This window comes from Trachurus trachurus (assembly GCF_905171665.1).
Source record: "Trachurus trachurus genome assembly, chromosome: 14".
NCBI classification, from domain to species: Eukaryota; Metazoa; Chordata; class Actinopteri; order Carangiformes; family Carangidae; genus Trachurus; species Trachurus trachurus.
The window spans coordinates 17972645-18044733 of record NC_139903.1 but is presented as its reverse complement, the minus strand read 5'-3'; the positions used below and the strand labels follow the sequence as shown (position 1 = coordinate 18044733).

Sequence of the window (72089 nt, the reverse complement as noted above, 5' to 3'; positions counted from 1 at the left end):
TGCTGCTACAGAGCATCAAGTTGTTATTTAAAGCAGATATCAGTGGAATGTTTTTGTTAATATAAGTCCTAAATAGTCCTATTTTCCGTCAGCAATCACTTACATGAAGTATTTCAGCCTAAACACGAGTCTCTCCGTCACTCTGCTCTGCTGTAACCCGAGGAGAAAATTTTCCTTGTGGGATACAAGTGTTATCCAATGAGGAGAGAGAACGGCATGAAGGGCTGTGTGTGCAGCCAAGGGATGCGCGTGAATGTGGTGACGTAGCACGAGGACCAATTGATGCCTGACAAGGGCGGGGGCTGCTAACTCATGGTGCGTTCAAAGAAACTCGTACTTTGTGTTTTTCCTTCCTGTGAAGTCATACCAGTTCGATCTGGTACGAGTTCACGGGTCGGAAGTTACGAGTGGCCGTTATAGGGAACTTTCACAGACAACAGGATGGTAAAAACACGAGCTACGGGTTACCTGGAACGCTACCAAGTCGTAGTTGTGACTTGAAGCTGTAACTTACGGTTTCAAAAGCCTGCCTTGAACGCAGCATTAGCCGAAACGGCCGTGAAGCTGATATCTGCTTTAATATAAAAGCTATAGACCTGCTTTATAATCACACTACACATATGCATCTACCTTTACCTTTATGTACAATAGAGCTCTAATATAAACACTTACCTTTATACAACATGGGATCAGAGATATTTTGTCATTTGTATTTTATTGCAGTGATGCCTTGATATTTTGTATCAAAAATACTTATATATTGCCATGTGTTTTTGTATTTTCAAAATACTGTAAAACAATGTGAGACAATGTGGGCCTATAGCTAATGACACCCTGCAGATTAAACTGCATAGAAATTACGAAGGTAGGCTAATTGGGCTTGCCTGGACTTGTTGAGCGTTGACCTTCGAGGACATCAACCCACTTCAAAGTGGTTTAATGTTTCTAGTTTATTTCTCGTATTATTTATTTTAACCACAAATTGTTTGCATTCTAGACAAGATCTTTTTCAGAGTAATGTGATGTTTGTTGATTTAAAGCAGAAGTAAGCGATCCGGTCGTTTTGGCTAACTTCTTGTCAGCCGATGGAGTTAGCAGTCCCCGCCCTCTTCATGGATCTATTGGTCCTCGTCCCTACGTCACCACATTCACGCGCATCCCTTGGCTGCACAAACAGCCCTTCATGCTGTTCTCTCTCCTCATTGGATAAAGGTTGTAGGATACAAGGAAGTATACAAGAAGTTTTCTCCTCGGCTTACAGCAGAGCAGAGTGACTGACAGACCCGTGTTTCAGACCAAACACTCTATGAAGTGATTGCCGTCGGAAGATATAACTATTTAAGACTTATATTAACACAAATATTCTGCTTACTTCTGCTTTAAACCGTGAATATTAGCTGCTTATTTTCACTGTTAAGTAATTGTTAGCTCATCTCATCACTTTCTGCTTGATTTCCATTGTTGCATAGTATTCATAAGGCATTATAATCATAAACGCTAGTTGGATGTGTCTAGACTGTTGATTTGATCAATGCCCGTGGCCCACATAGCCTACAGTATGCCACAATGCTGATTGAGGGCCAAATGTTGACAGGCTGTACAAAAGCAGCTTGTGTCATGAGTCCAGATTGTTGCCATGGTATTGCCTTTGTTAAGGGTGATTTTATTTTTTTATTTTTTTTACACTGGAACAGTGCTTTCTCTCTGTCCCATAGGCTGCCAGTCATGTTTTTGCACTGTATTTTATTTTTGTATACATTTTGTGTCTGTGTATTTTGTAGCTTATTTTGATACAATTATAAATTGAGTATTTGGTATTTTATTTGATGATTTTTTATTTGGACAGTAAGAAAGGTAACATAAGAAGTAAGACTGTTAAAGTTGCACTAAATCCCAAAGGTTTTCTTATTGGGTCTCAGCTTGTGTTGCTAATTGACACTACGGTTTTCAAAGAAAATTAACAAGGTCAAACATGGGGTTTAATCTGCTGTGACGCCCAAGTTACAACTACAGTCATGCTGTGCAGCCTTTAGAGTCAGTGCAAAAGGCCACAGACGGAGATCACACACACAGACAGATCAGAGGTACCAAATATAGCTCAATCACTGATGCTCTGAAGCCACACAAAGAACCAGACACAGCAGATGATGCCGTCAATATTTCCCCTGCGGGAGTTCCTGAACTCAACACAAGGTGTTATTCGACACAAGTTTACTGTAATGATATTCTTTCAGAGACCGGTGCAATGCAGACAACCCTCCCTCCCCAGGGTAACGGATCTGACTTATTTGATTACTTCACATAACAGATGTCATGTGACACAACACGATACGAGCTGCCCAGAGAAGTCATGCACCATGTGGACAGAAAACCGATGACCACAGAACTACACAAAGAGAGGCAGAGAAACATGAAATTAGCTACTACAAAACGATGCAACATTGTAGCATCTTTGTGTCTTACTTTCTGTCCCTCATTTCCCCCTCGACCCACCATGGTGCAGCACTCCCCTGTCTTTATTTTAACATTTAAACATATGATTTATATTTTTATAACTACACTTTTTTTTTTTTTTAGCAAATTGTAGTTTTGTACATTACAATACCTTCAAAGCCCACTTGTGGGCCCCAGACCAGGTTGGGAACCACATACTGTAGATTTCTTATTTTTAGATGATTTGATGATTAAATGCTAATTTGAATGTGAAGTTTCATGAGCCTGATTAGACACACTTCTCATTGCTAGCAAATGCTAGCATGCTGAAATGCTAGTGTGTGAACTGAATGGTAAACAGACCTGCTCAATATTAACAAGTCAATCTGAGAATGTTAGCATGCATACGTCCAGCGTCACACCGCCTGGTAATCTTTATCATGTTAAAGTTAATCTGGGCATGTTAGAATGGGTTGGGAACCAAATACTGACCTCAGATAGATTTGATTTTTTAAAGACTACGTTCATTTCAGCAGTAGACTGCCAGCTCCAGTCGTCTTTTCCATGTGAAACCCCCTGCTTGTGTTTCTTTGCCGAGTCATGCGGAGAGTCACACACTGGAGGTTTCACATCAGTTTGTTGCCAAACAACACATCGACAAAATGAGAGCTACTCGAGCCAAAGACGGCCTCTTGATTTCTGAAATGTTTGCACAGACATGTCCACACCTTTTAACCTCACTGTAATGAGCTGACATCCTTTAGTCGTATCTGCCCCCTCCTTTCTGGGAAGGATAATGATTTGGAGTAGACTCAATTCATGACAGACATGTAGTTCAGGGGTCTTGTGTCTCACCTGCTATGACTGCCGCTTTTACTCCCCAGGGGCAGTCACCTCTATCTGAGCTTTGCCTCTTCTGTAGAGTCCATTTCTTTCCAGATGCACAGTGGTCGTGTCAAACAGTGAGAGTGAAGAGTGCAGAAGAGGAGGAAGAAGAAATATTTTTATCCACCAAACCTAACTGTGGATGGCTCCTTGGTATGTAAATGGACCCTACTGTGTGAATGTTTCATTCAGGCTTGGCTGAGTGTGCAAAGAGGGTGCCAACAGATCATGAAATATACATCACAGTGTATGTTTGTGTGTGTGTATGTGTGCTGTGTTTCTGTGGGTGGGAACCGAAAGTTAATGAGTGTGTGTGTGTGTGTGTGTGTGTGTGTGTGTGTGTGTGTGTGTGTGTGTGTGTGTGTGTGTGTGTAATGATTTTCGATCTAACAAGCGTAACTCTACATGAGGTTATCTTCAGTGCAGCAGCAGAACCGGTGTCCTTAAGAAGTGGAGATTCTTGGTATAAGAAGCTGCAACGGCTCAGATTACACGGGTAACAACTCAGGCTAATAAAAGTGTAGATAGAGTCACGGAGAGTTCACTAAACTGATGCAGGAATAAAACTAAACGTATGTTGACGGACTTTACACTAGCATACAACAGGGCCCCTTCCCATGACCTATAAATAAACACACTTCAGACAAACTCATGTTGAGAAACAGTAAGTTTCAAAGCTAACAACCACTCAAAACGAATTCCTTAAATCTCTAGCCAATGGAAACAAGTAGCTGTGCTCTTAGGTCAAATAGATTATGGTCAGATATCAGCAAAATTGATCAGCTACAGCTACTACCCAACTTCCTGTTTATCACTAATTAGTAACATGGCACCCTAAACTGAGTGTTTTTGGTGATTTTCACAACCAGCTTCACATAGCTTTTAGGTGCTAATAAGCATATGATAATGATAATACTAAAATGCTAAATTAGATGGCAAACACAGGTTTGCCCAAGTTGGAATAAAATATGTTTTTTATCGGGGACAGCTCTCCATTCCGACACCCCTCCACTTCGACACCCCCTGTTCCGAAACACCCCCACTTCGAAACACCTCTGTTACGACACCCCCCTCCCCCGCAGCTGTCCAAGGTGCTGAACCGCGTGACGTTGTTTACATTCTGTGTTGTGGCTTGTCTGTGAAACGTGCGCTGCAAAACTGGGCAGATCTGTCCCACTTGCTTTCTTCCAGACTCCGTTGTTGGAGATCTCCACACAGAAATAGAAATACAGAAAGACCAGGTAGAGGCTAGACAGGCTAGAAGCATAATGAACATTATATGTCATTAATATGAAGTATTTGCTTGTTTTGCAGTTAATTATGCACATGATCCGTTTGACCCCAAAAAAGAAAAAAGGATCAATGCGCATTGCACACTGCACAGCCTCCGTTTCCTGTCTGATTTGGTCCGTCTGTCCGTTCGGAGTGGGGGGGTTTCCCCAATAGCCTTGTCGGAATAGCGGGGTCTAGAAAAATAGAAAAAATAGAAAACCCCGCTATTACGATGAATGGAAGTCTATTGTCGGAAAGGCGGGGTTTCGAAAAGGCGGGGTGTAACCGTCCGCAGGTATAGTCACGAGGTACCAGTGAGGAGAAGTGATGACGTGTGGTGGTTAACGGTACTGAAGTTAAACTCACTCACCCATAAAAGACGTGCAAACCCCCTTGCCAAGTGGTCATTGACCTCTTGACGAAATGGTTTGCATCGTCGCCCGCGGTGTGGGAGACCCGGGTTCAAAACTCACTCAGAGACTTTGTACCTATTAAGATTAAGTTAGGTAACCTGTACCTTCTGCCTGGCATCAGTTCGTACTCCTTGTGGAGGGCGATTCAGGTCTGAGGTGATTTTTTGACCTTGCTTCATAGCTGTCTGCCCAAATATCTCTTGGAGAGAAGATGGAGGCAGCAGTAAATGGACCAGCTAAACATTAGCACATTGAAGTCGCATTGCTAAAACAGTGTCACTGAATTGAGACACAGCTCACATCTTGTTGATTGTCAAATTACAACTTATTAAACTTGTTGCTTCTTTTCTGATTATCAATAAATCATTTCAGTCTCCTGTCTGTCATTGCCAGTTAATCATCATTTGCAAAAACACCCACGTGGAAGCACAGAGAGATGTATTGTTGTTGTACAGAACGTCTCAAACATTCAGTCATAGAATTCAACCCGTACTTAGATGCACCTGAATTATTGTCCAGCTAAAAGCATCAGTGTGAGCCAAAGCAGCCGACCTTCACAGATCTGAAAGCCAAGCACATTTTTCACTTGGGAGTGACAGTAAATGATGGTTGATGCTTTTTGCCAGATATCTGTAACTCAGTGCCGCTGGCGTTGCACAAGCACAAGTAAAACAACAGGCTTGTGAGTTTTTCTTGTGCACAGAGACGACCGAGGAGAACCAGTTAGTTTTCCAATTTCCATTGGACTTGTACACACGAAGTCGCAACACCAATGACAAACATTTACTCTTAAAGGTGTTAAGTGCTCTATAATTTATTTATTATTTAAAACATAAGCGAATGAATATCAGCATTAAGAATATATGAATGCAGAAGCCTACATTTGTGTGGGTCTATGAACATTTGTTTTCTGTGGCATTGCCCTCCTATTAAGTTATTAGTGACTCTAATTGACGTGGTGCATTTTCAGCTCAGTGAACAAGCTAATCAGTCTGTGAGTGCAGAGAGAAATCGCTGATTTAAAAACCATAAAATGATGAAAGATCCTTTTAGACCATTTAAATTTGCCTTTTAGTAAATTGGCACTCTGAGGGGGGAAAAAGCTCTTATTTGACTTTGCCTGCTGAGATTTTACCTCAACAATGAGATTATTGCGTTTGCCTCCTGAGCTTTGTTGGAGTGACATAAACAATGCATCTTGCTGTGCCAAGTTTTCTGCCTCAGGGTGTGCAGCAGCTATACCAATCTGCACTGCCATGTAATCTCTCAGCCGCCATTCAGTAGCTAACAACCTCTGAAACTTGCTTTACTTCGCACATTATGCTTGCTCGCACGCACACACACACACACAAACATGTACACATGGTCTCTGTGGCTCAGCAGCAGCGCAGTGTGTCCCCGGTGTCCTGATGAGCGCTGAGGACCATTATGTGGTTCAGCAGCACAGGGCTCGTCACACCAGGCTGTGGCACAGTGGTACACACAGGTTAATTGGTTCAGTACTATTCAGAGTCCTTACAGCCAGTGAACAGTTCAAAACTGGGCTTAAACGACAGCGTCGCTCTGCTAACAAGCTAAAAATGTAAATGATACAGACATTATGAAGGTAAGACCGAGTCGAAAAGACATGCGGTTACACCCCGCCTTTCCGAAGCCCCGCCTTTCCGACAATAGACTGCCATTCATCGTAATAGCGGGGTTTTCTATTTTTTCTAAAGCCCCCGCTATTCCGAAAAGGCTATTGGGGGAAACCCCCAGTGCGCAGTGCGCAGTGATCCTTTTTTCCTTTTTGGGGTCAAACGGATCATGTGCATAATTAACTGCAAAACAAGCAAATACTTCATATTAATGACTTATAATGTTCATTATGCTTCTAGCCTGTCTAGCCTCTACCTGGTCTTTTTACTAAACTTAACCAACTCCTTTCTTCATTGCCTAAACCCAACCAAAACATCTCCCTCAGTCAGCTGTCAGCACGAGCGGCGGCTGCAGCAGCCTCACGCCCCTGTGAGCTCAAGCCGGCTTCAGCTGCGCTCGAGCGGCGCAGGGGGGGAGAAAAAAAGTGTATTTCTTTTACTGTGTGGAGATCTCCAACAACGAAGTCGGGGAGAAAGCAAGTGGGACAGATCTGCCCAGTCCCTGAGCAGCGCACGTTTCACAGACAAGCCACAACACAGAATGTAACGCGGTTCAGCACCTTGGACTGCGGGGGGGAGGGTGTCGGAACAGCGGTGTTTCGAAGTGGGGGTATTTCGGAACAGCGGGGTGTCGAAGTGGAGGTGTGTCGGAATGGAGAGCTGTCCCCACTAAAAACTCCCACAAGTCAAGTTCTGACCTTTTGGAGAAAATGTAACACGCAGATGCTACATCATCAAACCTCCTACCATGACTCTTTTGCATCAAAATAGAAAATCTAGATGTAGTAACTTTTCTTGTATTTTAAGTTTTTCAGGTCAAAAATGCCACAGAAAATGACATTTTATTCAAAGCTACAGTCCAGCTCTCAGTGACAGAATATGAAACAGCACAGTTTGTTCTGCAACTCAATTCAACTCAACTCAACCCAACTCAACTCAAGTCAACTCAAACTTATTTATAGGCACTTTAAAAACCCTCGAAAAACAATCAAAGTTGACTAAAGTACTGTACGGGTCAGTGCAACAGCACACGACAAAAATATAAAATGTTCTCTATATCATTATCTGTTATCGTGACTTTGTTCTGATCCATTTGCAGAGGCAGTGAGCGCAGTTGCATCTTCTCTAAATGCATCTCCGTGCTGTGTCGCTAAATGAGCCTCCTGATATTTTCATTAATAACTTTCACCTCATACAGCGCTGATCATTTCTGCACAGGAGGGAGAAAGCAGAGCGAGCAGTGGAAGCTTTCACACTCACACAGGACCTACATCTCTCAGACGAGCTGCATTTGAAATACGGGACTAAAAGTAATCTGGGGTGGAAGTTCCAGATATTTTCACAGTGTTGGAAGATCTGTCCCAGTTTCCTCCCACATTCCTAAGAAATGCAGAGCAGGTGTGAAGGTGCAAGGCAGTGGTGGGAAAAAAAAAATGCTTAAACCGCCTCAAACAAGGTGGCCATGTTGAAGTTCTACATGATGAGGGGCAGAGCTTTACTGTTGTCTATTTTCTCCTCTTAACAGCGGAAACACTGAACCCTGAGAAATACAGTAGCGGCTGCCGGTCTTTCAAAGGGGGGAAGCTCATTTTTGGCCTTCATCATAAAATTAGTCCATTTGTCCATTTATTCATCCCTATTCATCTCTATTTATTTATCCAAATGCAGAGGTGTCAAAAGTACTCACATTCTGGGCATTTCCGGTCGATCAATGTTTACCTCAGATATCAGGTCAGTTCATTTCATACCATCCATAGCCTACTCCCAACTACTGCGTGCGACCACAGAACAATTTTAAAATTAGTCCGTAGTCCATTAATCAACATTGAAAAAACAATTCTTGAACAAAAACGAATATAAACATCCACACGCTGCAGTAGCAGGAATCAGGACTGATCTTGCATCTGAAGAAGATAACCCCACACAATTAGATGCCAACCTGAGCTGTGGCACCAAAGTCACAAAGTTTTGGTGATTATCAGCTCACAATCATTTCCAGAATAATATTGTTTTTATTGATCTTTCTTCTTTTTTTTTCTTGTCTTGACTATTGCGATACACTTTACTTTGGTATCAGCCAGGCCCCCATCCACTGTCTTCAACCACCAAGGGTGTTTGCTGTTCGAGCCCTGGTGCTCTTGAACACTATCTGATCCCAGATCAGTGACCACTATTCTTCAAACACATTTATTTTTCTTAACCTTTAGTAATGTCTGATTTATGTTTTATCTACATGTTCTCTAGCTCTTTCACTTGATGCTTATTTAAGATATTTTCAGGTTTTCTGATACACTACACTAGAATTCTTCTTCTTTTTTTACCCAGTTTCGTTTCACAAGTAAAGAACTCTGTTACAGGAAGTGCTATATGTTAAAGCAGATATCAGTGGAATGTTTTTGTTAATATAAGTCCTAAATAGTCCTATTTTCCGTCAGCAATCACTTACATGAAGTATTTCAGCCTAAACACGAGTCTCTCCGTCACTCTGCTCTGCTGTAACCCGAGGAGAAAATTTTCCTTGTGGGATACAAGTGTTATCCAATGAGGAGAGAGAACGGCATGAAGGGCTGTGTGTGCAGCCAAGGGATGCGCGTGAATGTGGTGACGTAGCACGAGGACCAATTGATGCCTGACAAGGGCGGGGGCTGCTAACTCATGGTGCGTTCAAAGAAACTCGTACTTTGTGTTTTTCCTTCCTGTGAAGTCATACCAGTTCGATCTGGTACGAGTTCACGGGTCGGAAGTTACGAGTGGCCGTTATAGGGAACTTTCACAGACAACAGGATGGTAAAAACACGAGCTACGGGTTACCTGGAACGCTACCAAGTCGTAGTTGTGACTTGAAGCTGTAACTTACGGTTTCAAAAGCCTGCCTTGAACGCAGCATTAGCCGAAACGGCCGTGAAGCTGATATCTGCTTTAAGTAAAATGTCTGCCGTAAAAATATTAAAACTTTGACACTCTGAAGATTGTTTCATGCACATAATTTAACAGTCAGTCAGTGTAGTAGTGGAAATGTTTTGGACTAGCCTTAAAAGTCAGGGGATTGACAAGGTCAGTCAGCTTCATCCTGTGGTAACTCCACTGTGATATATCCATCCATCCATCTTCGTTGTGATTGTTCCAGTCTGCGGTGGGTTGAGCGACCCATGCTTCCACACTGCAGGCGTCCATCTGTCCACACTGATTAATGTAAACTCAGCCGGTCATTAAGAGAAAAATCCAATCATCAGAGTGGTAGGACCTGATTGGTTTGGAGAGACTCTTGTGTAATTGCTCCCACACAATCAGGTTGATTAGAAAATAGATGGTTTGTGCAGGGAAATGTTTCAGCTTCAGACAGTGAACTTTACTGCAGCTGGAGCAAATGCAGCAGCACATCACTCCCACTGTTTCAGTTTCATTAGATTATTTTTACTTTTACTATTTCTCTTTACATCCCACTGGCACTTTTTCTTTTATATGCTGATTTTATTGTCAGTTTTTTGGCTCCAGAGTTCGGCTGATTTTGTTGCTGCCACCTTATAAAGTGAGCAAAAGCTTCTGTCCACCCGAATCTGTTGTATCTAGACTGGTACACCTGAACCCCACACATACCTGAGCAATCACCTACACTGAGCATGTGTGAGCAGGTGTAAACAGGAAGGAGATCATTTCTCTGCAGCTGAATTGTTGCAAAAATCCTCTAATTTATAACAGAAGACAAGAAGGTCATAAACACTGAGGGCCCTATTTTAGTGGCGCAACTCAGGGTGGCGCAGCGAAGCGAGCCCTGACGCAGCTGGCGAAGTGGTATTTTCCTCCAGTTCAACAAGGTGCGCAGTGGATTCGGTAAATTGGCAGACTGCTGTGCGCTGAGATGGGAGTGGTCGCGCAGCAGGGGGAGGTGTCGACAGATTCGCCGTGGCGCAGTGACAATTTGTTACAGATAGACCGCGCGGAGAGTGCGCCGAAAGCTCGCCAGCTCCAACCTGGTCTAGTCTCAGCGCAAGGCGAAGCGCAGCCAGCGGACTGGTATTTTGACTGCCCAGCGCGCAGTGCGCCCACGTCACCAAGACCTCACAGGCAGATTTCCACACTTCCAGGCACATTTAAATGCAATTAACAACAATAATAATAATAATAATCATCACAATAACCCCTATTTATTGTATCTGAATCAGCACATACACCTATATCTATATAGATTGTCCCGTCACACTGATGGCAGATCAAAGGCTTGCGTAATGGAAACTCAGCCTGACTGAATTAACACAGATGAAACCAGGGAGGGACTGAGACAGCCGTGGATGTCCCAAGAGCAGGTGTTGACACTACACACTGTGCCGTTGCAGATGATCAGCTATTTACTTATTGATTTATTAGGGGCCAGCGCCGCATCGTCACGCAACCATAACAAATAAAACTGAAATGCCTCCGTTACGCACAGCGCTGTTTGTTTATGCTGTGATCTGTGCACACGTGTTTAAATATAGGTTAGATAGATAGATAGACCTGCTCCCTCCTCCTCCCTCCTCCCTCCCATACTACTTTTGCATCATCAGCCCGTGAGGTCTGTTCGCGCGACCGGACACTGCCAGCTTGGACCGGACCAGAACATCAGTTTCCTCCCGTCTCACTTGCTCTGACAGATTGAGAGCTGTTGCCCAGTAAAAAAAACAAAAAAAAACACACACACACCCCTTTTCCATTAATAAAGACACTCATATTTAGTAACCTATATTTAAACACGTGTGCACAGATCACAACATAAACAGCTGTGCGTAACGGAGATCACGGAGCGTCTCTCTTTTTCTTTTTTCTTTAGAATTTACCTGAGATGGAGTTGTGAATATCTGCTCACTATGATGCCAGGCTGCTTGTGGTTTATTTGTTTTCAGTTTTATTTGTTATGGTCGCGTGACGATGCGGCTCAATAAATCAATAAGTAAATACATAAATATAGCAGATAATCGTGTAGTGTCAACACAGCAGTAATCCATCCTCATCTTTCATCTGTGCAGCCTTTGATGTGTCATAAGTGTGACGGGACAATCGATAATAGATGTACTGTCTATGCTGTATAGGTGCTGATTCAAATCTTCTCTTCCACGGTGAAATCAAACGTCCGCCTTGCGCGCGCGGCGGATTTAAAGGCGAGGAGAGGAGCTCATTTGATTGGTGAAGATCTGACTCGGCTGTGTCAAACCCACTCCACGCCTTCTCTCCTCCCTCTATGCCATTTGCGCCGGTGGGAGGGAAGTAGGCGGGATGCGCTCCGCTGCGTCTCGAAGCAAAATCGCAATCTGCTCCTGGCCACTCCCCGTTGGCGAAGCGAAGGCGAGGCGCAGGGCAGATGCGCCTCGCCTGCACCTAGTCTACCAAAGTAGAGCCCTGATTGTCAAGAATGATGAACCAATTAGGAGCATAAGGGTGAGCTAACCTTCGGTTTGGTTAAGATTTGAAAAAATGAGGTAAAATAAGATTAGAAGGAAAAAATATGTATTTGAAAAAAAAAACTTAAGTAGGCTAAGTATGAAAAATTTGTAAATGAGACAGAATCAGTGTTGAATTCTATGGAGGAGTATTAGGGCCAATCATGAAAAAAAAATGAAAGGAGGGAGATTTTGTTTTTCATTATGCACTTCCAGTCGAAATACAATGTTGAGAAAAAAGTGGAAATGTTGAGAATAAAGTCGAATTACAATGTCGAGAAAAAAGTTAAAATATTGAGTAAAGTGGAAATGTCAAGATAAAGTCCGATGTCAAGAATGAAGATGAAATGTTGTGGAAAAAGCAGAAATGTGAAAATCTGAAAACATGTGATATGATATCAATTAAGTATGCAGTTGCATAACTTCAGAAATCTCTTACCATTAGGATGCATGCAATTGTCAGTCTCACTCCACTCCTAATTTGATGGACCAGCATTGTATTTCGACTTCATTCTTGACATTTCTATTTTATAAATTTATTCTATTCATTTCAACTTATTCTCGAAGCGCATATTAAAAAAAGAAAATCTCCTTCCTCTCATTTTTTTTTCATGAGTGACCTTAATACTCTTCTATAAAATTCAGATGCATGATGCTATGATTTTATACTGATTGAAACAGAACATGATAACTGTGTGGGTATTTGATCTCATTATCATTATTTTAAATCTGATGAAAATTGGAACAGTTTGGTGATGAATGATGAAAACAGAGATGTCATTTTAGACTACAGGACGTCACCATGTTTGTCTGAACTAGTGTGAGTGACACGGACGGGCGAACGTGTTCTTTCAATGGTCAATGAAGTGACGGCAGCTCCTCTTGGCTCCTCGTGGCTCCTCGTGGCTGTGTGTGTGTTGCTTGTAAATCATGATGAGTAACACCCGGGTGCTTCTCACTTTTCTCCATTAGCGAGTTTTTGAACGAGTGCCTCTGGTCCACTAGCACCAAATCAAAAAGCCTCGACAAGGACAGCTGCCAGGGGGCCTCGTGTGATTTGCAGCGATGCCATTTTCCCTCCTGGCAGCGCATACGAATCGCGGCGCGTGACAGAGATTACGCTACAATTCGTCTTTAGATTAGAGTAATTAAACTGTCAGAGCTCAGAGCCGCAATATTTCAACTGTGGAAACATGGAATTCATCAATGTTGCATTAAGAGTTCACTTTAAACATCTTCAGGATGACATGCGGAACAAAACAGGCTCCATTAAAAACAAGTGTGTGCACCTTAAGGCCGCTACTTCACATGAAATAAATGGTTTTGAGCCCAGTGACAGCTAAAACATAATTACACGCATTCATTCATTCACTGACTGTGAGTCTAACATTAAGCATATAGCCCAGTCACAGTATCCTAATAAAGCCCTGTGTGCAGCAGCAACATGGCAGCAGAGCATGAGCAGCAGCCCCCGAGGCAGCAGCTGGCACACATCTGCTTCTGGACCGCTTATAAATTATTAAGCCAAACGTCAGTCAAGCCAGCTGTGGCTGCAGCTGGTGGGTCACTCAGTAGCAACATGCACAACGACGGCAACATTGAGTGGCCAATGGGAATTGAATCAATAAAGGCTATTTTGTGTGTGTGTGTGTGTGTGTGTGTGTTTGTGTAAATCACATGTTCAGGGCTTTTTCCAGTGTGTCTGACTCCCTATCAGTATTGTTATATGTGTTGTGTTATATGTGGTCTTAAAGAACTGATGTGAACACTGTTTTGTGTCTTCAAACTTTGCTACTTCAAACTTTGTGAAATACAAACTGTCTGAGTTTAATTTAAAAAGGATGTCCTTGTATTTGTTGATCCACTAGAGAAACAATATTTTCATGTTTCTGTTCATTAAGTTTGTGGTTTTCGGTTAACTGTTTCCTAGAGTTTACTGTCGTGCTGCACTGAAGCCATTTTGAATAATTAAAATAAGTTTTTTCATGGTTAAACAGTAAAAAGTTGAGCCTCTGATACATATTTTTCACAAGTGTTTGAACCATATTTGAGGAATCATTGCAAAAACTGTTCTGTTTATGTTTCTTATTCAAACATGCCGAATATTGGCTGACTCAGAGAGTACTACAGACTCCTCTTCTGCCTCCATAGCAGCATATGCAGCTCTGTTCTGCAGGACTTAATTAACACTGATTACCATAATGATTAATTGATGCATCCTCAGAGATTTGTCCTGCTTCGCATTTGCAAAATGGAGGCTGGTCAAAATATGGCGTGTGGTCAGTATGCAGACCACAGCCCTCATCCATCATACTAAGGCAAACATATTAGCCTATGTTTTTGACTTGTGCCTCAGTATGAATTATTCAATAAGCTATTCATTATCCTGACTGGACCTGCGTACAGAGGATGAGTCCCATCCAGAAGTCAACCTCTTCGTTCTCTGAGGAGTTAGGAAAGCTCTCAGAATAATTGAGTTGTGGTTTGAGAGACGTTTTTTCTTCTTCCCCATCTCATTGTATTAAAGCACAAAGACAGCCGCTCTTGTCTGCCTCGACTGATTTAGACGCTCTGCTGCCAAAACCTGATCAGGCCTGAGCAGGAAAGAAGGAACCATTGAAGACTTTTAAAGGAGGAGACAAAGTGCCAGACACCTTTTGATTTACAAGTTAGTGAAGGAGTTCCTTCTGTTTACTATACAGCTCCTAACTGACATGTATCAGGTGGATCAGCAACATTTTTAACTATTTTACATCAAGGGGGCAGTTGTCAGTCTGAGAAGTGAAGCTCACTTCCGCGTTCAAAAAACGGCAATCCTCTCCGCTGCCTCTGGGGGCTGGTGCCAGAAAGCAGCATTCTCCATAGACCCCCATGTTCAAATCGCTGATTTTACATCCTCAATAAACATGATCAAAGCCTGGTGCCATTACATTTTTTGGTCTCAACCGATAGTTTCTACCCCCACACACACTCTGAGGGGGGTGATTTTTTTTTTAACTCTACCGTTTTACTATTATTAGGTTTAAAATTCTCGCCAATTACAGTAGGGCACAGAAATGTTGAGTGACAGGTCCGGAGACGGCTGCTTCGAGGCCAGTGGGCGGGTTCTTGGCCGGTGAATCCAACATGGCGCTGTTCAGGCTGCCATATTTGAGTCACAAAAACGACTCCCCAAAACCAATGGGTGATGTCACGGATGCTACGTCCATATTTTTTACAGTCTATGTGTTACATGCATAGATGCAATGTAGTCATGGCGTCCAGAGCACAGAACAAATTCAAGACCCAGCTATCCTTTGTTATCTGAGATTCTGCCCTCACTGTTTTGGTATTTTAGTGTCTGAAAACAGGCATATAAGTATCTAGAATTTTTAAAAACCCAAGTTCCCACTAGATGACATGACACAGTGCAGTACAGAGCGTTCAGGTCAAGAGAAACTTCCAGGACTCACTGTCAGTTAGTGCTGGTCTGGCTTTAGCACGATGGCAAATCCTAAAAGGTGCTACGGCATGGGCTAACAACTGGAGCTAAATAGTTTTGTGTTATTATGACAGTTGCATATTTAGTTGCTACTGTCACTGGGGTTCTTGCTGGCTGACAGAGTGAAGGGTTGTGGAGGAACAGAGGTCGGAGGTGAAGTGCCAGTTTTGGCCTGAGATGCTGTCGGTCCACTGCAGCATCCAGCGGCATGCAGTGATAATCTATATTTACTGTGCATTATAGTTCACAACATAGTCATCTGTCAGTGTCCTCCCTTCCTCTTCATGTCCAACCTCCACAAACTTCTTTATGATGACATCTAGTGATTCAACCTGAGTCATGAAGCTTTGAGCGTTTGCTTTGCATTTAGTAGCCCAGAGAGTGACTAACATTTCAGCGGCACGTCAGCCACAGCAGAGCGTCAGGATGCACAAATAAAATGAAAATTGTCACTACATTGTGTCTCATTCTGTTCCACATCTTTCTCTCTCTCTCTCTCTTTCTCTGCAGCAATGTCAGTCAGACAGAATGAAAATGAAAATCTCTGTGACTCAAATTGGATTTGCACTGATGAAGGTCGTTTCACTGGGAGCAGAGAGTAGACTAATTCACCAAATAGGAATTGATTCTGATTGTTCGGCAGCTCCTCCGCTTCTGCCTCTTGTGTTCCTGCTGCACAGTCTGTATTTCTCAGCATTTCCAGACAATATTTGACTGTCATTCAACATGTCTGGGTGATATTGTCCCCGCAAGGGTCATAAACACAGCAGTGTGGTGGATTCATGACGAAGAAACCAAGTAATATTTTCTTATTTTTGTCACAATTCTGTGTAGAGATGTGATGAGTACATTTTGATCTTTTAAAAAACAATTGTGTTACAACACAAAAACAAATTCTTGATACTCATTGGTCAATTTACCCATGATTTTCTACTCTGCAGGCCATGCTCAGTTCCTGTATAGAATATATGAAGCCAATGTGTATTTCTACTATACAGGAACCAGGCCGAGTTCAGTTCTGGGCCAACTGAAATCCCTGGTTTCAGAAACATTTAAAAGCTGCAGCCAAATGTTTAGTTTTGATTTGAGATTGCTGTTTATCATCAAGGTTCAAGATGAAGTCCCAGCAGAAAGTATACAACAGATGGACCAGAAGAAATATGCAGAAGATACTATCCAGCAGGAAATAATGTAATCTACATCCAGCGCTGAAAAGGAGTACCAAAACATCAACTATATCGGCGTAATATGCAGAATCTTCTTGTGACTTAAGTATAAAGTATAAACACAGACAACAACCTCAGGAACCTTTTAGTTCCTGAAGAAAAGTTTCAAATGATTTTCTACCAAAATGTACCTATAGATCCCCCCCTGGTGGCTGGCTGCTTTATAGGTCAGATTCAGATTCAGATTCAGATTCATAATTTATTGTCCCCGAGGGGAAATTCATTTTCACAGTTCTGTTCCAGACAAAAACACCAACACATGTCATAAACTTAACTCAGCAGACAAACGAAAAAAAGTAAAAGTTATACTAATTTTCCTATTTTGAATTATTATAATCATGCAGATTAGTGTTTGTTTGATGCTATAAAACAAGAGTGTAACATCATGATTCACAGCCTGGGTCGTGTAGAGGAAGGGCCTCAGAACAGTAGCTGCTCCAAAGGTCGACCAGATCAACCTGCCTGGACAGGTCACCAGACTATCACAGGGTGATGTCTAGAGTTAAACAACCTCAAATAGTCACTTCACACCTACAGGCAATTTAGAGTCACCAACCAACTGTGCATGGAAGAATATGCACACTCCTTAGTTTGACTAATACTAGCATCATTTTAAAATCAAATTCATGATACAGCAGATTCATTTTACACTTTTTCATACCTTCTTTTTGTCAGCACCAATAAAATGGAAAAAAAAAAAAGTTTTATCATCAAAACGAAGTGTTATACTCCCCTCTCCCCCTTCTGTCCTTTGCGGTCACCCTGCAATGATTTGAAGCAGCTTTTTTCCTCCTTCTTTTCTCCAAATGTCATTAAAAAAGGGCAGTGAAGGGAGCATCCAGCAGGATGATACAGCCTGGTCTGGAGGGGCTGGAGGGGGGTAGGGGCGGGGGGTGGGGGTTTAAAAGGCCTTTCCTTCCCCTCCTCTCTCCATCTCTGCCTCCCTTTCACCGTGAGGGATTTAGTTCACCCGAGCCAGTTCTGGCACTGAATACACAAAAACAGAAAAACACAGCTCACAGGGTAAATAGTTACTGAGGCAGCAATAAGAGATATTACAGATCCGCTCCGGGCTTTTGCAGCCACACTGTAAAATAATACACCAAAGAAAGCGTTAGATGTCTGGGCTTTTAAAACCGGAATGGGGCAAAAAAAAAGCAGGAGAGGCGCTTGGAGAGCTAGATAAAGGAGGGGCAGGAGAGGAGGAGGAGGTGGAGAGAGTGTAAAAATATAGCAGTGAGAAGAGCAGCGGAAAAAAAGGTAGAATAGGAAGAGGACTAAAGAGAATTGGTTTGTTTTGTTGAAGTGCTGAGGCGTGAAATGCAAAACAAATTCCTATGCATGCAGACAGTAAAGTATTATGCTAAAGAAAAAAGAAGAGGTGGTTGAGGGAGCAGAGTTTTCCTGAGAGATCTGTGCAACCATCTCCCTCCTTCCCTTCCCCCCGAAAAACACCTTCAGAAATAAACTGGACTTTTTTTTTTCTTTTTTTTTACATATTGTTCTGCAGCCTTATCAGCTGGCAGCAGCAGAAGAACTCCAGAGAGACACAGCTAAACCTTTGTTTATTTAACATCTTATATATAAAGACGTTGGTCTTTGTCGCTTCTTCACCAGCCTCACTTTCTTTACTCTTCTTATCACTGATTGGCTCCTGTTTTCACACTCCTCTCATTTACCTGATTGAGTTTGCCTGGGCACTTCTCTCATTCACTCTCGTTTCACTGGCAATAGTTTAAGAGATGTTAGATACACTTTTTAATCATTGTTTCTGTGATGACTCTATTTTGAATTTTTGCATGAAATACTTATTATTTGTGTCCTTTTAGGAAACCAGCATGCGTGTCTTCCCTTTCATATTAGAAATGATTATTTGAGGATGAACTATTGTTGAATTATTGATTCTCTACAGCTTTAACCCTATGAAGCCTGAACCATGAAATCATTTTCAGAAAATTCAATTTTTTTTAAATTGGACCCTTAAAGGGTACCCCCCCCCCCCCCCCCCAAAAAAAAAAAAAAAAATTGCATATCAGATTTGCATAGAAAATCACCTTACATACCTGCTGTATCTATTTTGATACACACATTTTCAACACGGTTCTACTATAAAATAATTAAAGGTACATTGTGTAGGAATTACTCCCATCTAGCGGTGCGGTTGTAGATCGCAACTCAGTCGTATTTTTCATGCTGCATTCACGTGAAATCGGGCTTAAGGCAGACGGACAACAGCCGCTGCACATAACGGCATAAACAAGCGTCTATTTAAACAAGTGGCCCGTCAAGACGAACACGTGACAATATGTTGTCATGGCGATGTCGTATTGTTTACCTGACCCACGTTTTACCGGCTTTCTCTCGACTTCTGTGACTAAAATGACATCTGGTTTGTTACCGACGGCCGTTTTTCCGACAGGTGCAGTCCTCACAGTCCTCACTGCACCGCAGTGACTTTTCACCAAGGGGGCAGTTGTCGGTCTGAGAAGTGAAGCTCACTTCCGCGTTCAAAAAACTGCAATCCCCTCGGCTGTCGCTGGGGGCTGGCTCCAGAAGGGAGCAACTCCAATTGAGCCCCATGTTAAAATAGCCGATTTTACAGCTTAAAAAAACATATTTACAGCCTGGTACATTTTAATTTTTTGGTCTCAACCGATAGTTTCTACCCCCGCACACACTCTGAGGGGGGTGAATTTTTTTTAAACTCTACCGTTTTACTATTATTAGGTTTAAAGTTCTGGCCAATTAGGGCGCAGAACCGTTGAGTGACAGGTCCGGAGACCGCTGCTTCGAGGCCAGTGGGCGGGCTCTCGGCCGGCCAACGGCCGCACCTCTCCAAATATGGCAAGTAGAATCCAACATGGCGCGGTTCAAACCCCCGTAGTAGCGGCACAAAACAGACTCCCCCAAACCAATGGGTGACGTCACGGGTGCTACGTCCATTCTTTTTACAGTCTATGCTTTTCACAGACGCCACCTCGACCTGAGCCGACAGCTCCGGTGTCTCTGGTGAGTTTTCGTAGTTTCCTACCGTCAGCTGCCACTGAACGTAAAAACATGGCGAAACGACATGGCAGCTACCAACCGAGCTTGCCCGCTCGATGTATATATGATATGAACGGCAAATTCAGAGCTTACCGGAACACTTCAGTTTGTGTTGATGGGGGGGATTATTGATGAATGGAAAACGTTCTTTTGAACGAAATAATCGATTTTCGTGAATAGATAACAGAAGAAGTTACACAATGTCCCTTTAAGTTATGAAATATTATGTAGTGTTACTTTGCATCAATGTAGTAACTATTCCTATTAAAGTTTCAGTAACAATTTTTAAGTTTTTCTTACCTTAACTTTTTCAAAATTGGCAAAAATATCCATGAGAAAACACATTTGGGTCACTGACAGACAGCAGCCATATTGTCCCAAGTGAAGGCCTACTGGTGCATAATAAATAACTGCACCCTGGTGGAGTATCTGATCATTGCATGTATTTGATTTTTCAGGGGGAAAAATTCACAGTGAGGATGTAGAGTTCTCAAAAACTCAAATTTGATATGGCGACATAGGGTTAACTCAGCCATGATGCATCCTTACCTGATGCCCATGGTGACAATTAACCTTTTCTGAATCTCCATTAACCATCAGGATTTCAACAGGAATTCTTGAGATTATTCTCAATTACAAATTGATATTAATATGAATATGAATGTGTTGGAGTCCTGCACAGATGCTTTGCCCTCTGGTTTGTCTGACAGGGTTCTCCAAAGCCAACAGCTACAGATATTTTCACTATGCCTCAGACCAATCTGATGCTCGATTGTCTGTAAACACCCTCCGTCCCCTTTTCTTCACACCCATCAATTTCTTTTTAACTTTCTGCAACACACAATCAAAGCATCAAAGCACACCTTCTATCTTCTTTTTGGCCAGGTGTGCAGAAGGAAAGAAAAGTAAAGTCCTCCAAATGACCACTTTCATCCCTATGGGTTTGAGGAGAAATTGTCCGCCATTATCTCCATCTGTAAAATCCATCATGTCTCGCTTCTCTCTGTTGTTGCAGCTTTTCACCTCTGCTTCGAGTGTGGCTGTGTGACCGAACAAGTTTCTTTCAATGAGATGAAGCTGTGGTGTTGTGGTTAAACTGATTTTCAGTCCACATTTTGTTTCTAAAGAGTTGCATTTTAAATCTGGTTTGAAAAGATACTCACAGTATCGGCCATTGTCTGAACATTTCTCATTAATTGATTTTTATTGATTTAAAGCATCAGTTGCACACGCTACATGCTACAAGATCTGTAGATTTACAAATATCCACATACTTCACTGAGCAAATTTCACCAACAAAATGAAGCAAGAGCACAAACTTAATACAAAGCAAGTGTGACCATGGGCCCTAATTTCTTGGCGCAACTCACGGGGGCGCAGCGAAGCGAGCCCTGACGCAGCTGGCGCAGTGGCATTTTCCTCCAGTGCAACAAGGTGCGCAGCGGATTCGGTAAATTGGTGGACTGCTGTGCGCTGAGATGGGAGTGGTCGCGCAGCAGGGGGAGGTGTCGACAGATTCGCCGTGGCGCAGTGACAATTTGTTGCCGATAGACCGCGCGGAGAGTGCGCCGAAAGCTCGCCAGCTCCAACCTGGTCTAATGTCAGCGCAAGGCGAAGCGCAGCCAGCGCAGTGGCAATTTGACTGCCCAGCGCGCAGTGCAGACACGTCACCAAGACCTCACAGGCAGATTTCCACACTTCCAGGCACATTTAAATGCAATTAATAATAATAATAATAATAATCATCATCATCACAATAACCCCTATTTATTGTATCTGAATCAGCACATACACCTATATCTATATAGATTGTCCCGTCACACTGATGACCATCAAAGGCTTGCGTAATGGAAACTCAGCCTGACTGAATTAACACAGATGAAACCAGGGAGGGACTGAGACAGCCGTGGATGTCCCAAGAGCAGGTGTTGACACTACACACTGTGCCGTTGCAGATGATCAGCTATTTATTTATTTATTTACTTATTGATTTATTAGGGGCCAGCGCCGCATCGTCACGCGACCATAACAAATACAACTGAAAACAAATAAACTATAATCTCTCACAGCAAACCACAATCAGCCTCGGCACCATTATGAGCAGATATTCACATCTCCACCTCAGGTAAATTCTAAAGAAAAAAGAAAAAGAGAGACGCTCCGTGATGCCTCGTTACGCACAGCTGTTTGTTATGTTGTGATCTGTGCACACGTGTTTAAATATAGGTTACTAAATATGAGTGTCTTTATTAATGGAAAAGGGGGGGGTGTGTTTTTTTTTTTTTTTGTTTTTTACTGGGCAACAGCTCTCAATCTGTCAGAGCAAACATCATAACCTCCTCCCTCCCAGACTACTTTTGCACCATCAGCCCGTGAGGTCTGTTCGCGTGACCGGACACTGCCAGCTTGGACCGGACCAGAACATCAGTTTCCTCCCGTCTCACTTGCTCTGACGGATTGAGAGCTGTTGCCCAGTAAAAAAAACAAAAACAAAACACACACACCCCTTTTCCATTAATAAAGACATATTTAGTAACCTATATTTAAACACGTGTGCACAAACAGCTGTGCTTAATGGATGCATCGCGGAGCGTCTCTCTTTTTCTTTTTTCTTTAGAATTTACCTGAGAGGGGAGATGTTAATATCTGCTCACTATGAGCAATATGCCAGGCTGATTGTGGTTTGCTGTGAGAGATGATACTTTATATGTTTTCAGTTTTATTTGTTATGGTAGCGTGACGATGCGGCTCAATAAATCAATAAGTAAATACATAAATATAGCAGATAATCGTGTAGTGTCAACACAGCAGTAATCCATCCTCATCTTTCATCTGTGCAGCCTTTGATGTGTCATCAGTGTGACGGGACAATCGGACAATCGATAATAGATGTGCTGTCTATGCTGTAATCTGTAGGTGCTGATTCAAATCTTCTCTTCCACGGTGAAATCAAACGTCCGCCTTGCGCGCGCGGCGGATTTAAAGGCGAGGAGAGGAGCTCATTTGATTGGTGAAGATCTGACTCGGCTGTGTCAAACCCACTCCACGCCTTCTCTCCTCCCTCTATGCCATTTGCGCCGGTGGGAGGGAAGTAGGCGGGATGCGCTCCGCTGCGTCTCGAACCAAAATCGCAATCTGCTCCTGGCCACTCCCCGTTGGCGAAGCGAAGGCGAGGCGCAGGGCAGATGCGCCTCGCCTGCACCTAGTCTACCAAAATAGAGCCCTATGACTGAAGAAGCAACAGCAGTGACTGAGAGAGAAATATAATGAAACATAAGTCAACATTCCCTGTATGCAGAGCACACACACTACCACCTGCCTTTATATTAGCTACACAGACAAGGGCATTGTGAGAAACACAGGTTCACTATCTACACACAAACACACACACTTGTCTGCCAGCATGTGGTCTCCAAATAGAAAGTTTTAGAGTCCTACTTTGGAGTTCAGTTTGGATAATCAAATCCCTTTTGTTTATTAATTTTCCAAATATAATTTCCTGCTAAAAGAGGCGTATATCCATGAAATATGCATCATTCCACCCAGAAAAAAAATGATAGGAAGAGGCAAACAAAGAAAGCAAACACTGAAATTCTGTGGTAGAGAAAAAGACTAAAAGAGTAAAAGAAAAAAAAAAAGGCTGTTAATGACTCACCAAGTGAGTGATGATCTAATTTTACCACAGACAACTTCTCCCCATTTCTCATCCTTTCTTTAAAACCACCGGCACATCCTCCTTTAATCATATTCTCCTTCAGAGATGAGACATTTTTATATTCAGGCTGTGACGTCTGCTGTTGGCCCTTTGCCATGTCTGACATCGAGCAACATTGAGTAACATAACATGACACCATTAGACACCAGAGGAAGCCGAGAGATACACAAAGCAATCAGAAACATATTTCATCATCAGTGACAAGAGTCCCTATAATTTAATGCTGCATTACAGCCCTCTGCTGTTCCACTGAGGCAGATGAGCATCAAGGCTTCGACATGTGAGCAACATAATGCAAGGTTTGATTTCAGATGTAGAGGTCTGACCTCAAAGTCGTTGGCTGTATTGTTCCAGATTTGTCCCATTTCTTCAACATTTCTATCTTTGTCGAAACTGCAGTAACAGTTCAAAAAATAAACACGAGGGCCTTAAAACGTCCATTTTTTTTGAAAAAAGTTACATTTACAATGATGCTAGGTAAAACGAGCCATGGTTTACGGTCTTTTCAGATGACGATGGTGACACAGCTTCCTGTTCCTGTGTTATGGGGAATTGCATGACTGGTTAGCACATTTGATCAGATGCTAGCCTGCTAGTTTGATCTGGACCACACCTGGTACTCCAGGAGGCCCCGCCTTGTAGGTCACAGCTGTAAATTAACATCATAGTTGTTGTTGTTTTTTTTAAAGCCCACCTTGTGTCTATCAGAAGCAACAAGGATGTTTCTTAGGTGTCAGTGCTAAGAAAGCATTAGCCAGAGGTGTGGACTTGGACTTGAGACTTGAGACTTGACTTGGACTCGAGTCCCGATTTTGATGACTTAAGACTTGCTTGATCAAATCAAAAAAGACTTGGACTCGCTTGGGACTTGATGCCAAAGACTTGAGACTCTACTTGGACTTGAGAGCAAAGACTTGAGACTCTACTTGGACTTAACCCTCTTGACTTGAATTCAAGTCAAGTCACAAGCAGCTAGCACAAATATTAAAATATTTAAAAAAGTGTCACATCAATGTTATACTGTAGCAGCCAGCCAGAGACGTTCTATATGGAACCCACTCCTGTTATCAGTCTTGGCTGTGTAGGCTATAATTAATGCCAACACACTAATTCCTACCACACACATAAATAATAATAATAATAATGGATTACATTTATATAGCGCTTTTCTACCGTTACCCGATACCCAAAGCGCGTACAGTAACGATTATTCATTCATACACATTCACACCGGTGGTGGTAAACTACGTGTGTAGCCACAGCTGCCCTGGGGCAGACTGACGGAAGCGTGGCTGCCATATTGCGCCAAACGGCCCCTCCGACCACCACCATGATCATTCATACGCATGCACACGAGGCAAGTGGGGTTAGGTGTCTTGCCCAAGGACACTACGACAGAGACTGGGAGAGAGCGGGATTCGAACCGCCAACCCTCTGATTATTGGACGACCCGCTCTACCGCCTGAGCCACTGCCGGATATAAAGATATCTGGCTGATTTTGCCCCGATTTTCCCCCTTCGGACCAAAGACAAAAATCGCCCGATTATCTTGGCTCTTAAGAGTAATTTATGAGATTCTCCTGTGGTGTGTTAAGATTTAAATTCTCCCAACGATCGGCTCGTAAAACGGTCGGCGGCGACAATCGTAAATACTGAACATGTCCAGTACGATTGTTGGTCGCAACAATCGTGACCGTTTGGATCAAAAGTCGTCGTGTGTGGTGGAAGCCGACCATCTCGAGTCACCGGCTCTGCGGAATGTGACGTGAAATTTAATGTAACCAATAAAGAAGCGAGCTGACTGCAGCACACGTAGCATAACAAACCAGTGTGGCTAACGGCTCCATGGCATCATTGGCATGGATCTATATAATACATCCATGCACCATGGCTACCATCAACAGAGTACGTCAGATCACGTTTGATCACACAAGATTTCTGGCGTGTTACTGTACGTCAATTTTAAATAGCTTTATTGGCATGAGAAGGCAGTGCTTATATTGACAAAGCATATCACAATAGAATATTAATAAAAATAAACAGATGAATAAGTGGCAGAACATTAACAATAAAATATAAACAACTTAACAATTGAGGCGTGGTCATGATCTTTACTTATCATTAGTTATAATCGATTTGTTTGGGACTCGAAACAAAAATCTTAGGACTTGGTTGGGACTTGAAAAAAATGTTAGGACTTGGTTGGGACTTGAAAAAAAATGTTAGGACTTGGTTGGGACTCGAAACAAAAATCTTAGGACTTGGACTTGACTTGGGACTTGAGAGCAAAGACTTGAGACTCTACTCGAGACTTGAGAGCAAAGACTTGAGACTCTACTTGCACTTGCAACATAGGGACTTTCTCCCACCTCTGGCATTAGCACAGCTTGTAACGAGAACAGGAGGAGCAGCAAGGAGGAGGCTTCATTCCCACAGCGAGTGGTTGCTGCCTTCCATTTACCTTCCTTGCTGGATAGTGGCTACTCGGATGATCAGAAACTGACCTTAGACTGTGGACAGCATGGTGTTAACTAATAGAAATTGCCATCAATTATAAAAAGCACACCACCACATAAAAGCTCATCTGCTGCTCTGTTGATAACAGGAGACAGTGGGTTCAGCTTGTATTGGGAAAATACACTCTTAGAGGTTTTTCCTTATATGGTCTGTATTCTATTTTAGCTTTTCTCTGTACATTCTATGTAAAGCTGTTACAAGGGTTCAAGTCTATGTATGGTAAAACCTTGAAATGTATGTTTAGTGTTTAGACACTTTACGACCCCCCGTGGCTGTTTTTGTTACACTCAGTACGGTGCCAGACCATCTAGGGGTAACAGCTGTTAGGAAGTGACGTATGTACTGACAGGTGTTGAAGTGATGTGACGTGTATATAAGCAAGTTCTTTGTCAGAGACAGTGCGCATCTTTCCAACTGGTGACTTAACTGTTGCTGTTCGGGAACGCCCACTTGCAAGTGAATAAACTGGCAAGACGTTCATCTTGTTTGCGAGTACTCAGTTTTTGAAAGTTCCCACTACAAGCTTCACTGTCATTTTACTGTTGTGTAAAACAGAATCAACTTATAATGATGTTGAATAAAGACAAGCTGAAAAAAAGGTATGTTGTTTTGTGTGGGGAGCACAAAGGAGAAGACATTAAATTAAAATGCACACAGACGCAGCAGTCGACAGTCACAAAACTAATTAAAAGAAAAGTCGGTGGTAGTAGGTGAAGGTTTCTCCCGCATCTGTTAAAAGTAATTGAGAGCTGCAGAGATGAGTTTGATTATGTGAGAGCGTGAAGTCGCTGACTAAAACCTGTTGCTTGAGTAAGATTACGGAGCTTTGTTGATTTGATCTCTGAAGTGGAGCTGATGCAAGATACAAGACAAACAGCGGGTTCACAAAGTACATAATAATGTCCCTGTTTACATGGTATAACCCACTCTCTCCCTCTCGATACACACACACACACACACACATGAAATCATTCAACCACTGAGGTACAGACCTCGTTTATTTAATATAGCCGAGCAAAGGAAATATTTAGAAGCCTTAGACTCAAGAAACACCAAGTTAAAAAAAAGTGTCAGAAAACAATATAAACTGTTATTGTTAAGGAGGACTCATGAACTAACTGGGCCCTCTCCACTCCATAGAAAACCTGAGTCCTGCTAATTCAGACCAGCACAGGTGGATTTAAATTAATCTTCAAGACTCCCTAGCCCAGGTGTTAGTAATCTCTAATTAGTCTGTGTTTCATAAAGAAATTTATTCTACCATGATTAACTATCCTAGATGAAGGCCTAATTTAAACCCTGTATTGGAAAACACTCTTAAAGGGATAGTTCAACATTTTGGCAAATTGGCCCATTGCCATAATCGCTATAGTCATAGCAGTAGGTTCGTTACCTTTATTTGTCGGTGTGAGCTATTTTTTAGAACGGGGGAGCGGAGCAGCAGGCTGCTCAGAGCTACGCTATGGATGCTAAAGGAATTTCTTGGTTTCCCTCATCAAACTCATCAAATATAGGCTACAATCCAAAAACTCCAAAACACTGTCGTGGACAAGTTGTGAGCTGCACAATCACCACGCTATGAGATAATAAAGGAACGTTAGGAGACGGAGTTGTTTTAGAGGTAAATTCATGCAAAACCACTGATGCGCTTTGCGTTCAGGGACAGTTTTTCCGAAAGCAGACTCTGTATTTACCTCGAAAACGGCTGCGTTTTGTAACGTTCTGTTATTATCTCATAGCGTGGTGAATGTGCAGGTCACAACTTGTCCACGAAAGCGTTTTGGATTGTGTATTTGATGAGTTTGATGAGGGAAACCAAGAAATTCCTTTAGCCTCAGTAGCGTAGCTCTGAGCAGCCTGCCGCTCCGCCGTTCTAAAAATAGCTTACACTGACAATTAAAGGTAACAAACCTACTGCTATGAGTATAGCGATTATGGCAATGGGCCAATTTGCCAAAATGTTGAACTATCCCTTTAAATGTGATACAGCACTTGCCTAGATGTATAATGTGAACGTCAGCCTGTGATCATGTTACCATGAAAAGACAGACACTGTCCTGACTTGACTTCAACACACTAAGTGGGAATCCTCCAACACTATTTTCTCTACCTCTTCATTGGTTCCTGGCATTGCTGAGCTTGGTGGCCTGAGGAGAGGCAACTTTGGCCACGGAAGTGTGGTGGGGGTCACCTGCTAATTGCAGGGTTGGAGATTTGTTCCAGCTCGTCGTGACCACAGGTTGAAATGTCCTTGGGCAAGACGATCGTCCACAAATTGCTCCCAATAGCTAGACTATCACCTCGCACAGGAGCCTCGCTGCCATCTGTGCAAGTGAGAGAGAGAAAATGGGTGAATAAGAAGCACACTGGATAAAAAGGTGCTGTATAAAAACAGTCCATTAACCACTTAGAGATGCAGAACAGCTGACCTCACTTTGTGATATAAGTCCTGATTTTCAGCAGAATTTAAATCTGCAGAAAATCACAAGAAATTCTGGCTCACATGTAAAATGTATGACTTCATACCATTCAGGACTGGTGACATTAAAGCTCTATATATCTATACAGTGTAAAGGTAGATGTTTATATTTAATTCCATACAGTGTTATGGTAGATGTCCATGTGTAGATTCTACAAAAATACTGTGAAAGTATCAAAGCCTCAGTTCACAGAGAAATGCACAGAGCCTGTATTCAGAAAACCAGCCTTCAAGACTTCCTGTAATGTTGTAATGTCACAACAAAAAAGTCACCAAGTCCCACCCACCTGGATCCACCATCTAACATGAACAGGATTTGGTTTCAATGATACCCCAATCGGCTTTTGGTGGCAGTGGGCAAGGCGCACCAACCCGCATCAAACGACTCGGCAAGCAACGCGGGTTATAATCGCCATTGTTTACTTCTGTTGCACTTATGATATAATCGTGATCCCAGCGTGATGACGTCATCAGACGCGCTGCGGTGGAAGGGGGGGGGGGGTCAGACCCGACTTGTTTTGGTCAATAGGAAAGGAGCCAAATGCCGATTGTTAGCGGGTCGACCCGTGTTTATAAAACCTGCGTCAACGCGCTAATTTTTGTAGGAAAGCGGCTTGAGTGTTTTACCTGAAATCTGCCCCATTTTTATTGGATCACTCTGAAAACAGTCAGCCAATCAGAAGAGAGTCTCACAGCATCCTCTACTCTGACACTGTTGTTACTAGAGCTCCAGAAAGAAACCTGAGAGTGAAGATGTAAAACTACACTGATAAAATACAGGACTTTAGTTGTCTCCTATTCAGGGACCTCTTTTCGCTTTTTGGAGGCCAAGCCTTCAGGTAGCATGTCCTTCAAAGATCTAATTGAGATGGTGGATTAGTCCATTGATTTTTTTAAAATATGTTTTAAATGAGTGCTCTCGCTGATGCACAATGAATCTTTGAATGGTTGGGTCACATTGGATCCTTCATTGCCCACGAAATAAAGGATGCGTTCAAAGGAGGCTTTGAAATGGTACCTTTTCACAATCTGCTTAAAACCGCAGCCTTGTTACGCAGCTCACATTCACAGGTAAATAATGTTTATACCTGTTCTAAATCGAAGCTCCCGCTTTCGTAGAAGGTAAGAAAGATGCAATGAATTGTTGGAATAGGGACAATTGTTTCAGTGGTCGAGAAATTAAATGTGTCAGGACCAGATGAGGACTCCCAATGTAACTGACACCACACAGGCGGAGACAGCTGAGGGGAGAGGGGATGATGCGATGGGGGTGGTCCATCTGATGGGTGAAAGTAAAGAGAGAGTGATGGGTTTCTGACAGGCAGGTGTTAACAGTGTCACATCAGTCGTCAGTGGGCAGCAGTGATTCACCCTCTGTCTGTCAGTGATGGAATAAAATGATAGAGCAGAGCACACGCCCGTGTGTGTGTGTGTGTGGCAGGCAGAGAGAGAGAGAGACATCTATGGATTCCCTTCACACTCTTCAGAGACGGAGAGTAAAAGAGAGAGACAGGAATTAATTGAAATAAATTTAAAAAGAATTAAAAATGAGGGAAGTGAAGAAGAATAATGCGGAGAAAGAAAGCGAGAGAGGGAGAAAGAGAGAGAAAGATCAGTGCTAAGTGGTGAGGTGGTATGTTTCATTACCCGTTATTAAAGGAGCCACATATTATCCAGGTCAGGGCAGCAGAGAGCCCCCCAGCCCCCATAGCTTAGACTCCTCAGGGCCCTTTTAAATTTAAATGTGCTACTCATAGGTGGAGATGGAGAGAGGGAGAGAGAGAGAGAGAGAGAGAGAGAGAGAGAGAGAGAGAGAGAGAGAGAGAGAGAGAGAGAGAGAGAGAGGCTTCAAAAGGCGAGGAGGTGGAAGTTGCACGAGACTCAGCTTGGATGAGGAGACGAGGGAGGAGAGTGACGGCTCAGGTCGGGGTAGAGAAAGACTGACAGTTGCTAAAGCTGCATGGGGAGTTGAGGGGGAGGGACGGATGAGTGTGAGGGGGGGGGGGCGTACAAGTTTGACTTGCACATAGAGACTCTAAGTAGGGGATGACCACATAATGTAATAACATAAGATCTATGTCAAAAATGTGTCATTGTCATAACTGACTTTGTGATTTCATTCATATTGATTTATTAGTATTACAGATCATAGATTAGGCTATAGATTGCATAGGGGAGCACATTTTTCCAGTTTCCTCTGTTGTTGACATCCTTCCCCCTCCCCATTGATAAAACCATGACGCTGTCCATGGTGCTGAAGTCACACACACACATCTCACCCATGTTCCCATGGTAACCTGCGTGGCATTCCCATCATGTTGCAATAGAGTGTGCCAGGGCTGACGTCAAAACCCGGAAGTTTAGCATTGCGCCGGTTCCCGGAAAATAAAGTGAATGGGATTTTTGCATTGCGTTTTGGATTATGTCTCCCTGCTTTCCCTGCATCTGGCTCAGTCTGCCTACTAGAGCTGCCACCATCATTTTGGGTTAGAGGTGGGGTCAAACACTGCAAGATGGTGATGGCGTAGCAGGTCATTCTGAGCTGTGTCAGCCAAATGAAATAATTAATGAAATAATCACCACAAACACTGCAGATCTGTGTAACCAAATAGCTGTAAGTACTGATGTCATTTTCCTCAGAAGATCAGTCTGTTGGCATCACACAGCAGACGCTTTGATTTATTATTATTTTTTCCTCCTCTGAGTCATTCTACACACTGATTGACTCTCTGTGACTTAGACTTGTCAATTACAGGATCACAGCACAATGAAGAAATAATTGGCTCAATGGGAGGAGGCAATTAGTGAAACATTTTTAAATACAAATGACACTGTTGACTGCATGAAAGATATTATTAAACAGACTGCAGTCTCAATCGTCACAATAGAAAACACGGCATGTGGCCAACGTGGAGGCTGAATCTGTGTGTGTAGTGAGTAATTACCTCAAGAATACAATAAAACCATCAATAAATGGTAAAATGCACTAATCACAACAGATACAGTTGTATAGTTTTTTTTCCATCAGATCTGAACAAACAAACTGCGTTTCTTGGTTTCTTTTTCAGAAGCTTTTATCCATCTGTCTTGATATACTAGGAATACATGTATCACTTCTCTATTCCCTGACAGCTTTAACCTTGTAATGTAGTACGTTAAAAATTAAATGTGTAACGGTGTGTTCAAGCTCAAACAGAGGTGAATATTCATTCAAGTTTTTTCAGCTCTGGAAGAAAATGTTTGTGCCTATGTGACAAAACTATGTGACTCCACTTCACAAAATTACATTAGACGAGAAAAAATGGAAGAAAATGAAGGAACTTTAACTGCTGATTAGTTTGAGCTGTCACATAAACACACTGCACACATAAAGGTGTGAACATTGTTAGCATGAGCAGTGCATGGTCATGCATTACAGAAATCTGAATAATACCCAAATGTTGCACATATGGATCAATCACTGTAGAAAAATGGGTAACATCACAGCACCCCCCAAAAAATGTAATCACACCCTGGAGGCTGACTGCAAATTGTATACGACTCATCTTCTAGAGATCATGAATATCTAGTATACATTAGGATATTTCACACTAACACTGTCATTTTACTGATGTTTTTTTTTTCTTTCTTTTTTTTTACGTACAAGGTCGATTGGGTGTTACTATTTATCAGTGTTAACTGTTGCACCGTAGAAATGAAAACACGTGAGATTAGAAAACAGAAAGGGAAAATGAGAAATGAGGATAAATCTCTTACTGCAAAGAGAAAAAGGAAAAAGTGTGAGTGTGTATGTGTGCGGATTCACATAGCTGCAAAGCAGTGGGAATTGAACTCCCAGAAAAGCTGTCGTGATCATTCAGCACTAATAACCAGGAAATCAAACTGGACACCACATTAACCCGCCGCTGCAGTGGAACATTCAGTAGCTCTCTGTCAAATTACCACATTAGTCCTAATGGTCATAGAGCGCTGCGCTCGGCCTCGGCCCTCGACCTGTCAGACTGCAGGGAGAGGAGAGCGCCGCACCACGCCTGTGTGGTCTGACACCGTTTGACACATTTTCACAATCATCGGCGTCACATGTATGGAGATTTAAACATTTGTCATGTTTCGTGAACAGCATCAAAAGTGAAATTTGTTAAACCCCAACACAGACATTATTTTTTTCCACTTCATAAGAACTTCACATGTGTTTTTATTCTATTTGTCATATAAATTTAATGCACAACAACATCAGAACAAACAATTCCTGTCATTTCTGACACATCTGATGTTCTTCTTTATGGAACAGTTTGATCTATTCTGCAAATAAAAAAAAAACTTGTTCATTGTCCAGAAATTCAAGCATTAGTAAACTCAGGGTCGGCGTTAGGACCAGATTTGCTGTTTTTTTGGTGTTGCAGGGCTGAATTAATGTGTGTTGGCCAGAGGTTTGTGTATATTTCTCAGTCTGTGGTTTCAGTTGCAACATTAGCAGCGTCATTATAACTCCTCATTGTCATGCTCACATTCAGAGACGAGAACAGGCTGTTTTGCTGTGTAATCAACCACATTATACTCTCACAGGGGAGGTGTTCACTGTCTAATCAGCAAACACAACCATGTGCATTTGTCTCCTTGCTGCCTTGTATCACCTGCCTCTGCTCCGCTAATCACCCCCATCACAGGCCCCCACGCTGGAGTAAACTCGCTCCTCTCCGGGCACTTTTTTCTTTTTCTGCTTTGTTAATATTCACAAACACACTGATGGGACACAAGAGGCAGCACCACACGGCAAGCCCAGGTTTGTTTCTGTCTGCTCAGCATTCACCATCTGACAAGTTTCACAAGTCTGTGAAGTGAAGAGATTCAGCTTTAATGAAACATCACAGAAAGAGAAGATGTAGAGGAGTTGACCTGACTGACTGATTCAATACAGCCTGTTAATGGTCTTTTTTATGCTGGCTGATGCAGCTCACATGGAGAAAGAGTGTGGATGTAGGGAGGTGGAGTTTCAGGTAATGATGACTGACATTCAGTCATCATGACACTCCAAAACACTCTTGTGGACAAGTTGTGACCTGCACATTCTCCACGCTATGAGATAATAACGGAACATTACGAGATCGAGTTGTTTTCGTGGTAAATTCATGCAAAACTGCTGATGCATCTCGTAACGTTGCATTATGGCAATGGGCCAATTTGCCAAAATGTTGAACTATCCCTTTAAGCTCCATATTTTCCTTTTCTTCTGTGTTTTATTGGAAGTGTTGATCCATGACAAGATATAAGATATAGTATAGTTTTGCATCTCATCTCTCAGGCTTCTCTCAGGAACAGGTTGGAACAGCCAATCAGAAGAGAGGAGGCTAACCTCTCCTCTGATTAGCTGACTATCTTAATTCAGTAAGAATATTTAGGAAACATTGATGTCCTTTAAATAAGCTATTGTAACTTTTGTCCATCTCCCCTGACTCTGACCCCACCAGATGAGAGGTTTCTTCAGCAGTCAGTCACAGCTGCAGCTTGTGGTGAAGCCCAGAAACAATCTCAGAATTTTTCTCAGTTGATGTTTTTTTTTTCCTTCCTTATTTTAACCTTGTCTTTGCTTTCTCTCCGGTGATAAAATGCAATATTTGGCTTTTATAAATGACTGACTGAGCTTCTTATTGTAACTGACTTTCACACTTTTCACACTAAACCTCCAAAAACTTAATCTAATTTTCCGTTCTGCAGACATCGCAGAGCTGTGCACACACAGGCTTTTCTGTTTTTTCCTCTTTTGGACTTTGTATTTATCCAGGAGCTTCACTGAGCAGCACTGAAAAGCTGGAGCCTGTCACTGGTGTCTTCGGTTAAAGGTTTTTTTTGTGCCAAATTGGGCAGAGAGGAGAAACAGAACATGTGTGGAAAATTACTGTGATTTACCAGCTGAGAAACAGACTCAGAACCTTCACCATCCGTGTCACCAGAGCAGTTTTGTTTCTGTTTTTCAGCCGAGTTGATTCGCCTTTTCATTATGTGGCTGAACTACAGTAGTTTGGTGGATCATCCAGAGTGAGAATAAACTGTTGTTTGTATCAACAACCAAACTATTTCAGTTGTTGTTAAGTTTTCCAAATTAACCATGGGTTACATAATTGATCTCTATAGAGATTTGTAGTCGTCAGGAACTCCAGCCTCATGTTTCAGCCTCATGGGCTTTTTTTAGGGTCCGGGCAGCGCAGCTGACAGGACACTATTGTATTCCTAGGAATTCTTCTTCTTCTTCTTCTTCTTCTTCTTTCTTTCTTTCTTCTTCCAAGGAAGTCATACTTCCCATGGGTGAAAACTCACCAAACTTCACAGAAACATCCAACCCCATGCCAGATTCACTCAACTCCAAGGACATGTGCCCCCCCCTCCTAGGGGGGGCACAATAAGCGTTTAAATTTAAAAACTTTAAAAATTCCTACCAAACCAACGGTAGATGCTACAGTGTTGAAACTTCACCACAATGTAGCCTCAATACTGCTGAAACTTTTGTCCACTTAAACTTATTACAAATTATGAAGTCCATCACTCTGTTTTTTTCAATAACTGTAAAACTTTTAAAATGTATCTCCTCCCACAATTTTTGCTCAATTGACACCAAACTTGCTACAGAGCATCTCCAGACTGTCCTCCACAAAACTTGTTTCTCGGATTTTTGATTAAGCAAAAATTGAGCCTACAGTGCATGAAAACGTTTGACTGTAAACAGTACTGTAAACATATACCATCAAATTCTTGATAAATACATTTTCAATCTTCCTGAAAAAAAATGACAATATTCTGGACTCATGGTTGATGAAGTTTGGCAAATATCAGAATTTTAACTCAAAAACTGAATTTTTTAGAACATTTTGAATTCTGCTCTCATGGGAACAACTGCAGTCAATGTGAGAGTGGAATTTATAAACATCAGATTTTCTCTTATGAAGCAAAACACTTATCATTAAAAACAAATCACCAACATTTCCATGCTGTCAAGATGCAATTTATGTATTATCAGATTTTTGTTTAGATGACTGAATTATTGACATTTTGACCATTTCATCACAACAGCTGCCCGGGCACTGGCTCACCTGAGTGGATAAATGAAGCTACACAGCAGGTCTCACTACCAGCCAATTAGCTCAGCGAGTTAGGAGCTGGTTCTTGGTGTCAGAGATTGTGAGTTCGAGACCCAGCAAGGGTGATGATGATGATGATGACGGATCAAAATGTCACATGTCTTTAAGCTGTTTTGCTGTCTAAATGCAATTTATGTATTAACAGATTTTTGTTTAGATAACAGAATTTCTGACTTTCTGAAATCTGCCTTGACAACAGCTGCCTGGGCACTGACTCCCTGAGTGGATAAATGAAGCTACACAGCAGGTCTCACTACCAGCCAATTAGCTCAGCGAGTTAGGAGCTGGTTCTTGGTGTCAGAGGTTGTGAGTTCGAGACCCAGCAAGGGTGATGGTGATGATGATGATGACAGATCAAAATGTCAGTTGACCTCAATATGAAACACAAGACAATTGTCCTAATGGTGGCATCACAGCAAGCCTCTAAATTTAAAAAAAAACAAATAGCTTGGACTGGTCCATGCGCGAAGGCTCCTAACATCTTAGACTCATAGTAGATGTTTGACAAATACATATCATTATTTTACCTCAAAAACTGATTTTTCTTTTTACTGTGGTTTCAAATCTGCCTACACGACAGTGAATGGCTTACTCAACTTGTGAAGCCACTGTTAAACTGCCACTTGTCAATTAGCTCAGTGCGATAGACACTGGTCTTTGGTTCCCAAGGTTGTGGGTTCAATCCTCAACTGGTGCAAATTGAACATTATAAGGTCAACTGTCTTGTCTTCCTATTCTCCTGTTTGTTGCTCAGAATTGCCTAAATTTGCCCAAAAGTAGCCCGGACCCGACCCATCGCTGCGCAGCAGCTATAATTTTTTACTTGCTCTTTCTCTTTTAACACCATCATCCTGCTGCTTTGGTTTAATGGAGCCCAAGTGGAAAATTAGCACCACAACTCAACTCAAATATTTGCATAATAGTTTCCTGGTTTTATGAAACGTCTGGGAGATTTTTGCTACAGTGGCTATGAAAATTAGTTTTAGTCTTGTTTAATAAGTATTTTTTACATGCAAGTGAATTCTAATTTGATGCTTTAGTTTCAACTTTTATTCCAATTTCTTGCAAGTTTGAGATTCATGAAAACTCTCCCCAAAAAACTTGTTATTCTGAATATCCCACAGAAATGTCAGAGTGAAATAAGAACAGGGATTGAAGTTTCTGAATCATTGACTTGACTGGTCAGGCAATTTCATTTTCCTAAATATTTACCCCCCCAGCTCACTGACAGAACAGTCACAAACCCCAAGCCATTACTCCTCCTTCACATAAATGTCAGCCAGGCAAAATGAGATTTCCTCAGACCAGAGACTGAACTTATTCAACCTTCTTGTTTATTTGAACATCAACACGACAGAGAGAGAGAGCAGCAGCAAGGAGCAAGAGGAAAAAGGCGAGGAGGAGGTTTAAAGCTCTGAGAAAGAAAAAGATTCCCAGACAAACTTTGCACTAACTTCTGAATGACTTTAAATGGCTTTCACAGTCTGTCTGGTCACATTTTAGGATTCAGAAGTCATTTTATAGCTGATCACTACCCTGACAGAAACGTCAGATGAAACTCTGTCTTCTTAAAGAGACGGATTAACCAGGTCAGGTCATTGATTCTTTGCTTCCCTGAACGATTTTACGTTTTTATAAACGCTTAAACTCCGCCAAGCTCTTTGAAGCTCCTGCCCAGAATATGTTGGTGCAGATCTCTTGGTGTCACATCCTTCGTGCAGCATCTGAAGTGGTTTTCATGTCTGACTGGACGCTCACACAGGCACCGGTAGCTGGAGGGTTTTCACTCAGGGTAAATCAGGTATTTTGCTTTTCTGACATTTCCTGTCACAAAGCCTTTCATCAAAATGTCCCAGAGCATGCAGACACCTGAACAAATTATTATGGCACCTGAAAATGAAAAATGGCACCCACACAGTTGTTGCACCTGTTTGTTGCTGAAACCACAGCCTTTCACTGCTGTGGAAACAGCCTCCACTTTTCTGGTTTTCAGGATTTCACCAGACATGTCTGCATCTGGCTGGAGAGATTTGCTCCCATTCAGCCACAGGAGTGTTAGTGAGATGCAGCACTGATGCTGGATGATCCAAGATTTAGTTCATCCTGGAGGCGCAGGACAAAGATGAGGAGGTCACGCTTTTCTGGTGAACCTGGCTTTATGCATGGGGCGTGTTGAAACAGGAAAGGGTCAAAGCTACTCCAGACATGTTTTAAACTTGTCTGCTATGATTAAGGTTTTCTTTAACATGTTTTTCCAACATTAAACTGTGCCTGAAGCACATCTCTCACTTCCTCGTTGAGAAATCTGAATCAGGCATTATGTCCCTTGCACCACCTGTCTGCACCAGGTGAAAGAGCATATTGGTTTTCAGAACAATATGAAAGTATATATATATATAAACACTTTTTTCATTGAAGGAGCTTAATGAGAATATTGCAAGTCTTGTCTCTGGATGAAAACTGAATATAATTGGCGACATGATAATAATAATAATGTATTACATTTAGCGCTTGTCCCAACACCCAAAGCGCTTTACAAAAACCATCATTCATTCATACCAGTGGTGGTAAACTACGTCTGTAGCCCTGGGGCAGACTGACGGAAGCGTGGCTGCCAGTGTGCGCCAAACGGCCCCTCCGACCACCACCAAGATCATTCACGCATTCACTCGAGGCAAGGTGGGTAAGGTGTCTTGCCCAAGGACACTACGACAGAGACCGGGACAGAGCGGGATTCGAACCACCAACCCTCTGATTATTGGACGACCCGCTCTACCGCCTGAGCCGCCCCATGATGCTCTATTGAAGGAAAATTATGTTAAAGAAAAACCCAAAAAACTGATTTAGCAAAACTTAACCTGGGACAGGGTAATGCCATGTTTCATTCTGCATCAACATTCTGCAAATTACCTTGATTTCTCTCTGAGACCTCTCTCAAATCCACGCTGAGCCAGCGACATGAGCAGGAGGAGTTTGAAAGCGAGGCTGTGCTCAATCAACTTAAATCCCCACCACATTCAGGGGTTGGGGTGTTAATCCATAATTCATGTGAGAAGACACCGAAAAGATTGAATTGTCACAACTCCGGTGAAGATGAGGAGAAGGAGGGATGACAGAGCTGCGGGCGGGTGGTGGGTGTTTACACGTGTTCGGATCAGATTCCCGTTGCTGCGTGAGGCAGGACTGTTTAGCCTGGAGCTTCCCCTGTGCTGTTATGTTGCTGATCCTGACCTTTAACCTCCCACTGTGGAACGGAAATGAGAATCAGCAGGGAGCGTGTTTACATGGTACACTTCTGTTATTGTGTTTATGTAAAATTCAACAAGACCTCAAACAGTTTTTCTGTTCAGAGTCATTTAAATGTAATTTGCTATTTAGAGAAATTTCATTATTTGCCTTTATTTTACCCTGAAGAGACATCTGACTGAGATAAAAGCTGTACAAACAGAACACATGCAAAACATGACAGCACTTTGAGCTTATTAAAACAAGCACATACACATATACATGTCTCATTATTATGACTCATATTATATGTTAATTATTTATCATGTAGCAAATCAACAGTTGAAGGTGCGTTATTATGGATTATTCATTGATTGTTATTGTGATTTTTGTATAAAAATATTACCTGATCAGCAAGGAGAAATAAGCATTTAAGAATACAATTCTTTAATCTGTTTTCTTAATTATTATTCAAACTATTTCCTCATGTGAAACATAAAGAAAATAGTTGAAATTATCACAATTAGATTCACTTCATGTCCAACAGTTTACTCTCAGATCTGTAATGCAGCCATGTGCTGTTGAGAGGCATCACATACATCATTCACATGTTGTAGATATCTTCATGTACAGGGGATGTAGTATATGTGGTAAGTGGCATCACCTTAGGGACATATATTACATTTCTGTGTGGGTATACTGACTGTTTTCTTCTTCATTAGTAAAGTCTTAGTGGAGGTCAAGGGTCATGTTTTACAAAATGAGCATTTATTTAGTGTGTGTTGACTAATTTGGCGTCTGAAATTAATTTTCAGAGCAGACAAATCTCTGGGGACAAGCGAGGTAAGGGGTCAGGCGCATTAAAATTTTTATTCACATTAAAAATTCAGTTTCTGACCTCCATAAAGGGCAAATTCACTTTTTGGATTTTGGATGTTTTTTACTTTGCTGTCAGAGTTTTGATGACATTTTTAAAGAAAAAATATGCAGAAGCTTCAAGGAAAAGCAACAAGGTGTGTGTTTTTTTGTGACACTGGGAAATGATGCCCAAACATTAGTGGCCCTCTTGGCAGGAGAGACAGATTATCAAGGCACTGAGCAAATTATTAGAATCTGTGATGCAGCCCGCCGCCGTAGACGCCGCCGTCACCTAACATTATCAATTTGCATATGTGTATGCACCATCTGTCTGCCAAGTTGCCCTTTCTAAATGCCACGAAAGGTCAGACGGCAATAAGTCAAAGTGCCGGCGTGCTTGGCGAGAGTAGCTGCTCTTACACACTTTCTTATGCATCATTGGTGCGTTTAGCAGTAAACAGTAAACACAACACGGAAATTGATCTGGAATTAATCATTAAGTCGCTGGTGTTTTTCTTGTCGCTGGTTTGATTGAAGAGCCCAGACCCCTGCACCCCCCCCCCCCTCCAACATTTTAATATACAGCACACTGGAACTACAGAGGGGTCGGCGCAGTTCATCCGGGTACCAAATATTGATGCTGCTGGGGTTTTTTTTGGTTTGTTTTATGTGTGAATCAATACAGGGCCAGTGTTTCTCTGTGAATGAAGGCGGCCGTCAGGGAGTGATCGTTTCCTGCTGGAGCACCACAACTCAAACTGAAGGCCTGGCTGCTGGAAAATGAACTTGAGCCTTTAGCTGCCAGACATTCAATAAACAGTTGACTTCCACCTCTTCTGTGTTACTTATGAACTGTATCTAAGCCCTGTACACACTGTGCGATTTTGGCCGTCGCAGACGAAAGACGGCGGATCGTAGGAGAATCGTGGCAAAATCTTTGGTCGTAGCTCTAAATCGGCCGTCTTACGTCGCACAGTGAGACAGGCTCTACGACGGCCGTTGTCAGCGTCTTGCGACCAAAGACGACCTGCGATTAAATTCTGACAGTGTCAGAAAACTGCTACGACCTACATCTACTAATCAGCTGATGGACGTCTATCAGTGGTGCAGGTGACAGGGACGAGCACTGATTTTCGAGTAAATATTAAATTAAAAAACGAATAGCCTATCCTGTCATGTCTGGAGAGGTGTATATTCCTTTTTACTGTCGCAGAAAGAGGAGGAACATGGACAGACTCACAGCCATCAGATAAGTTGTGTGTGAAACTCATGGTGAAACTCTGTCCAAAAAAAAAAAAAAAAAACCCATGTGCGGACTATGATGAGAAGCGGTCGCCTACCGGAGAATATTGACGTGTTTACGGCGGGAGAGGTGACTTCGTCCTCGTTTAGATGTGCTCTCATTACGTGACGGTACTGCTGTGATGTTCTCTAGTACCAATACAGGCCGTGATTTCATTTTTAAATAACGGACAAAGCGGTACTGCTCCACTGGTGCCGGTGACTTGTGTCTGTGTGTGAAGAGGGAGAGAGGGAGAGAGGGAGAGAGGGAGGGAGGGGGGAGGAGGGGGAGCGGGCGACCTGCGATTCAGTAGAACGATCATCGTACAGTCTGCACACGTCAAACTTGACGTCGTAGCAAAGATTGTAAATTCCACGTCGCATAGTGTGTCATGCAACAGTCTTATAAGACTGCTAAAATCGCACAGTGTGTAGAGGGCATAAGGTGGCCCTGAGAGCTCAAAGCTTTGCATCTTGATAGTTAACCCAAAATTCAAATTTCACTCATTATCTACTCACCCTCATGTCGACTAAAAGGGCTGGGATAATTTTCAGAGTCCTCCATGCCTTCTCGGAGGTCCGAGAATAGACTTATTTAATTTTTTTCTGAAGAATTTCTCATGTTGGGGCTTCAATACAAGAGGGACATTACAGACGAGCAGTATGGAGGTATTTGGATGTTTTTTGGTGTGTCTTTTTGGACGAAGAAAAGTGAGCCCCATTCATGCATCACACAGTGACAAAGAAAGCCAACACCTCAGTGACATGTTAAAGCTTCAGGCTATGTGATTTGTACTTTGGCATGCAGAGTCTTCTTCCTAATGCCAGTGGTTCGTATTCAGGTGGGTGCGGATGGTAGCAGGGGGTAATGATTTTTGTAGCCTGCTTGCTTGTACGGACTTTGTGTGGGCATTGTGGGAAATGTAGGCTCCTTGTATTTGAAGGATGCATGAAGGAAAGAACCTCCTGCTCCCGTTGGTTGTTATTCTGTCAGTGTTTTACAAGTGCAGTCCTGAATTGGTGGTTTTCTCAGGTTGGCTCCATGCTGTTGAAAACATGTTATTTCCAGGAGACTTGAGCGTTGTAGGACGGCGTAGTGAATCTCTGGGTCGTGACCTCCACAGAGGAAAACACGCTCCTCTTTTAAACCCTCATTCCCAATAAACCCTTCAGAGAAAACTCTTACACCTGTGTGTACAGTGTGGTTTTATGTTCTTATATGACTCACATCTGGTCACTCACCTCTGGCAGAAGATAAAAAATATGAATAACACAGCTGCAGATGTGTTCCCTTTTCTTTTTTCTCTACATTATATCATGAGTTGTTGTAACCTACAGAGCAGTTTTAAATCAAATTGAACATGTTGCACAAAGCCAGTATTTTCTCTGTCCTCAAATATATGATCTCCGATTTCCCATCATGTTTTATCACTACTGAGCTCATAACCATTGCACAGCTTTGTCTATGTGCAGTTTCCGGTGGCCCACAATTAATTTTGACAGTTTTATCTCTGTCCTGACTGTCGGCTGTCTCCACTCAGAGCAGATTTATTCTCTCTCATACCTTTAGTCTCTGTGAATGTCTCCTTCAGCACTGATCTGTCTTCATCTGTGGGTGAATAGCTGAAGTAATGGATTACAACCGGAGAGACAAAAACGTTTTCATTCTGCAATGGTGGCAGTGTTTTCCCTCAGCATCTCATCCCTCTGCTGATGATGTAGATGTTTGACTGATTTTTGCATCAGTGGAGTGATATGTTTAGTTCAATTAATAAAGTTTAATCAGGAAGACTTTCTTTACACCTCATTTATTCACAGTTCGCTGGCTTTTTTCAGACTGAGACTCAATCCCATTTTGCATTCATAATCTATCTGTATTAGCACCAACCCTATGTTGGTGTAAGGAAATATCCGCATGCTACGATATCACAATATATTTTCAGTGTGGCACAGTATCAGTTATTTGATATTTTATCAATAGTTTGCATGAGGGTTTGTGACAGTAGTTTTGTGTTGTATAGCCTCCCGCTGATTGTAATTAATTTGTTGAGATTTCACTGTTGGATATTGTAGCTACATTGATTACATACATTTCTTCTTTTTTTTCCAAGATTGAGGCAGATGTTAATTACTCTAAAAGCAAAACTAGGATATTATAGCAATTGTGACATAAATACAGGTCTGGCGGTTCTAAGTCTGAAAGTATAAAAATAAACTCTATTTGTTTGTGCATGTAACATCATGTTCTTTCTATTATAAAAGTAAATAAAAATCTAAATATTTCTCCCCTTGCTTACAGTATCCCAGTGTAGATATGTAGAGTATTTCCAGATTCTTACCAATACACAGCCCTTCATAACATCTTCATCCAAGAGTGAATCAGGCACCACGGCAACTGTTATAAATTATGCCATGTAAGCCTGACCGCATGTCTAGTTCTACTCAAGAGGAAATGTAAAGAACTACCATGACTCGAACTAGAGCTGTAGCTGTGTTCATGATCACAGGTTGGTTGCTTAATCTGGAACAAAATCAAACATAGTCTGATGATTGTGGTGTTTTCATGTTTATCTATGATACCTATCTCCTACACATGAACATATAATCTGTCAGATGCAGCAGACATGCTGTGTGTGTGTGTTTCAGCCTGTTGACGTGGACGGTGTCACAGTGTTGAGACAGTTTATCAGATCCCTTCCTCACAATAATCTCCGCTCAGACTGGACCTGTTTGTCCTTTCACATTCTACGCAGTGTCAGAAAATGAGTCAGTGGTGGATATTTTCCATTGCTCTCTGTGACAGGCGGGATAATTGGCTTTCAGTCACAGTCTCTCCACTGGAGAAGCAGGTGCTTTTAAGGGGCCATGCTTTTCATAGTGCTGTGTCACATCAGCTGAAGTTATGAGGAAGAATCATGTGTGTAAGACAGTGTGACGGGATGAATTTTATTTTTTTGTTGTTGTTTTTGAGGGCTTCTCACATGCTCAGTTTTTTTTGTCACGTAGCCTAATAGCCATTGCCTAATGGCAAATGACTTTGTCCTGTACATAGCTGCTAGCCTGCTACCGGTTGTTACCTGGGAGGTTTGCCAGCCCAACAAGTTCTCCAGGTGCAGTGATATTTTCTGAAAACTTAAATTCTCACAAAATATTAAGTAATGCATGCATTAAGTTATCTGTCATTAGTGAGAAACTGTGTATTTAAAGCCTCCCTGTCTTGCAGAGTGCAACTGGCGCAACCCCGCTCAGGCTGCAGTGGCGGCCCAATTTATCCTATTAACCATTTTTCTACCACTAGAATGAGTTTAGAAACATTATTTTTGGGCCGAGAAACCATATAGTGTTGCTTTAAGGTGTGTAAGAGTCAAATCTAAACATTTTGAAACTAAAACATGATAGGCTAACCTGAACAAAGATTTTCTATTGCCTGATGTTAACTTAAAGCTGTTTATACTTACCTGTCCTGAAGAAACATAGGCCGAGTGAGTTTCAGTGTAAAAATGTATTCCTTTACTCACTAACATCTGTCTCTAGTTTCAATTGCTTCTTTTCTCCTGCTGCTGCTAGCGTGCCGAACAGCTAGCTGTTGGTTCTTGGCTCTTTGCAAAACCGCTAAGCTGGTTGGCACACCAACTTCTGCAGAAGAAAAGAAGATTCCAGAACATAAGCAAAACGAGAGGATATGTTTTCACCACTGGATAAAATTGTTAGTGACAAAACAACATTTTTTCAGGACGATGAAGTAAATACCTGCTCATTCTAATGTTACGTAGGTACCATTAGCGAAACCCACAGCTCTCTTTACTCTTGTCTTAGCAGGTCACAAATAAATATCAAAGTGGACTGTAAAGGTGTGTAAGATTCACTGTGCAGATAAAAACATAACACATGGCCATATAAACATGAGTAATTATAGCCTACTGTTTGTCAATTTCACAGTCATCTCTTGCATCCTCACACTGCATTTTCACTCCACTGGCTGACGACGTCTCTATATCATTGTTTGACGTATAGCCTAATGCAGGCTTTTTGTTTTTCTTTATAATCTCTACTTTATAGCTCCACTCAAGGAGAGGCTGCTCATTCAAGCCATAATTATATCGTCCCTAAATAAACTCCTTGGAACCCTTCCCTGCCCAGAGCTCTGATTTGCCTCTCTTGTCAACCTCTTATGTGTTTTTTTTATTATTATTATTTTTATGACTTTAATCATCTCCATGACTGATGGCACTAAAACACACTTTTACTAAATGTTAATCTCATAATCATTTCATCTGACAACACCAAGCTCCGATAGCTTTTAGCCAGCAGTGATTCATTCATCTCTGAAGTGATATTGCTCCTCAGTGTGGCCCATTTCCCCAGGTCTCCTGGGATGTCATAACGCTCAACTTGTCACACCGGCTCTGAGAGAGAGAGGTGCCGGGACAGCTTTGAATACATTGAGAGACCACTTTACATGTTATTGCCTCTTAGAGACATTTCCCTGATGATATAAACCTCTAAATTGCAAAGTGAAAAACCTGTTAATGTTTTGGCACTCCATCATCTGCCTCTTTTAAAGTCAGTCAGTCAGCACACAATCAGTATTTCCCTATCCTCACAAGCTGTACATGTGTGACGAGAGGCATGGGGCTATTACATTCCCACGGTGTCCTGTCAGAAATATCCATTAAAAAGTCTTTATTGGTCTCAGGGCCATTAGCAACAAAAAAGGTAATCTAATTGTCTTTACTCCTTTTAATACTTTCTTTATGATCCCCGCTCTCTCCATCTTCCTCATCCTCAGCCATTGGCGTATACATGAGCAAATATCACATTAGACAAATGACGACAAACAAAAAGAGCATCATCAGTTAACCCACATAAGTGGCTTCACATTTAACTGTACTTTTACAGTGTTTGGATTTGTTGACTGGCTGCTTCTCCAAATTAACTATTACAGCCTATGGTAGTCGGACCAATCTGCTGTAGCAGCCCTCTGCGTTCAGGCTCTTGGAGCCTGAGCTGCAGGGAACTGCTCCCATTCAGCCACAAGAGCTTCAGTGAAGTCCAGCACTGATGTTTGGCATTGAGATCTGGTTGGTTGAAAATCTGGCAGCACAATTAATGCCAAAGGTGTTGGATGTGGATATCAGGCCTCTGCTCTGCAGGCAGGGCCAGTTGAAGGTCGACAAATGGTAGAGATTGATATGTCATATATCTATGTATATCTTCGTTGGACAAAAAAAAAGACAAATATATTTAAAAAATGAAATGCCTATAAACATTTATTTATTTTTCAAAGTTCTTTGGTTATTACAACCACAAATAGGCCTATATATTGTAATGCATCAACACTTAAAGCAGAAGTAAGTGATATATTTGTGTTAATATAAGTCTTATATCTTCCGACAGCAATCACTTACATAGAGTGTTTGGTCTGAAACACGGGTCTGTCAGTCACTCTGCTCTGCTCTGAGCCCAGGAGAAAACATTTATCGTATCCTACAGTTTTTATCCAATGAGGAGAGAGAACGGCATGCAGGGCTGTGTGTGCAGCCAAGGGACGCCGTGAATGTGGTGACATAGGGACGAGGACTGTTATGGTGCGTTCAAGGAAACTCGTATTTTTCCGACCGTGAAGTGGTACCAGTTCGATCTGGTACGAGTTCACCGGTCGGAAGTTACGAGGGCCGTTATAGTGACTTTCACCGGTAAAACAGGTCGGAAAAACACGAGTGGGTTGCCTGGAACGCTACAAAGTCGTAAGTTGGGACTTGAAGCTGTAATTTACGATTTCAAAAGCCTGCCTGGAACGCAGCATTAGCGAAAACGACCGGACCACTTACTTCTGCTTTAATATAAAACACAGGGAAAGTGTAAAATATGGACAAGTTCATCCACACCACTGGGAAATTAATTTTTTTATGGCTCTTTCCTGAACTTGGAAAACTTTTTTAATATCTGAATAATAATGCTCTCTTTCCTTTTTTATTTTACAACCTTCCAGTCAACTTTTATTTTACTTAGAAACTTGTGAATAAATTCAACTTGGTTATGATATCTGTCGCAGGAACGACAGAAAAACGTTATCCAGGTCTAGGTATACAAGCATCAAGTTATATTTTTGTCCTGCTCATTTTCTGTAGTAATGAATTTTAAGTGTTCTGCTGCTTACACTTCTACATTTCAGCAGCAAATGTTCTCTTTTGATCATGTAGCAACACTGTGCAGAGGTATTGCAAAGGTATGCCCTTTTAGAATATGATATTGCTGCTTTTACTTGGTAATAGATCTGAACCTCCTCCTCCTCTGCACGGGTCTAATCAGCATGATTTAATCCACTGCCAGTTTGATCTAACCCATTTCCAAAAGAATGAAATTCAGAGGTAACTCTATAACTGTCATTATATGCTTGCAATTAAAGGACAGTTAAAAATACAATTAACTTGCCATGGAGAGAAATTATGTGAATACAGCAGTAAGTCTTTTGAGCTTTTAAAGCCTATAATGTTGAGTTACAGGTTGGAGAAATTTGCAGTTAAATTTAAACTAGGGCAGTGAAATTTGAAAGTTGGTGGTATTTGCAATGTATGGGAACTGTGGGAACTATAGTCTTTTAAGCTTCATTTATACTATCTCAGCTTCGCCCTTTAAGTCATAGAATAAGTGAAGTGTAAAAAATGCTGTATTACAGAGCACATGGTGTGCAGTATGTGAAGGGATTGTCATGCCAGCCTTGCCCTGGTTTATATTAATCTGTCACACTGGTGCAGTAAAACATGGAATAACACATTGTAACGTCCTGTTGGGACCAAGGGCTCCGTAGTCTCCTTACCTGGCTTGAAAGCAGCCTCTCTCCCTCTCTGAATACCAATTATATTCTACACCAGACTGGGGTCGGGCCCCCGGTTCTCACGGGTAAAACACAAATCACTTCCTAAGTTAGTAAATGTGTGATCTGCTCTTTCTCTATTGAAAATGTCCGGTGCTGTAAAAGTCATTTAGTTTTTACTAAATGGTGCCCCTGGTGCTGCAGGAGAGTCTCAGCATTTTTTGGACTTCAAGGTTTGCTGCTTCATTCTGGTGGAGTCCAACATTTATTGAACACCACTGCCCTCAAGTGACAGAATGGAGTAGAGCAGCAGCAGCATCTCCACAGGCAGTGAACAGTGGCCCCTGCCATTCACACTCAAGTTCTGGTCATCACTACTGATTACAGACCTCTAACGTATCAGGACTCATTAGAACCTACAGCAATTGCTCCATTGTTTGTGTTTCCACTCTGCTGCTTCAATGTATGTCATAGCCAGATAATCTGGCTCTCTTTCTTACAAAATTGAGAAAATAAGATATGTGCCATATTGGTTTGCTCTCTCAATATAGCCTACACCAGGGGTTCTCACCTAGTCTCACTCTGGAGCCACATTTTCCCATGGTCATTAAGTCGCGACCCACTTATATAGAATTCAAACCAAGAATTTTTTAAAAGCCTTTAAAAACTAATTTTGCTCTTTATTGAGCAAAGTGCATGAAACTGAGGAGGACCATGACAACTGCATGTACGGAAGTGAATAAAATAATATCAAACTGCACAAAATAGAGACCAACAAAACGATATATTTGACTTCTAATGCATCTCTGCATTCAGAGCATGTTCACAAAAGTGAATAAATATCAAATTGCACAAAATAAAGACCCACAAAACAAAACAAGATTCACTGCATTCAGGCCACATTAATAAGAAACTGATATCTTTGCATTCAGAGCAAATAATAAGAAACTGAGGAGGACCATTACAACTGCATGTGTTCACATGACGCGTGCCTTTCAATATATGTTATTTTTCAAAACAAAAGACATGTCTAACATCAGATGTGCATTAAATATTATTTACTTTTTTGACATCCAGAACGGGTCCCCAACCCACTTTTGGGTCCCGACCCACCAGTTGAGAACCACTGGCCTACACTACTCAAAAAGTTAGGGATATTCGCCTTTCAGGTGAAATTTCAGGGTGAAGCTAAAATGCATTCTAACCTTTACAGGTGAATTTCATGTGACCTTCTCTAAACTTTTGAATGCACACGTCCAACTGTTCAATGTTTCAGTAATTTTTGCACAAGTTGCTGTTCTCTGACAAGGAGCTTAATAGCAAAATTCACAACAGTTGTTTGATCCATGAATCAACCAATAAATGTCCTGGTTCAATTAGAACTGGTTTAAACAGTCGTCCTTCATCATGCTGTTCACATTTTGACATCATGAGACCAAGACGACACCTAACAATTGATCAACTGTTCAGTCGTGTAGAGGCTGGTAACTCTGTAACCCAGAACCTCAATGACCTTTGGTTGCCCTTCAAGAAGAGTGGGACATCCCAGCAGACAAGAAGTCCACCTGTGAACAGCAAGAGAAGTCATCGTCAAGCTGTAATTGAAGCTCAAGGGCACAATGACAAGTTGAGACATTTTTGTTGTGGTGTACCCACCACTGTTGTTTGCTTTTGTTTCAATAAATTGTTTGAGATGACCTTTTGCTTCCACATTTTCCATAAATTTCACCCAAAAGCCAAATATCCCTAACTTTTTGTGAGTAGTAGTGTATGCATTTATATATATATATATAGGGTCTTTGTAAAGTGTGTTTACAGCTACGATGTATTACTCATTAATCATTCTTCCTTTGATATAAATCTTTCTGACATTTGTTCTTCACTAGTCCTGTTAATTACATTTTAGCATTACAATTGCTTTATACTAGTAAAAAAAATCTTCACTGGTCTATTAAAAATGCTGTCATTACACCTGTAGCTTTGCTCTATGGAATGAGATTCAAAGAAAGCAAACAGCAGTTCAGGTTGAGAATAAGTTTATTTGACAGTTAGACGTCACAGACAGTTAAGTTTTATTGGCCATGTTACTCTGCAGTTACTCTTACATCACTGCAGTGGAATTTTTTCCCCACTCGAGTGAGTTAAATACAAAGGAATGCATTTATGTTCAATATTCCTCTCCATCCTCTTCTCCTTCACCGTCAGCCGAGTCGACTCCAACCTCCTCGTAATCCTTCTCCAAAGCAGCCATGTCCTCTCTGGCCTCGGAGAACTCTCCCTCCTCCATACCCTCACCTACGTACCAGTGAACGAACGCACGTTTCGCGTACATCAGATCAAATTTGTGGTCAAGCCGAGCCCAGGCCTCTGCAATCGCAGTGGTGTTGCTCAGCATGCACACAGCCCTCTGGACCTTGGCCAGGTCTCCACCAGGAACCACGGTGGGTGGCTGGTAGTTGATGCCAACCTTGAAACCAGTGGGGCACCAGTCCACAAACTGGATGGTACGCTTGGTTTTGATGGTGGCGATGGCGGCATTGACGTCTTTGGGCACGACATCGCCACGGTACAAGAGGCAGCAAGCCATGTACTTGCCGTGGCGAGGGTCGCATTTCACCATCTGGTTGGCTGGCTCAAAGCAGGCATTTGTGATTTCTGACACGGTCAGCTGCTCGTGGTACGCCTTCTCAGCGGAAATGACCGGGGCATAGGTGGCCAGGGGGAAGTGGATACGGGGGTATGGCACCAAGTTGGTCTGGAACTCTGTCAGATCAACATTGAGTGCACCATCAAAACGTAGGGAGGCAGTGATGGAGGACACAATCTGACTGATAAGCCTATTCAAGTTGGTGTAAGTAGGACGCTCGATATCTAGGTTCCTGCGACAGATATCATAGATGGCCTCATTGTCTACCATGAAGGCACAGTCTGAGTGCTCCAGGGTGGTGTGGGTGGTAAGGATGGCGTTGTAAGGCTCCACAACAGCAGTGGACACCTGGGGGGCTGGGTAGATTGAGAACTCTAGCTTGGACTTCTTGCCATAGTCCACGGACAGACGCTCCATCAGCAGGGAGGTGAAACCGGAGCCGGTACCACCTCCAAAGCTGTGGAAAACCAGGAAGCCCTGAAGACCCGTGCACTGGTCAGCCTGAGGACAAAGAGGGAGATCAATGTTTAAGATGCATCATTAGGTTTGAATTTGGTTCAGGGTAGGGATGGGCATGATTAATCGATGATCGATTATTGATCGTTAAGTATTTTATCGATCACGGAAAATTGTTATCGATTTATTATAAGGGATCATGTAGAGGGCAGAGGTTGTCATGGAGAAATAAACCCCGGGTTTATTTTTTCATAACAACCAATAAACTCCATATAAGTATTATTATACAGGCCTATATTAATACATGGTTTAAGAGTGAAATCATTCATTAAATACGACGGGGCGCCTGTGTCGCGGACTCGGTGCAACAGAGACGTGAGCTGTGACACCACGGCTCCGCCCGCTCTGATCAGCAGGTTTGGTTTTCAGCAGCGGTGTGGAAGGAGCCTCCACTCTCTCTGCAAGTTACAAGCTACAAGTCATTTATCTAACATCACAAATAGTCCGAAGCTGTTTAACGACGGTTAAAATGAAACTTAAGGTAAATATCCTGCAGAGTTAGTTTCTCTTTTCTGTGCCGCGCTGATCAGAGCGCCGCTCCGGTGTGTTGGCCACAGAGAAAACAATAAAACCCACGATTTCACATTTTGAAAGTGCTTGTGATTTTTTTTTTTTGTACAAGTGCAGCCAAACACGAGGCTGAAGAGAGAGGGACAGCAGAGCTGCTCTGACAGCTCTGACAGCTGCAGGTGAGCCAGGCAGCGCAACAATCTTTTTTTTATTTTTATTTTTTACCTAAATGCCGCCGACACCGGCACCGTCCCTACAAGTGAAGCACAAGCACACAGACGTCCGTGTACGTTGTTGTCTGACCTTCTTCCTTCGCGGGGACTGCCCTGGATTACTGGCACACGCCATAGCCGCACGCATTTAGTTTTTAATTATGAATATTAATATTAACGATTAATCGATCGTTAATTTTCCCGAAGATCGATCAAAAAGATTTCTTCAAATGCCCATCCCTAGTTCAGGGTCATCCAATTTGCATAGTTACCCACCAGTTTGCGGATCCTGTCCAGCACCAGGTCAATGATCTCTTTGCCGATGGTGTAGTGACCACGGGCATAGTTGTTGGCAGCATCCTCCTTGCCAGTAATCAGCTGCTCTGGGTGGAACAGCTGCCGGTATGTCCCACTGCGTACCTCATCTAAGAAAAAATTAATAGAAGTTAAACAAGGTTTGACAGACAAAAAAAAAACAAAAAAACAAATCCTTATCAATAGCTCATAATGATTTTTTCCCTTACCGATGACACTGGGCTCCAGGTCCACAAACACAGCTCTGGGGACATGTTTTCCAGCGCCAGTCTCACTGAAGAAGGTGTTGTAGGAATCGTCACCGCCACCAATGGTCTTGTCACTGGGCATCTGTCCGTCCGGCTGGATCCCATGCTCCAGGCAGTAGAGCTCCCAGCAGGCATTGCCAATCTGAACACCAGCCTGACCAACGTGCACTGAAATACACTCACGCTGGGAAGAAAATAAAAACATTCATCTTTGTAGTTACCAAGGTTAATATAACATTGGAGCACGTTTAAAAGCAGACAGCTGGCCTATGAGCAGATGGTTGGCTGAGAGTCGATAAAAAAAAAAGCATTAATTTCTAAAATCAATTGTTGAAGGATCTGATCACATGTCATGAGCTGCACTAGAGCTAATGCGAGACTCGAGGAGGAAAAGGGCCCTTTTGTAAAGAGGCCAATTCCAGACGTGCATGACTAAATTGAACTGACACGTTGCACATTCATTTATTCTCTGAAGAGATAGCTACAGTGGCCTAAGAGGTCCATACCCCAACTGAGAAACGCCCATGAAAATGTGGACAAGCATAACCAAAATAATTCAATATTAATAAATGTAAGAATATGTGAGGGGGGATAAGAAAACAAGTTATTTCCAGTGGCCATTAAAAATCATCCACAGTCATGACATGATTTGATTGAGTTTGTCCTTTTGTCCTTTGTCCATTTGAATGCATTGTGTTGAATTGCAGTCTCTAAAAGCCTATGCCACAGATCACAGGGAGGCCGGTTATTCATACATAATACATAAGGGCTGAAGGAAGAAAGAAAACATTTTTACATCAAAATTTCGTGGTGAAACAACCTAGACACGGTTGTAGTTGAAGATAATACAAAGGGTAATTTAAGTAAAATCAACATGAAGGCCCCACAGAGCCGCTGGTGAATGAACCCAGACTTGAAAGGCTGACTGCAGTGTCATGACGACCAGGCCTCTTCAAACAGGCGGTGAAACACGGGAGTGTCTCACGTCGAGCTGATGCACATTGACAGACGCGAAGTAGGTCAACGAGCCGTCAGACAAACCCACAGAAAACGGGTGCAACGGCTGAGCTTTGATTCGGCCTGCGTTCTATCGAGCTGCATTTTATTTGCCATGGTTACAGCTAAAACGGAGCCGTTGAAGAGGAAGTTAGCCTAACCATCCGACATTTTAACGACCGTCCGTGCTGTTTTTTGATTCATTGATTCATCTGATTCATCTTATTTTTCTCGTTTTGAACACGACAATTTATGAAAAACAAAAGGCTGGACTTCCACACTCACCATGTTTTTTTAGGTTGTGAAGTCCGCCGAGGTGGGATTTTCGAAGAGGAAGAACAAAGGGTTAGCTCTCACTGAATGGACGTTAAGAATCCTGTGCAAGAGGTTAACTGGAGTTGGTGGTGCAACTGGGTGGGATTATATAGTGTCTGGCCAAGGCAGAAAAGAGACGTGCAATCCGATTGGCTGTAACGGTCACGTAGCCCTTCTCCTATTGGTTGAAATCAATCTGTCATCATGTTTGAAATGCTACCAGCTGCTGTCGTGATGCTGGTGGATATACGTAGTGAAAAGGTGCTATGATTACAATGATTACAACACATGATTTAAAAGTTAATTTACAAACAATTTAATCCCCAAATTCGAATATACTTGAGCATTATTTTTTTGCTACTTACCTTAATTCTACTGTAGTAATCAGATGTTATAGGCCCACTCAGAGCGATAGATATTGCTCTGGGCCCACTCACCTGCTGTATTTGGTTGCTACAGCAAAATGGAAAAACCTTTATCATGGTATAATTAATTATCTAAAATGCAATGATTACTTACAGACTGAATTCAGCCTCTTGGTATTATATAAATGAATAACATCAGCTCTTCCTCAGGAAATATTCATTGAACACTGAGGACATTTGGTTGTGTAATTAGAATTGTACTTTAAATACATTTTGTTGATCATATTTATATAGTTATCCTTATGTAAGGATAAGGATTTTACATGTATGTTTTTGGGCACTGAACTATGTATGGTCAACTAAAAGATCTGTCATGTTCCGTGTTCCAGGAACTGGACAAAAGGTGGAAACTACACATGGCTTTTGAAAAAAGAATGTATTAATGAACTCAAGAAAATGCTGTCAGTAATCAGGATGTAGTGTGGCATGGGTGCATGTATGTGTTAGGATTGAGACTGTGTGTGTATGAATGTACGTGTGAAAAAGCCTGAACCCAAACAAAGAAAACGGCCCCCAAAACCCCCACAGTGCTGGAGGTCCAACCCGGCCCGAGTGCAGAGAGAGAGTGGCTTCCCAGACTCCTCCGGCCATCACAGATCTTACTCCTTCCACCATGGGCCCCCACACTACACCGTTTGAGAATTGCAGATGGGCCTAAGAAAATCAAATCATAAAAATGAATGTGGGCTATGATGCACATGTTGTGTCATAAGGTCACTGCAAAATATGACCTCTTGGGAGATCATAAACAGTTTTGCAGTCTATTAACACGTGACCTTTCTTTCGAAGCCCTTCGTAAATAAGAATGATTTTACAGATGAAACTCAATTAAGTCTTGTCTCTCGTCAAGTTGAAAAAAAAAAAAAAAAAAGTTCGGTGGCGAATGTAAACAGAACGTGACAGAGAATCATTGTCGAGCCCGTCAAATTTTTTAAAAACATTATTTCAGACAATTTTTTTTTTTTTATGGAAAAGCACTACTTTCATTCTGTAACCCTCAAAACGCCCCATGGATGTATTATTTTTGTAAAAATATAGCTTTTAATAAATATTCTACATAATCAACCTTTAAATTATGTGCGTTTATTAAAATTGATTCGAACTGCTATAACTCCTTATTTATTATTCTGTGTAAATTGTATGTTCCGTGGTGCAGCTATAAGCTTCTCGTACTCGCAGAGACGCCACCTTTAACTCCTACTCATAGTAGAAAACATATGACGCAAAGTGATACAGGAAGAAGCCGCTTGAAGATCGACGTTTGTCTGAGCCAATGGAAAAGCCAGATTTGCCCCTTAGGCCCACCTTTTTACCAAATCGACCAATCCCGATCTGGGAAGAGAACTTCCGCCACACAGACGAAGCATGTCCCATTGTACGGGCTGTTCTCAAAGAGTGCCGCGATTGTTGCAGTGCAGGCTGTTAAATGCGTGATTTCTTCAAAGTTGTCCCATCTGTTGCAGCAGTTTGACGCCGTCTATCGCAGAGAAGTGTGAGTTTGTTGTCATATTTGAATCTTTTGGGGGACGTAGCGTGTTGTTACCGGGACAATCAGCTGCGGTCTCACCAGAGGAATTTGTCCGTTAGCGGCAACTGAGCCACCTTGCGGTCCTGCTAACACGGAGGCTAGGTAACGTTAGCAGCAGCTGTTTTGTAGAGTGACTCTGATGGACGTTTGTAAGAATATGTCCTTAGCCAAAGGCTGTCGTGTTTCAAAATAAGTCGCAGGAGTCCAGACGAAACACCAGGGGTTGTTAGCTCGCAGGCTAAACCACTTAAGCGAGCTAGCGACCTAGCTAACGCCACCGGGTTGTCTTTCACAAAGGGACAACGCGTGAACAAGAGACTTTGTCGCCAACCTTACACTGACACTTCGGTGATTTTGCTTGAGCCGTAGCACAAAGAGCATTACAGTCGTTACAGGATGAATGGATTCAGCACAGAGGAGGACAGCCACGACGGACCGCCTGCTCCGCCGTTTTACGGACAGAGCTGCTGCCTGATCGAGGACGGGGAGCGCTGCGGCCGGTCAGCTGGAAACGCCTCCTTCAGCAAGAGGATCCAGAAGAGTATATCGCAGAAGAAACTGAAACTGGACATCGACAAGAGTGTAAGTGAAACTGCAACACATTGTAAATTCTGTTAAATTGATTGACTCTGAGTCCAAGGTGATGGCCGGAACTTGGGGGAAACTGCTCAGACTCTTGAGCTGTCAGCTAATGCTAGTTAGCTTGTTAGTTTACGTGAGTAAACAACAGGACGCAGTCAGCTTTTCCTTCATGCTAATGTCACTGTAGCGATGAATTGCTGGTTTGTCGACAGCGGGTTTAAATGTCAGGCTAGCGTTAGCGCGGTGCTAGCTAGCTGCCTTGAACTACGTGTAGGACAGCAGCGTCAACTTTGAGCCTTTCTCTCCCTGCAACAGTTTCCTCCAGCACGTCTCCGACGCTCTTCATAAAATGGCTGTAGCCAGGGAAGCTCGGTGAGTCAGGGAAGTTAAGACCGGCAGCTGCGACCGGCGTCCTTTCAAAGTTTTGATGTTTTTAATGCTCGTATTAATGTCGGTCGAAGTAGCTGCATTTTTAACTGAAATTAGCGCTGGTTGTTTGGGAGTTAGTCCCACTAGTGTGCGTGTTATACGACAATTTTATCCATTTGTTATAGTGGCCTACTTGCAATGTCCCTGAGATAAACTTTTGCAGCTCAGCACTGTCATGTCACCAAAGCTGATTCACCAATCAGGCAAGTGTCACGAGGCCTCAGACCCTCAGGATCCCAAAGACCTCTGGCTTCTCAGTGTGGCAGTGACTCAGTGGTGGTGATATCTGTTTGGATTATATGGGAGAATGGTCAACTTAATAATTATCTCAATCGTTTTGTCTATTAGATGTCAGGAAAAAAAGCCCAGGGTGATGATTTCAGATGTGTACAACACAGCAAAACAAATCAGCTTATAGTGATATCAAACTGGCAAAATGCAGCAGATCATCACACTGAATCTAGATAGATAGATGGTAGTTGTAGAGATGTTTAATAAAATTAACCACACTATCCTCCACTTCACTCCATCTCCATTTCTTTTTTAACCCCTTTAAAAGTCCTAAAAGGAGCCATGTTGTGTTGACTCAGACAGACTGGTAAATGATCCGTGTGCTTATTATCATTTGTTCTGCCTTCAAGTTGCTCCAGGCATGTTAGGACTCATGCAACATGTCACATGTTGTGAGCATGGCTCACGACATGCTCAACAGTTCACAGCAGGGCAGGATTTGTATTTCAGGCACTCAGCTGTGGCAGCAAATCCAGCAAGACGACAGGCTCCAATTGTTCAGTTAATGACCCCACAAACAACCTGTTGTGTTACGACTAGGCAATAGGCATGGTATCTCACCACAGAGTTACAAGCAAAACATGTAAAATAAAGTGTCAGGGTGTTGTGCACAGTCAGATTATTTATAGTTTTGACAGTTTTATACTAGTTTATATGGGTGATGTTAGTACACAGTGGCGCCAGCGCTACACCCTGCTCTGTTTGGTTACAGGTTTGAATTTCAACCTGGATTTTATATTATTATAATATTGACCTGACGAAGAGCGCATTGCTCGAAACGTTGTCTCGTTTTTATGTAGTCCTCCAATAACATTTTTTGTAAACTTTGGGAGCATCTACAGTGGGGCGGGTCCTCTTCTTCTTTTTGTTGTTCACCTCCCTGGACTTAGCACCTGATTACTCTGGATGTGCCTTTTTTGTTCATCATAATTTGGATATTAGCCAGCACAGTCTGCCTTGTGTATTAGTATGATCCTGTGTGACTGGTAACATAATCAGAGGGTTTGTACATGGTTGACTAATCATCCAATTTCCTCACAGGTGCGACACCTCTACATTTGTGATTTTCACAAGAACTTCATTCAGAGCGTCCGCAACAAGAGGAAGAGAAAGACCAGTGATGATGGAGGGGAATCCCCGGATCATGACGTCGAGGTGCCCGAGGTAATGTTGACTAATACTGTTCATTCCAGACATTTGTGAGTATAGAGCAAAATGAACATACAATTATTTTTGCAGAACAAAGAAAACTAATTTATAGGAGAGGGCGAGCATTCAAAACATCAGTCTATGGTGAAATAAGAATATACTTACATAACCACCATTACTCCATCAAAGAGATTTATATTCATCCCGTATTTAGCTCTCCTCATGGGCTTTTCCCTGTTTATTGTTGCAATGACCCAATTTCTCCACAGAGATCATTAAAATTTCATCCACTTTGAAAGCTGAAACAGAGGCAGAAGTAGCTGAGGGCCTTAAGTAAATCACTGAAATGTGCATGAGATGAGGGCAAGGTGGAGAATTATCCTCTCTCTGTACTGTATGTCTGACTGTCCTGTCCTGACTACTGGTGTCTTGTACTCAGGTGGACCTGTTCCAGCTGCAGGTGAACACATTGAGACGCTACAAGCGACACTACAAGCTGCAGACCAGACCTGGCCTCAACAAGGCCCAGCTGGCAGAGGTGAGAGCACACTGATAACTCATCTACCTGCCTTTTAATGGATGACTATGTCGAAACATTTCAGGAACCGAACAGGGTCTTAGTGAAGTTTCTCAGCCATAAATCCTGAAGCTAAAAGTTCCTCTCAGTCAAACACAAAACTACTGCAGCTGCAACACGTGCACTGTTTCTTTCAGCCGTGTTTAGCGCAATTAAAAGCAGTATGTTCTGGGAGTGCTCTGTGGTTGAGTGGTTAGAGCAAATCCCATGTTGTCGTCGCCCAAAGCAGTGATTGCTAGTAGTAGTGACTCCTAGTATGACTACTGACTGAGAGGATCTTTACTGCTCGTCATTCCCCAGTTTCTCTCTTCACTGTCCTATCAGTTAAAGGCATAAAATGCCCCAAAATAACTTTTAAAAAAAGCAACATCCTCTGACAAAAAATGTGAATAATTGTAAAATAAATATTTTTGGCTTTTGACGACTGTATAAAACAAGTCATTTGGTAAAATCTTCTCAGTGTTTGGGAAAATTTAATTTATTTTCAGATTTTTTAAATATCAGGGATGCAAACAGCGCGCCGAAAAGCGAAACTCGCTTTTTTCATGACCAGTTAGGTGACTTGTGTGAATCGTTCAGATCCGAAGAGTTTTTGTTTTGGGGGGAGGGGGGGGGGGGTCTCAGCGTCTCAGCTGGGGTCAGTCAAATGTTTTTCTAACAGGCTGACAGTGACAATCACGTGAAACTGAGGCGAACTCATTCATGGTTGTCTCTGATTATACTGATAACAGCCTCTTCCAATGTAGACGCGCGACATGCGCGCTCATTAAAGCGGCGCGTAGCCGCGTGCAGTCGATGCGACGGCGACGGCGGTTTTTTCCCCCGTGCATGTCCGTGGAGCTGTGCGCCGCGGACATGCACGGTTCCCTACGTACGTTGCTGTGTCAGGCAGGTGTTCCCACGGAGCTCTGCCCCGTTTCAGAGGTGAAGGAAGCCTTAAGTGGAAAGACGCGATGTAGAATGTGTTCAAGTCAAAAAGTGAAACTAACACATTATATAGGCCTATATGTCCATTACACACTGAATGAAACATCCCATGTCTTTATTTATTCAGTTTATTTTAATAGTAATAATTATGACTAACATTCAGTGAAGACCTAAAATTCAGTATCTCCAAAATTGAAATATTGCAAAGGATTTTTTTTAAAGCATTTTTAATATAGAAATGTTGGCCTTCTGAAAACTATGTCCATCTATATGCACTCAATACTTGGTTGGGGTTGAACTACTGGAAATTGACTTTTCCATATTTGTTAATGGTGAGCGCCAGACAATTCCTCTCTTTTTTGGTCCTGACCCGTTTGCATCCCTGAAATATATTATAATGTCCTAACAATTGATTAATTTAAAGTAATCACAGGCTGATTCTGTGATTGGGGCGGTACGGTGAATAGCACTGTCGTCTCTTAGCAAGAAGACTCTGGCTTTAGTTCCTTTCTCAGTGGAGTTTTCATGTTCTGCCTGTGCCTTTGTGAGTTGATGATGACAATTCATAGCCAATGAGTCATAGGTCAACTTCACAACAATGTCTTAATGTTCTCCAAAAACACAACAGGCTTTTTTTCAGGAATAAAAGAGGAGATTAAGTTAGTATTTCCTGTGATTTGATTGGTTGTTGGAGAGTGAAAACCACTGGTCTGTAAATCTAGTTAGTGTTTATAAAGTGAGTGAAAAGGTCCGTTGACAGTTTTCTTTTTCAGACTTATCTGGATTAATGTGTCACTAAAAGATACAACACTTGTTTCTCTACCATCAGTTAATCCACTTCTATAACTAAACACCAGTCCTTCAGAGTTACAGAAAGTTAATTTCACAACCTTTAACCAGCGTCCTGGGAGAAAACACGTTTTTCTTTGATTCCTTTCGGGGATAATCAGGCCAGTAGTTCATGAAAGGTCAGCGAGCTGCCTTCATTAGGTGTTCCCAGCATCTTTCTTCTCCACCCGCGCCTCCATGTTACTCATTTGCTGTGATAAACGTAGTGTTGCGGTTCCAAGTCCACAGTAATTGGTCGTGGAGAGGTTGTTAGACTAATTTGCCAAATCGACAGGTGGACTTGATGCAGCTGGCCCGGCCTCCGTCCTTATAAAAACCTCCCGTATGCAGCGCTCTCAGCCTGCCTGCCTGTGGTGGAGGAGTGGGATGGGGTGGGGGCTGACGTGACCAGGCTGTGGAGTAAAGGAATGAATGAAACTGGGGCTGTAAGTTGAATGTTTCCCCAGGCTTTTAGTCAGGTTCAGACCCGGCTATTAATGAGCCTCCCACATCATTAATAAAGCGCCAGTCAACAGCCCCACAACCAGCTGCAGCTGTGGCCCCCGAGCTCGGCCTCGATCAGGAGAACCAGCGGTTGCCGAGCGCAGTGCAGCACAGCGAGGCAGGATGTTTGTTTTTAGTCTCCTCGATGCTACTTTACAAATCCAAAACAGCCATTACACTGGCTCCAGTCCAGGCCAGATTAAAAACAACTTTTCAGTTGTTACCGCTTTCACAGATAAAACCTTTTCTCAGCCGTGATGGTATCGCTGTTTTTAAATACAAGACATAATCTCTTCCTGCTCTTCTTTAGACTTTATTTTATTTCTATTCCTTTTGGGAATTCATAAAGTATTTATCTATCTTTGTACTTGTACTTGTTTGTGTTAACAAACTGTTTACTAAGACTATAATTGACAAACAGAAGTACATGATTTTTTCATTAACAATCAATCTTTGAAGATAGGAGTGTTTCCTACTATAGAAACACTTTTTGTAATCAACAGCCCATTATTTAACTCCTGGGTCCTCATGAGTACTATGGTAATAAAGAAAAGAAGAATGTAAATGCTTGTAAACACTCCATGTTTTTGTTATGATGCTCCATACAGTAGAAAGGTAGATGTCCATGTGGGATTTTTATTTTTCTTAAAGCAAGTTTAGCTTCTATATTAATACTGTGAACGTTTTAAAGCCTCAGTCCACAGAAAAATGCACACAGCCTGTATTCAGAGAGTGAGCCTTCAAAGCAGCTGTCAGGACTTCGGCAGCACTGTAAGGAGAGGCTCAGAGCCTCCTCTGTTCTGATTGGCTGACACCCACCTGTTGTTACTAGAGCTCCAAAGAGAAGCTTGAGAGAGAGAAGACGTAAAACTACACTTACATGGTTTTTGGTTTGACCTTCACCTTCTCGTCCTCTTGCAGACGGTGAGTCGTCACTTTAGGAACATCCCGGTGAACGAGAAGGAGACACTGACCTACTTTATTTACATGGTGAAGAGCAGCAAGAGCCGCTTGGACCAGAAAGGTGACGGCGGCAAACCTCTGGACTAACAACAACAGCAACAACAACCAAGTGCAGCAGTAGCTACAGCAAAGTCTACAGTAACTCATAACCACAGTGACAGCAACAGCAGCAGCAGCAGCAGCAGCAACTCTCCACAGGAGCTGGACACCACTAACAACAGCTACACCCACCAACACCAGCTCCTCCTGCAGCCCTGCCACCGTCCCACTCCTCTGCCGGACCAGAACCTGAACTCTTCGTCGTCCTGGAAGGACACTCGACAGGAACCTGGAGGAGAGTCCAGGGAGAGATGAGTTTGATCTTCTCACTCATTTCGCTCCTGTTTAACAACATGAATACAGTCAGTGCACATGCCGGTCGTCACAAGGTCGATCGTCCTCCTTCTCCTCCTCCTCCTCTTTATTCTCCTGAAGGTGTTTCCTCCTCGCCCTGGTCCCTTAAAGACTGTTTGGGACCAGGACTCACTCCGCAGGGTTTTTAACGTCGTCATGCTGTAATGTAACTTGTCAATATGTACAAAAGAACCACGTCCCATCTCAAGTTAACCTGGTTGAATGCAATGTACAATATAGCTGCCTTAAGAGTAAAAAGCAAAACACATTTTGGGTAATTTTCTTTATTTTTCTTTTTGCCGAGTTGACTGTTAACACACCCACCATCCGTGAGGAATGCCTGTGCCAAACAGAGACCTGTAGGACATGAATGATGCTAAGTGGGAATTTTTTTTATTTTCATTATTATTATTATTAATATTATTATTAATATTATTATTATTATTATTGTGAGAGGAGGGCAGAGTCGCACACAACTCAGAGTGGCACAAAATTCTGAATAATGTCTAAAAACAAAATTAAATCTCCTGAGGTTGCCCCTTCTCCAACTGCCCATGATGCATTTAATGACCTGTTGTGGTGAATGATGTAGCCCGCTCGTCTCCTTTATGCCAGCTGTTGAATGGACTCACACACTGATTAATTTCTCTGTGCGTTGCAGGTATCGGTAACTACTTTATTTTCTTTCTTTTTTTTTTTTTTTTTACACATGCATATATATTTCAGTTTCTTTTCTTTCTCTTTAGTTGAGCCTTAATTCTACAAGTTGTATAAAGTTGTGTTTGTTTGCATTTGATTTCTGTTTGTCCTTATTTTTTTCTTCACCCAAAATCAAACGTGTGTGTATGCGTGTGTGTATGTGCATGAGTGACAGGGGTGTAAAGAGTAATAATAAGCGCCATTTTAATATTTAAAACCAGTGTGTATAGCCGACAGCGATTCAACTCTGGATTTGATTCCCGTCGTAGCTGGATGTATTTCAAGAAGCTGGACCGACAGGTTGGCCAGATGTCTGTAAAGCAGTTTTTTTCCCTTCCTAATCTTGAGCAATTAATCAAATTAAAATGAGGATTTCTCAACTTCCAGATGCCCTTTTTCCATATGAGACTGCAGATGTCAGTATTTAATTGAAATCTGTAGAAATTGAAACAAGGTTTAATATGAAAAGGAGATGTGTGTCCTCTTAATGAGAAATTCATTACATTTGTATGTAAACACTGAAGCACAATTATCTACATTGAATGATTTATTTTCCAAATTTGGTATCTGTGTAAAATGTATAAAACGAAGTTCCCAGAATCCAAGGTTACGTCATGAAACTGATTATTTAATCTGAATTCGAGTCTAAATCTAAAGTGAAGTTAATATTTATATACATTGGATTGGGTCTTTTTTATGTCACGTTTATATTAAGCCACATGTTGTGATGAGAAATGATCATTCAGCTCTGTTTACATGTAACGTTTAATATGATAAAAGGTTCGTTCAAAGTCTTTATACACTGCTGACGCCTCCAGAAAAAACCCTCCTCCCCTTAAACTCGAATAGTTTTTTGGGTTTTTTTTTTTTTTGATGGTTTGTTTTTTAATTGTTTATTGATTTTCTTGATCTCGTCATCCTCTGTCACATCATACTGAATCTGTCCACCACACTGAGTTTGTCTCCTTTTAGACAAGGTTCTAAATTTTAGTGTCTTGTTGTATTTTCAGTTTTGCTTGTAGGTTTGTTAGCGTCATGTAGATAACATCCAACTTTATTAACACATAGGCCACATTAACCTAATTATTGTATTAGAAGAAAACACATATTTAAATATGGCTGCTTATTGCTAATAATAATTATAATAATAAATGTATTGTACAGGCAGTAACAACAGTCTCGCATCTGTTCCTTCACAGACCCATCAGCTGGTAAACATGAAGCTCTATTGTTTTCTAATGTTTTTATGAACTAAAAATGTCTAAGTTTTCAAAATTAGGATGAAATAAGGACTTTTGCCTTGGAAGGTGAAGGCTGTGGTGGTTTCTTCTGTTTATGCTGTTGTTTCACTAACAGGCTCTGACCACTAGGTGTCACTGTGGACTCTCCTCTTGAGTGAAGGCGGCTGGAGGGAGCTGCTACCTGGAGACCAACACACAGGAAGCACAGTCAAAAGTTGAAGTTAAACTTTTGGTAAGAATCTTTTTTTTAAAAAAAAACCAGCTTGAGAAAGTTTGGGACTTCACTTTTTTTTTTTTTTTTCAATTTATGACTTCCTCACTCTAAAAATATTTTTTGTACAAGTATAATGTGCAAATATGATAGGCTTTATGTTTTCTGAGTTTTTGGCCATTAAAACATGTTTCCTGATAGATATCTTAAAACAAAAATAATCCTCCAAATAATTATTTAGACTTTTGTTAAGAGAGGAAATTAAATGAGAAAAGAATACAGACAAAAAGAATAATTTCGGTAATAACTTTACATTTCTGACCCCTCTATTAAATCTGTCACTCGCCCCAGCAAACATATGAAGGAAAAAATAATAAAAATGAACACGTTGCCGTCACCTCAGCTTCTGTGTCTTAAAATAATTCATTTATTTACGGAACTATATATATATATAACTTCACATCTAATGTACATTACCATCAACATTTTTGCACAGTAATAAAATGTTGTCCCTTTTTCTATTTGTTTTAGTGTTTTACATGTGGGATTGTATGGAGGACCAGCAATGTCACAGGATAAATGATAAAGCATTTCCTTCATTCCATGTTTGATAGGCGTTAAAAGTGAGGAATATAGACTTTAGCATATACAAATTTCTATATGATCCAACCATTTATAAATATGTATTGAAAAGGTTTTACAAAAACACCACAAAACACTCAAATAAACCATTCCAGGATATATTTATAATTACATTAATAAATAGTAAAATTGATTCTCTCTTTAATTCACATTAACTTTCTCCAGCTGCTTTTCCTATAAGCTAAACGATTAGCTAGGCTAAATCATGGACCTGAAACCAGGATAAACAGTTGGTCATGGGACATGTATTTCAAATTCTATTTTGTCATGAATTAATAAATATATTTATGAATGGTTTATTACAGTTGTTTGTTATTTTTGGCAGCTTTCAGGCATCCATTGGAATTACTGATAATTCATAGGTTCTCTTTATTAAATTCTCATTAAAATGTGAAATGAAATAAACACTGTATCTCTGTTCCTGTGACACTGCTGATCCTCCAAACCGTGAATCTGTGCGTCAACTTGACATTTCTGCGTCTCAGTCTAAATGTTTTTCCTCTTTTCAAACCGGACAGTGACAATTGTAATTCTGAGGTAGATTCAGTTCAGTATATTCAGTCATTTTCTACAAGAAACAACAATAACAACAGCCTAAAGAGTTTTTAATACGGCCCGAGCTCCGTCTGAGATCTGACCGTGACTCATGGATTCATCAAAAATAATGAATGGGATGAAATCGTGAACAAAAAGATTGAAAAAGTCTCTCCTTAAAATGTGCTGCCACCGGACTCTGTGCCGCGGCCGACTACAGGGGATTGTTGAAGACATTTTGATTTTTATTGTTTAGTTTCCATTTTTTCCCATTTTAATAACAGCTGAGAAAAAATGCGCAACGTACAAATCAGTTTATTTCGTTATAAATCCAGGTATCTGTTAACTAACCGAGCGACAAATTAATGTTTTAAAATCAAGATATCCAATACATTTTTAGCCAACATTGTTTATGTTGATGGTGGCGCATAGCCTATAGGCTATATTTTATTAGTTTTCAGTCGTAAATCTGCAAAGTAAAAGACAAATCCATTTAAATCTATTTGGGCGAATTTAGGCAATTTGTTTTCCGCCTTGATGACTTGTTTCAGCTGATGCCAAATGGAAATGTGTTAATTTATATAGATTTAGCCTATACATTTCGCTCCTATTGGAGAATAATGAAAAACAATTCAAACTTAACTTTTACTAAAAGCGTGATTTCTGATGGAACAAGTGGAAACATTAATGATGACAATAAATAGTGAAACGTGTGTTTGCTTTAATTTCTGACACTGTTTTTGCATCAGATGACTGATTTCTACGTGCGCGCGCACTACTAGTTCTGCTCAAATAAGGAAGTAAAGAAAATCTAACAAAGTGTAATTTTAGTGAATTTGCGTTGTTCTCTCAGACCAAAATCTCCTCCTATTTTACTCATCTCATCATTCGTCGTCATTTATTTATTTTCTGCTTGAGCGCCATCACCGCACCAGAGCCACAGCGACACACCTTCTGAGGGGAGACAGATGTTTTCTGACACCATGGCAACATCTGGTCTACAGTACCGGAAACAAAGAAAAAGAAAAAAAAAGCAGAAATACCACAAACATCACACACCTACAGTCAGACCTGTGAGTCCACACCGGGAGAAGAAGAAGAAGAAAATAGGGTCAACAAAATGTAAGCGTCCATCGTGGTGTCCGCGTGCGCCTTTTGTCCTTTAATTCTCTCCCCTTGATTTTGCGCATCATTGCACGTGCACGGTGGTGTGTTCAAGTTCAATCAGTCAGTGGTTGTTTTTTTTTTTTAATACATCTGATTTGAATCCAGAGTCTCTGTCGAGGAGGAGGAGGAGGAGGAGGAGGAGGAGGAGGAGGAGAAGGAAGAGGAAGAGGAAGGTCACTGGTTGAGCTCCAGGGCCCAGACCTGCTGCGGCCACCCGGTCCGGCCCTTCACCTTCTTCTCGGCTCCTAGAGACTCCTGCATGCCCTCGGTCTGGGGTGGAGGACGAGGAGGAGGAGGAGGAGGAGGTGGAGGTTTAATTTAGTCAGAGTTACAGGAGAGGCTGCTTAAATTATCTGACAACATGTTCCTTTCCTGGACCTAGGACGTTTCCTGTGACGTCACTCCACGACATATTAATATCACAAATTCACCCTGCAGATTGCATTAGGAAAATATGCTGCTGACAAACTAAATGTAGTCAAAAATGATTTCACATAGACTATGTAATATATCTTAAATTATATAGGCTAATATATGTATATATAAACAGCTTAACAATCTAATGCTTCACAGACATCATGCGGGAAATTTCATTTAATTGTGTTTTTAATCAGAGATGGAACCTTGGCTTTTGTAGGATGTGTTATACTAAAAAAAAAAAAAATACAAGTCAACGTATGTATTCTAATGGTACTTTGCATTTATTAAAGTGATGTGTAGTTGAAACAAGTATTATGTGACCTTTGAGCGTTTAAGGGTCAAATTGTGAATTAAACAAAACAAAACGTAATGATTTGACTAATGAGGAGTTAATGGAATAATGAAGCAAACCCTAACGAATTACATTATTTCTTTACATAAACTGCAGCAAACAAAGTACAGGCCTATGTTTTATGTTCTCTGTAACTTCCTGTATCAAATCCTGATTTAAGATTGTTGCAAAAAAAAAAAAAAAGTAAGTTCTTTCTATTGAGACTAAAAATCCTGTTTTTATGTAAAGTAAATAAAAACACTTCTTGCCTCCACTGAACTGTATTAGCACCAAAGCTGCAGGTATCCCTACACAGACTTGAATGTAAGATCAAATGCAGTTAATGTTTGGATCCAACTCACCAGCTCTCGTTTCCTCTTCAGGTCCCTGTTCTCGATCTTCTTGATCTCGGCCTTGAAGCCCTCCGTCTCCCCGGTGTCTTTGGCCAGCACATCCATCAGGTAAGCGATGTAACTGGTCGCCAGACGCAACGTTTTTATTTTCGACAGTTTGGTGTCCGCGGGCACGTTGGGGATACACTCCCGCAGCTCGGCGAAAGCGGTGTTGATGCTCTCGGTCCTCCGGCGCTCCTTCTTCGGCCCCGACGCTCTCCTCTTCCCCATCCCCGCCTGCAGCTCCTCTAGCCGGGCGTCGTGCGTCGCTCCGGGCGCCCCGAGCTCCGCGGCCGGGTAGGGCGCCTGGATCTGGAAGTCCGGGGGCATCTCGCCGTGGTTCACCACCCAGCTCTGGAAGTAGGGCGCGTCCTGGTGGCAGCGCTGGACGAACGGGAAGGGTTCGTGCATCAGGTGGTGGTGATGCTGGTAGCCCCCGATGAGGTTCATGTTGAGCTGGGGAGCGAGCGGCGCAGGTTCCGTGGTGTCCGTCGCCCTCGGTCTCTCTCAGCTGCGGCCCCACAACGGTCACTGCTCGTCGATGTGCAGCCAGCGGGACTCATGCAAGACCTCAGCGCGTTTCCCCCTGAATTCATCCACGACGGAGCCGAGCGCAGCCACCGAGCTTTACATGGTCGTCATGGTGGAAGCGGCCGAGGAGGCGGGACAGGCCGCGGAGGGAACGGGGTAAATCCAGAGAGCGAATCTCGGCGCTGCGCTCCGCTTGTGCTCTGCTCTTGAAATCTCCGTTTGCCAAAGAGGCTGCTCTGATTTTGCCCAAGAAATCTGACCCCCGCTGAAGGTGTGAGGGCCCCCAGGTTTATATGATTTGGATGTCAGCGTGGAAAGGAGGCAGCCAATAGAGGAGAGCGCCCAGGATGGGAGGAGAGTCTGGAGAGCTTTGTAATAACATGCGCCATGGTGCCATAATCTCAAGGCAGCGAGTATCTTAGTTGGGAGTCGCTGTTGTTGTTGCTGCTGCAGATGTGAGGGGGGAAAAACAGATTTTTTTGGAACACCTCGGGTTTGAATGTCCCTCTCTTGAAGTTTGGAGAGGTTTTTACGCACGGGATTTACGCACCATCTCCTAGGGGCAGACCTGTTTAATTAGGTGCTGCTGTGATTCAGCGGTTTGAATAAGGAATTATGTGATTTCACTCATCAGCTCGAGACCGATCATCATGTGGGAAAGTGAAGAGTGTGGCTGCAGCAGGGGATTCAAGTGTAGAAATAGATGGTTTCTGAGGGTGCGCGCATGATTGAATGAAGGAGAGAAAATAAGTGGACATTTGAAAAGTCCTTGCAATAAACACAAATAATAACATATTTATTATTTTTAAAGATCGTAGTTCGGCCATAAAACTGATTCCCTGAATAAAAAGAACAAATACGTGAAGTCAGACTCTTTATCTCAGCCTGCAAACACGAGATTACTTTCCATTTTTCCCACATTTATCCTCAGCTCCTCCAGTCTGATGCCTGTGTGGTGATTTTTCATATTTTCTTGAACGCGTAATGGTCTTTTTTTTTTCTTTTGCATGGAGAGGCTGTATTTAGTGACTTTTATTATCAGGGCAAGTTGGCCTGAGCAGATTATCCGTGTCCAGTAATAACAGCAGGTAAATCTCAGGGCACTGTGAGAAGTGTAGATGGTTTGATGAATTGTGTTGGGACGCACGTACGCACGCACGCGTCATACCACCACAGTATAAGGAGGTATAAGAAGAAAAGAAAAAAAGAAAAAGCGCGGCTTTATCTGAGCATTAATTCGCCCCCACAGCTCCTCACACACACACTAAAACACATCATCTTATCTCCATCGCCTAAAAACATTATCCCATTACATTACACGACCTTGACGCTATTTAGAAACCATTTACGACCGCGTCTTATCTAAATACAGCCATAAATCAGGAGGTGTCACCTTCCTGCAGCGGGGGCTCGTGGAGCTGCGTCTATTCCATAAAAGCTGCGCAGGCCCCGCTCACTGTTTACACCGCCGAGGTCTGCAGCCGTGCACGGTTCACCTCCACCTCCACCTCCCCGAGCCCTGATAAATAATCATCACTCACACGTTTCTGCCGCTTATTTCGTATAACAACTATAATTAGCTACAAGTTATTAACTTTTTAACTAACACGTAATTTAAGGGAAGTTCTGTTTTCACCAATTTTCTTTGTGTATTCTTGAATATTCATATATTTTTTTAATGTCATATTTCGATCTGTTCATAACTTTACTTCATGATGATTTTCCAGGTTTTTCTATCGTCTTCTCATTCGTCATGAAACTTTTCTCCTCCCGGGTTGAAATCGTATAAAACATTGTAAAAAAAAAAAAGAAAACTTTGTAATTCCATCCCATTACCGCGACCTTTACATTTGCTTTTTAATGTTGATGTTTACTCTCGTTTACAAAAATAGAAAATAAAACTTCCTTTGTAGTTCATAAAAATCCATATTGTTAATTATCTTGAGTGTAATTCCAATCAGATGAAGACATGCAGATCCATGTCAGCGTTTAGTCCGTAGTGAAAACCACAGATCTTTCGAACAAATAATAAAAAACTCAATAAAAATGTGTGATAGGGGAAAAAAAAGTGTAATAGGGAAACATCTGCGTGATCTTCAGGCAGGTAGCCTATGTGACGGAAAAATGCATTTCTGATATAAAAACAATTGAAAAATTGTTTTAACGTCTCAACATTCAGTCAGTCGTCATTTTATTTTAGTTCACTAACATTTGTAGCCTATATTTTTATCTCCTATTTTCTCATAAAACCACACAGCCTGTAATCTGAGTCTACATGTTTGTTCTCACTTATAATTCAGAGACAGTGAAATTTTCCCTTTTTTTCAACCGTAAACTTTGTTTACTCAGAGATGAAAGGGACAGATTTGCTTTTAACTTTATTTGTCAACATAGTTATGAACAGTTAATTACTTAATGCAGTTATGAGCTGCTTTAAGAAAAGGTTTAAACGTTAGGAGAGGTGATTCATTCGTTATTGCATCTTAAACCACTTGGAACAGCATGGTAGAATTACTATTGTCAGAATTTGGACAGTTTGTATCATAATCATGTTTTTTATTGGTGTGTTTCAAAATAAAAGCACCTCAGAGGAGCAAGAAGAGAAAATAATATCTGCAGTAAACCAGTAAAATCACAGAAATGAAAAATAAAGATCCACAGTGACTGACACAAATTAATTAAAATTAAAAACACATTATTTTACGAACTTACATAAAAACTAAATAAGCGTTTTATGAATAAAGACATTAATACAACATTCAGTATAAACACAGGGGCCATACAATGGTGATTTAACATTTCCATTAGACTTTATTGTAAAACACTTTTATTACTCTATGATGTGAGTATTTTAGGCCCATGCAGCCTCAGCTGCTGTTGATATTGAACTCCACATTTGTCACATTTCAATTTTAGGTCTTGGGACTGTATTTTATTTTGTAAGAAGGAAATGCAGCAGCTGCAGACTCACACTGAGGGATAGCGCTCTCTGGTGACAGGTGTCAATGTGTTCACCTGGGATTTTACCTTTTCTATATCCCTACATGGAGCTGCAGAGGCTGGCAAACGCAGCCTCTTCCACCACCAACTTCCATTTTCACGTCTGTGTGACGTCAGATTTTTTTGGTCCTAAGACAACAGTAAATATCATGTCAATTTTGCCCAAAGATGTTTAAAAAAATTGCAGCGTGTATGCGTCAGTTTTGAAGATCTTCAGGTGTTTGGACAGGAAAGCTTCCAGACTGTTACTTGGTGTAAACGCACCAACCTGTCTGTGATGCTGAGGCCACATTCAGCTGTGTTTGACTTCATTGCGGTCACTAGGCTTTTGGTGGTGCGTACGTTTGGGCTTTGTACTTTTACTACTCGGATTTGTTATACACAACTGTGATTTTGATTTGGAATAGTCCATTTGAACAATAGTCGTAGAGATGTTAATATTGTCACCTTGAATTAATATTGTTTCACAATGTATAGGTAACGTTGATTTGTTGTTGTTTCTGCTCTCCAGGTTCATATAGTGTCAGCTATGGAGAGAAGAGGGTTTTCTCTATGGCTCTGTAGGGGTTTCCCCCCAAAAAAGATGATGCTATCATCCAAATTTAAACGCCTGAAGACACTGAAACTGACGGCAACTTTTGACATTTTAAGGTGAACAAATTTGATGTCTTAACGCAGACGTCAATATGGACATTTTGGACCAAGCGGCTTTCCGTATCCTCCTCTGTCCTGCTC

General features: G+C 41.9%; 3 protein-coding genes across 3 annotated transcripts; 1 reads left to right on the top strand and 2 right to left on the bottom strand.

Annotated features, from left to right (window-relative positions):
* Positions 1-49850: 49850 nt before the first annotated feature.
* On the bottom strand, positions 49851-53671 carry LOC310997402 (tubulin alpha chain-like). Its single transcript, XM_083987080.1, has 4 exons — positions 53561-53671; positions 52241-52463; positions 51993-52141; positions 49851-50979 (listed from the first exon to the last, which is right to left on the bottom strand). The coding sequence occupies exons 1-4, from the start codon at positions 53561-53563 to the stop codon at positions 49999-50001; spliced, it is 1356 nt and encodes a 451-aa protein (XP_083843206.1). The 5' UTR covers positions 53564-53671; the 3' UTR covers positions 49851-49998.
* Positions 53672-55389: 1718 nt separating this feature from the next.
* On the top strand, positions 55390-64302 carry sap30l (sap30-like). The gene is made up of 4 exons (XM_083987209.1): positions 55390-56125; positions 57887-58009; positions 58434-58532; positions 61752-64302. Exons 1-4 carry the CDS (start codon positions 55940-55942, stop codon positions 61878-61880), a joined length of 537 nt encoding a protein of 178 aa, XP_083843335.1. The 5' UTR covers positions 55390-55939; the 3' UTR covers positions 61881-64302.
* Positions 64303-66821: 2519 nt separating this feature from the next.
* LOC310997497 (heart- and neural crest derivatives-expressed protein 1-like) lies at positions 66822-68594 on the bottom strand. Its single transcript, XM_083987207.1, has 2 exons — positions 67794-68594; positions 66822-66950 (listed from the first exon to the last, which is right to left on the bottom strand). The coding sequence occupies exons 1-2, from the start codon at positions 68271-68273 to the stop codon at positions 66855-66857; spliced, it is 576 nt and encodes a 191-aa protein (XP_083843333.1). The 5' UTR covers positions 68274-68594; the 3' UTR covers positions 66822-66854.
* Between the last annotated feature and the right edge of the window lie 3495 nt (positions 68595-72089).

Excerpts from the sequence above, each read along its gene's own strand:
- LOC310997402 (XM_083987080.1), bottom strand. Across the intron at positions 52,142-52,240 it reads CCTGGAGCCCAGTGTCATCG|ATGAGGTACGCAGTGGGACA; the intron begins GTAAGGGAAAAA and ends ATTTTTTCTTAG. Across the intron at positions 50,980-51,992 it reads TGGACAGGATCCGCAAACTG|GCTGACCAGTGCACGGGTCT; the intron begins GTGGGTAACTAT and ends CTTTGTCCTCAG.
- LOC310997497 (XM_083987207.1), bottom strand. The coding sequence starts at position 68,273 with ATGAACCTCATCGGGGGCTACCAGCATCACCACCACCTGATGCACGAA. Across the intron at positions 66,951-67,793 it reads TGAAGAGGAAACGAGAGCTG|ACCGAGGGCATGCAGGAGTC; the intron begins GTGAGTTGGATC and ends CCTCCACCCCAG.
- sap30l (XM_083987209.1), top strand. The coding sequence starts at position 55,940 with ATGAATGGATTCAGCACAGAGGAGGACAGCCACGACGGACCGCCTGCT. Across the intron at positions 58,010-58,433 it reads ATGACGTCGAGGTGCCCGAG|GTGGACCTGTTCCAGCTGCA; the intron begins GTAATGTTGACT and ends TCTTGTACTCAG. Across the intron at positions 58,533-61,751 it reads ACAAGGCCCAGCTGGCAGAG|ACGGTGAGTCGTCACTTTAG; the intron begins GTGAGAGCACAC and ends GTCCTCTTGCAG.